The sequence below is a fragment of the Cannabis sativa genome, chromosome 4, assembly GCF_029168945.1.
Source record: "Cannabis sativa cultivar Pink pepper isolate KNU-18-1 chromosome 4, ASM2916894v1, whole genome shotgun sequence".
In the NCBI taxonomy this organism is placed as follows: domain Eukaryota; kingdom Viridiplantae; phylum Streptophyta; class Magnoliopsida; order Rosales; family Cannabaceae; genus Cannabis; species Cannabis sativa.
The window spans coordinates 7,223,775-7,293,991 of NC_083604.1; the positions used below are offsets into that span (position 1 = coordinate 7,223,775).

Here is a 70,217-nt window from a genome sequence, read left to right on the forward strand (position 1 = left end):
CTTAGACATAATTCTTGGGAGTTGATGCGTACTCTTCATGCAAGATATCAAGAAGCTTGGTGTATTATGGGGGATTTTAATAACATTCTTCATAATTCTGAAAAAAAGAGGGGGAAGAGCTTATCCTCGGTGGCTTTTAGAGGGGTTTCAAGAGACGATTCGTCATTGTGGTTTATGTTACATTGACTTACTTGGTCACAAGTTTACTTGGGAAAAAAGTAGAGACACTTCTGCATGGATGGAGGCTAGGCTTGATCGGGCAATGGTTAACTTCGCTTGGTTGACTCGTTATCCTGGAGCTAAGCTTTTTAATTTGGCGGTGTCTCCTTCGGATCATAATCCGTTGTTCTTAGACATGTTGCAACATGTTCAACCGGCTGGGGATCATTTTTTTCGCTTTGAAAATTTTTGGACAAGGTTCGAGGAGTGTGAGGCTGTCATTAGGGAGAGTTGGAGTCGGTCGGGTGGTACTCGAATGCAGCAGAAAATTTCTCAATGTGGGCAGGATTTAAAACCTTGGGGGAGTACGGTGGCAGGGAACTTTTCTGCAAAGATTAAGCAATGTAATAATGATCTCAAATTGCTTAAAGGTAGGCGAGATACTGAGGGGAAAAAGCTGTATGCGGACACTAAGCTTCAGCTCTTTGAAACACTTAACCAGAAGGAGATCTTTTGGCGTCAACGATCGAAACAATTATGGCTAAAAAATGGCGATCAAAACAGTAAGTTTTTTCATTCAAAAGCTTCTGCTCGTAGACGAAATACTAATATTGTTTGTTTGAAAGATGCCATGGGAGAGTACAAATATTGGGAGTCGGGGTTGGGTGACTTAATGCTTGATTATTTCTCTAATATATTTTCGGTCGAGCCTGATAGTTGGGATGAAGTGTTGAGTTGTGTTACACCCAAGGTTAATGAGGAGCAAAATGATTTTTTAATTCGACCCATTGAAGCTCAAGAAGTCAAGGATGCTTTGTTTCAAATGCATCCGGATAAGTCTTCGGGGCCTGATGGAATGAACCCAAAATTTTTTCAAAAATATTGGCACATTGTTGGGGCGGATGTGATTGCTTGTGTTCAGAATTTCTTCTTGACTGAGGAGATGCAGGAAGGTTTGAATGATACCAACATTGTCTTGATTCCAAAAAAGAAGAAGCCTGACGAAATGAGTGAGTTACGGCCTATTTCTTTATGTAATGTTGTTGCAAAAATAATCACTAAAGTGTTGGCTAATAGATTGAAAATTTTACTCTTTGGGATTATTTCTTTGAACCAAAGTGCTTTTATTCCTGGAAGATTGATCATAGATAACATAATGGTGTCTTATGAGGTTCTTCATTATCTTAAGCAAAAGCAGAGTGGGAAGGATGGTTGTATGGCTTTGAAACTTGATCTTAGTAAAGCTTACGATAGAGTGGATTGACATTTCTTAACAGCTATGTTGTCTAGATTAGGGTTCAGTGATAAATGGGTTCGGCTTGTCTATGGTTGTCTCTCTTCGGTTAAGTATAATATTGTGAGCAGTGGATATACTTTGGGTCCGATCATTCCTAGTAGGGGGCTTCGTCAAGGTGACCCTATTTCTCCATATCTGTTTCTTGTTTGTGCGGAAGGATTATCAGCTCTTATTAAACGGTATGAGGAAAGGAAGCTTCTTTATGGATGCAAAGTGGCTAATGGTGCCCCTATAGTGTCTCACATGCTCTTCGCAGATGATTGCTTTCTTTATTGTAAAGCTACTGAAAGAGAGGTTGCTAATGTTCAGCAAATGCTTCCGACTTTTGCTAATGCTTCGGGGCAGAGGGTAAATTTTGGAAAGTCTTCAGCTTTTTTCAGCACTAATACGACTAATCATATGAAAGAGACTATATGTAACCGCTTGAGTATTAGAGAGGCTGAAGAAAATAACAAGTATCTGGGGCTTCCTAGCTCGATAGGAAGGAATAAGACCGCGACATTCAGCTTTGTGGTGGACAAGGTTCAGAAAAGAATACAAACATGGGATAATAAATTTCTTTCTAGAGCCGGTAAGGAGGTCCTTATTAAAGCAGTGGTTCAGGCATTGCCGGCTTACACAATGAATTTGTTCCTTCTACCTGTGGGTATTTGTCAGCAAATTGAGAGTGCCATAAGTAGATTTTGGTGGAAGTCTAATAATTCGAAAGGCATTCATTGGTTGAGTTGGGACAAGCTCAAGGCACACAAAGTTAATGGTGATATGGGTTTTCGCGATGTTCGGGATTTTAATGTTTCATTACTTGCGAAACAAGGGTGGCAGTTGTTGTCTTGCGAGGATTCTCTAGCTACAAAAGTTTTTAAAGCTAGATATTTACCCTCTGGTACGTTTCTTACTGCTACTATAGGCAGTAACCCAAGTTACATTTGGCGTAGTGTGTTGGAAGCTCAGGACTTGGTTCGCTCTGGAGCAAGGCGATTGATTGGTGATGGTTCTCGGGTTAGTATTCTGAATGAGCCATGGCTTATGGATGATGTTAATCCTTATATTGAGACTTCTAGCCCGAGTCTTCAAGGGGAAATGGTGAGTTCACTAATGCAAATTGACAAATTAGAATGGGATAATGAAGTACTTTCGGATGTGTTAAATGGTCGGGACAAAGAGTTGGTTTGGCGTATCCCTCTTACGGCAGCTGCTAGGGAGGCCGATTGGTATTGGCTAAAAGATGGTAAAGGTTTGTTTTCGGTCAAGAGTGCGTATAGACTGCAACAAGAGATTAATGGCAATATTCACAATAATGTTGCTACTGACTTGTGGAAGAAATTGTGGACTATTAAAGTACCTCCGAAGGTGCTTAATTTTCTTTGGAGAGCAAGTGCGAATTGTCTTCCGACTAGGTTTCTCTTGGCTTCTAAACATGTTCAAGTTGGTACGTTCTGTCCTTTTTGTTCTGCTGCCCCTGAAACTATTTTACATGTGCTGGTGCGGTGTAGCTTCGCCCGTTCCCGCTGGCGGCAGACCCGAGTTCAGGCCGTAGCACCTGCTGCAATGGTATTTCAGAGCTGGTTTGAGGAGGGTTTGTCCAAATGGAGTGAGGCTGAGAGTCTCGAAGCAGCCATGACTCTTTGGGCAGTGTGGAAGATGCGTAATGAGGTTGTTTGGAATTCTATTTCTCCTTCAAGTGAAGAGGTAATCCATGTGGCTAAAGTGAATTTTTCGGACTGGTGCAAGGCACAACAGTTCGAACAAGAGACTCTTCCCGTGCAGTCAAGTGTGATGTGTGAGAAATGGTGCCCACCAAATTTCCCTTGCATCAAAGTAAATGTTGATGGCGCAATTTTCACTCCTGAAGTTCGGTTTGGCATGGGTTTAGTGGCTAGATGTGCGGCTGGCATGGTTCTTCAAGCAAAGACTGTGCTAAAAGCTGGTTTGTTGCAGCCACATGAGGTGGAAGCCCTCAGGTTTAAGGAAGCATTGAGTTGGATAAAGTCCAATGGTTGGGTGGGGGTCATTCTGGAGTCGGATTGTTTGAGAGTGATTAGTGATATTCAAAGCAATAAAAGTATGGTCTCTCCTTATGGCTATATTATTTTAGAGTGTAAGGCGTTATGCGCCGAGATTGGTAATATCTCTTTGAGTTTTGTTAAGCGATCTGCTAATAAGGTTGCGCATTGTTTGGCGCGATCCTCTATTGCTGAGGCTGATCGTATTTTTACTAGTTTGTCTTTACCTTTTGTAATTTCATCTTTGGTTTTGGATGATTTGAAGTAATAAAGTTTCTACTTTTATTCCAAAAAAAAAAAAAAAAAAAAAAAGCAGTAGAGCACCCAACTATTTGTCCAAGCATAGATTCATTAATAACTCTGCCAGCTGGTTATATAATCAGGATTGAGCTGGGTTGATTGAGCATATCTATGTATTTGGAGGTACACAATCAGGAACCATCTATAAAATCTTCTAACCCATTTGGAATGATGATAATCAGGAGCTGATTTTACCAAATCATATTGAAGTTGTGATCATCAAGCTTCACTGCTAATTAATGGCTGACTAATAGAGGGTAAGTTCGATCGAAAAAGGGAGATTTGTAAGGGATCCGTTATTAATAGAGAAACCATGGAAGACTGTAAATTGTATTTCATTCCTTAACATTAACATAGTGTAATTATAGTTTTAACATAATATATACTAAAAATATTGATGTTAATTAGTTAGTTAAAGAGAGGAATTAAGAGGAGGAAAGATGATGAGTAGAAATGGAGTCCCTTCTTCTGCGAGTAACAACGGCCAAACGCCATGCATTAAGAATATGGTCTGAGAGTAAAGAGGCAAAACACCATTGGAGGGAGTGTGCCCAATAAGGAGTGCATCGATATTCATACCCAATTCTTCTCACCCCAGCTCTTGCATAATCATCTGCTGTTGGTATAAACATCGATGATTTCTCTATCGATGCAGCCTTTGACACCATTTGTGTTGCCACATACAATGGTACCTACATCAACATTATTAATATTATCACACCACTCCTCAATTTTGAGGGACTGTTTTGCAAATTATTATGGTGGCATTTGGTAATACTTTTTTAAACAATTTTCCGTTTTTAAAAGTAGAAAAGTGAAAATATTTTTCAAAAACATGTTCTATAAAACTGTTTTTACTTTTCAATTTTATAATTAGAAATCAAAATTTTAAAAAAGAATCACTTTCAATATTTTTTTAAACAGTTTTTTTTCTTAATCAATCTTTTAGATTAGGACCAGACCCGGACCCAAATCCCCTCCCTACGGCCCTGGCGCTAAACCCGACTTTTGACTTGAACCCGAATCCGACCCCGGACCTAGACCCGACTTAAATAAAATCAAAAAATAAAAATAAAAATAAACTTTATAGAACACACTTTTGTTTTCTGTTTTTAAAATTGAAAAACAAAAGTGGTTACAGAACGCATTTTTGTTTTTTAAAAACAAATTTTTTAAAAACAAAAATTTTACTTTTATTTTGTGATTAAAAAATTAAAAAACAAAAGTGTTACCAAACGGCACCATACTTTTTAAAAATATTTTAGAAGACTTTTTGTAATGATAAATAAATAAATATATACCTGACACTGCACATCAATTCCCAAGTGTTTGTATTCCACGTAGAGGCATCTTGATAGTTGGTCTACATACCTATATTATTATTATATACATAAAATTTAATTACTTGCTCCTTTAACATACAGATTCAATATATATAAAAAGGAACTTTATTATTTTGTATTGTGTTTAGATATTTATTATTATTTTATTTAATTATTTTATATTTATTTAATTATATTTATTTTGTAGTAAAAATTTTTTTAGAATTAATTTAAAATATAAATAATATTTGTTTTAAAATCTAATTATTTGAATACTAAAAACTAACCATAATAATTATACAAAAAAGTAAAAACGATTTGGACGGGTTAACCAGACCAAATCGATGAAATTATTGGATGGATTTGACTTTTTCAAAATTATTAATTAAGCGTGTTACAATCAAATATTTACAATTTGATATTTATATTAGGTTAGTAAAAATTAATATATTATAACCCGACTAAATTGATGGACATATACTCTTAATTTTCAGCTCTAATTCATAATATTACTGCACGCATTTCTCACCGTTAAAATTTATAATAATATCCTAGATGTATTTGTGATTTTTTATATTATTTGTTTTATGTGCCCATACATCATAATATAATTAATCATATCTATTGTAATTTGTCATAGGATGTGTTATGCATATGGTTTCACCCATATTGTTCAATAACTTGAATTGGATACATAAGTTTTGACTGGTGTTTCATATAGAATATATCTATTATAGATATAGTGCTTAATTGTAATTTACTATATAGTATTTATAAGTAATAAGATATAAATTTTACTAGACAGATCGAACGTGACACTTATAACTTTCTTTTTAACTATATTTGCACACACCTAAATTGGGTAGACCTAAGCTCTCAAATATTTATTATTCCTATCTGTATTTTAAATGTTGAGAAGCATGTGAATATATTATACATGTATATTATACACTACATATGCACAAAGTAATCCATCTCGGAAGAACTTTTATTTATGATTATTGAGCTACTTAAATAGTATACATAATGATATGACATTACTTTCTAAACAATAATGTTGGGGGATAAAACACATGTTTGGAAAAAATTTAAATAATTTATATTGAAAATAAAATTTAAATAATTTATTATACAATTATTCTTTTATACATATATAAAATTAATTATTTTAAATTTTATTTTCAGTATTATAAATTATTTAAAAACTTTTGAAAATTGACGTAAAAAATGACATCACTACTATAAACAGTACCATTAAAAAAAATCTCAAAGTTTATGAGGAGAGTGTGTTGTAGTAAGTAGACCTACCCAATTTTAACTTTTTAAGAGAAAATTGAGGAATAGTTTCTAAATATTTATGTTTGCAATCTAAATATTAGCAGTAATAATTTACAAGATTACATTTTTTTTTAAATATGTTAGTCCTTTTCCTAATTAATCTGTTAGATACTAATGAAAGGCAACATGTTAACTTTTTATTGTTCCAAATTATAATTTTAATTAAAAACAATTTAGAATTACCAAAAAATTAAAAAAATATATATATTTTTTTAATCATAAATCTCCTAGCCACGAGAGCTCAACCGGAGCACCACCACAAGTTGTGGTCACTGTTTCGACAACAACAAACAAGGACACAGGTCACGAGACTAGGGATCTCGAGACTTAGAGTGGACTCCATTTTGGTTTGCAGTGACAGCAAGGGGGCTCGAGGGTGGAAGGTTGGGGTTTGGGTTTCAAGTTTCTAAGGTTATTCATTTCGAGCTTGGGCTACCAAGGAAGGTTGGCATCAAGTATGGTCGTGGCTAAGAGAGAGAGAGAGGACTGGATTTTGCGTTTTAGGACTCGAAAATTTCAAATTTATGGTTTGCTTGGACCACCGCCGCGGAGATGCTGGTCCCCGACTAAGCCAGCGCCACACGGGATATAAGGTAGAGAGAGAGTGTGGGCTGATAAAATTAGGGTTCTTCCCATTTTAGTTTTTTATTTTATTTTAAATTATGTTCAATTAAAATTATAATTTGGATCAATAAAAATTGAGGGAATTACTTCATATATTATTTTTTTTAACTTTTTTTTTTTCAAATTTACGGTTTGGGTTTCTAAAGTGGTTGTAGCGCTAGTTGCATAGGGGTTTTTAGTACGATTTTTTGTTGCAATTTAGATTGCAGCGCTAGTTGCAATAGGAGTTTCTACGTAGAATTCCGTAAAAAAAAAAAAAAAAAAAAAAAAAAGCTGTTTTGAAGTGTAAAAATAAAAAAATCCCTAAAAATTAATATGTGGTATTTTATTAGTATCAATTAGAAAAAAAAAAAAAAACTATATTACATATTTTAAATGCATGTATATATAATACTTCACAAAGTTTTAATTAACACCCTCAAAATAATAATAATAATAATAATAATAATAATAATAATAATAATAATAATAATAATAGTGCATGCACTTAGAAATGTACTAATCGAAAATAAATAACCAAACAAACAATTTTTTTTCATAGTAACTTTGCTTAATTATAAAAATTAGAGCTAATAATCTTGTTTTTGTTTTAATTGTTTCATATATATGTATACTAATACTAATATACTATATAATTATTATTCAAAAAAATACTATATAATTATAATATATAAGATATAGGATCTTACGCTTTTGTAGCGGCATAGATTGCATAAAGAGGATGAGAAGGTACAACAATGGCGGCACCAGAGCCAATATTAACGATTGCCCCTCTTTTCCTATCAACCATACCTTTTAAAACAGCTCTTGTAACTTTAGTAGTACCTTCCAAATTCACTCTAACAATATTCATCCAAACACTCTCTTCCACCTCATGGAAGTACCTTGCTGCAGGGTATGTTATTCCAACATTGTTGATCAAAATCCCCACGTCCAATCCTTTCACAGCCTCCTCAACACCCGCCACACCCGCCGAGATATCGCCCGAAAAGTCGAAAACAACCCTCTTTATCTTTGTCCCAGGACTACTGAGCTGGATTTCATTTGAGACTGTTTGGAGCTTGTTTGAGTTTCTGCCAACTAGAATCAAGTTTAGGCCTTTCTCGGCTAGTTGGATGGCAAAGGCCTTTCCTATGCCGTCTGTGGCTCCTGTGATTATGGCCCATGAACCGTAGCTCTTTAGGTTTTTGGAAGATCTGATGAATGTTATGAACACCCATTTGAGTAATGAGATGACCCTTTTGAGGGTTATGAAGATCCCTATATATGTTATGAGAATGAGCCATAAGGGTTGTGTTTTGATCATCATCATCATCATCATCCTTTGTTTTTTAGGCTCTATAGCTTTAGAATGATAATGATGGTAAATATAAGAGATTTGTTGGGTTTTGGTTAATGATGGTGTTTTCAGCTTCTTTCTATGGATAGTTATAATAGATAGGGGTCATATTAAAGAAATATTAATTTTAACTATGAAGAATATGCCGACTCTGCAGTCAATAATAAATATTCTAATTAATAATAAGCATGCAATATACATGATTATGGTCCACACCATATTTTTTAGGCTTTTGGTAAAGTTAGATAAAGGTTTTGATATATATCGATATGTACTTTATTTGATGTGTATTAAATTATGTTTCTCAAATTTTTGTAATTATTAAAAATTCTCTCTGAATTATTAAGATTGTTGAATTTAAGGATTTTTATTTAATTTCATTCAATTTTACTAATTTTGTGATTGTTTATGTATTAAATGATGCTCCCAAACTTTGATATCTACTAAATCATGTCACTCGAACTTTGACATGTACCATACTAAGCACTCTGAACTTTCATCCATGATAGATTTTTTTTTTACTAAAATTAGACAAAAATCCTTAAATCTAACAATCTCGATAGTTGAAAAGGAATTTTTAATAGCTAAAAAAGTTCAAATAACATAATTTCGTGCATGTTAAAATTCAAGGACAAAAATCTTAATTAATCTTTCTTTATTAATTTATTGTCTTATAAATTCTGGTTAATGAGAATTGATAGGACTATTGAAAGAAAATGGAAAGGGTAAAATGTGTGATGCTTGTGAATGCCACAACTATTCAAAAGAGATGCGAGATTTTTGAAATGGAACTATCCCCTAGTTCATGCAATTTTTGGGACCAGAAGAGAGTAGGTGGCAATTTTATGTTTGGTAGAGAGGACAAGAGAGGAAAGAAAGTTGTGGACAGAAAAGTAGAGAGAAGAGAAAAAATGTGTTTGGTATAAGGCAAAAGAAGGTAAAAGAGTGTTCCTCTTAGACACTAAGGTGGCGTTTGGTTAGAGGTAATGAAATGGAATGGAATGGAAAGGAAACAATTTTTATTTCATTCCTTTGTTTGATTGCATTTTAAAGTATTGGAATAGCATTCCAATGGAATGCTCTTTCTACCATTTTGGTGGAATGGCTATTCCATTTTAAAAAGAAAGGAATGACCATTCTAATGTAACAACAAAAAAAATTTAATGATTTTTTTATCAATTTCTTTTATGTATTTTAAATTTTATTCCATTCCATTCCTATTCCTATTCCCATTCCCATTTCCATTCCTATATTTTCATTCCTCTCAACCAAACGCCTCCTAATAGTGACTAGCATTACTTAAAAGTGACACCGAACGTTTAGTTAGTAATACTCTATAAAAATTATTATATTGAATTATATAAAACACAATATTTAATTGTACCAATAAAAATATTATACTTTAAAATGTGATAAACACCAAAAATATAAATTTTTTTTTTTTTTTGAACATAACCAAAAATATAAATTAAGGGAGGCAAATTGTAAGAAAAAATAATTTGAGAGCCAAATTACAAAAACATACAAAAATACATATAATATTTTTTGTTGGGACTTGGGAGGACTACAAGTGAGTGCAACCGGTGCCTTTTAACATCTCTTTTCTCCTTTTGTATAAGATCAAATACAAAAGTGATAGAGTAGTGAGTAGTGTAGTTTAGAAACAATGCCACATAATTTAAGATGTCAGGAATTGGTTGAATGACAAATACAATTCAATGTGAGCAACCAAGTATGCCACAGAAGCATTAATAAATCGGTAGATCCATCACTAAATTGCAAAGCCTGTGAAGCTTTTTCAAGTTTCAACTACACTTTTTTCAGTGTTAAAGTGCTGACAGAAACTCTAAATGTACCACCACGGCACCACCTATATAGAATGATAGAATCAATGCAAAAATTGACCTCCTTTATTGTATTGTATGACACTTTTCTCTCTTTAATTTTTGTGGGGTCACTGACTCACTGGTCCCAAGTACCTATGTTTTAATTACCCAACAGAGACCAACAGCTCAGGTGCTACTATATAGCTTCGTATAATATGTGACAAAAATGAGTAGTTTAATACAGTTTAAGTAAGTGGCCCTAAGCTGTATAATCAAATAAATAATCATCTCTGCACAGTTTTTATACAGAAAAACATCTTCTTTTTCTTCTTTGTTGCAAGGTTCAGTATCCTTTAATCATATACAACTAGAGCCCTTTGAAAAGTGTTCTTGATGGAAGGGATCATCAACTCCATGCACTTCACTCAACCTGGGAGAGTAACTCCATCCTGTCATCTGCTCTAAATTGCAGTCGTTTGATCTCATGCTAGTTTCTTCTTTGAACTTCATGAAGAACATTGATGACCAGTAATCCTTTCCCAAGTTCTTTATAGAGAGAAACCATAAAAAAATAAATAAAGACAAGTTCTTTAAGCCACAATTAATAATTGTACTATGTTCTGTGCTTGTTGATGGGAATGCCAACAAAGTTAATAATGATCAACAGAAATAGCTTACCATTTTCATCAACTGTATTAGCTCATTTAATGCATTGCCAAAAAGATGTGGATCAGCCAGATTGGATGTGGTCAAAATTTCTTGTCGACATCGATGGGATATGTTAACTTCCATTGATGCTCCTGTATGAGTGATGAAAATTAGGTGCAAACAAAATGTACTTTGATTTGAATTATCAGACTAGGAAGGAAGAATACAAAAGTCCCACTAGAAACAACATTTGGAGACTATCTATCCTCATGAAGTGCCAAACATACAATTACAATTTCTTACATAGAAAAAGATCTTGATATTGTTATGTACCTGGTTTTATGTACTTTTCAATAATATGTCTTGCCATGTAAATCCTTCTAACAGGGTCCTCTACAGGTATTTTACCAAGTTCTTGTACCTCGTCGTAAAAATGCACACTCTCCCCTGCCAAACAACTGTGAATCAGAAGGAAAAAAGAACAACAAGAATTACATATATGTTTCACAAAATTTGTCCTTTATTTTTGTGTTTCCAAGTGTTTAAGCAGGATCATAGATCACTTTTGTGTTTACAAAACAAAAAAGTAAATAAATTAGGGAGAGAATGTAAGACCTGTCTGCAAATGCCATGAAGGAAAGTCGAAACCTTTTGTTAAGAAGAAGTTCGTTGAGTGGTTCGGTGGGATTTATTACTGCAGTTAGTTCCCTTTGCAGCAGTAGCCCACTGTCAGTTATGCCTAGAGCTTTGCCCATTGAATCAAATTCTAGAGGTTCCCTCCTAGTCCTCCTTAAGCTTATTTGTGAGAGCAGAGGTTGTGAGCTTGATATAGAGAACAAAGTCAATACAAGAATACCTGCCTGAAAAATATACACAAATATGTCAATAAAATACACAAATTGAAGGACTTGACAGTGTACCAAAAAGGGAAAAGAGAAACCATACCATAACCAGTAGAAGGAATCTGGAAACAACTTGAAGCCATGAGATATCATCATGAATTTCATTTAGAATGTAAGCAGCAACCCAAATACCTGGAATCAATAGACAAACCAGTTAGTGGTACTGGTACAACATGTGTTACTTAGCACAAAAGATCAATCATTACAAGATCACACATCTAACTGAAACTTTGTTTATACATAGGTTCAATTTCTGGGTTTTGAATTTGCTTCATTTTTCAGACAAAAATATCAATGGATCAGAATGTAAGAAGTACAAATCTTGCAATGACCCAGAATATGCCAACTTAAGACCCAATTAAAAAACTTACTATTCTGTGTCTTTGTAATGAGACTGTCTATGACTACTGAAAGAATAAAAAGGAATTTTGTATGGAGCCAGAAGTAGAAACCTACCGATGGAAGAGGCTGAAACAAGTATTCCATTCCAGAGGTCTTTCAGTTCATCAAACCTGAACTCGATATGTCGGATGGCTCCAGTGAAGCCAACCAAAACAATAACATATAGAGCATGGAGTGACACGACTGGGATTATCCATTGAAATCCCATATGACACCGATAATTCAAAGGTTTTCTGATATGTATAACTATGGTAGAAAAGAAAATAGACTTGTTAGTTAAGCAAGAAGAAACTGGAAAACAATCATTTCAAGACCAAACAATGTTTATGAAATTTGCAAGTGGTGAAAATTATGTAGTGTGATAAAGGCAAAAGAGAAACTCAGCAGAGATATTCTTACATGCAGAGACAGCAATCCATGGCAAGAGAATTAGTGGTAGGAAATTATAAGATCTGATTGGTGGTAGACACCTCCTGCAATATCAATATCAGTGATTAAGAGGCAAGTGATCTCAGAGTTTACTCATACAATCCAACAACTATTTCTCTTAAGTAGGTAAACTGGTGTACTTACTTGACAAAAATGTAATATAATTGGAAGGTCTGCGTTATGCGACAGCTCAACAACAAACCGAAACCAAATAGACCCTCAATCCAGACTGAAAGCAGAAGAGAATTTAAGAAACTTAGAAACAAAAGAAGATTATATTAATGCAAATATAACAATGACAAAGCACACAAATCTTGAGATGAATATGGTGATAGGCCTCAAATACATATTCAGGTGCAAGAATAAGTTACTAGTTAGTTAGAGAATTAGTACAGCTTAAGATCCTATAGGGCTGGTTGTATTGCTAGTTTGTTAGAATTCTTTTATTGTTTTTTGTTGGTGGCTGTGTCTATTATCTATATGAAAGCTAGTTCTATCTTCCTTAGAGGGATGGTTAGAATTTGTTGCTAAAGAAAGTGAAATACTTTCTGGGGAGATACCAAACTGTCTCGAAAAGTTTGGAAGGTTTGTAATTCTTCTGAGATATTAATAAAAGCCTATATTCTAATTCTTTCAAGCACTGGATTGGTACTATAGTGTATCATATGGTAACAAAGAAAGCAGTGGTTAACCTGCCCAAACATAGCAAGATTGCCACCAATATCTCCTTTTGTATGTCAGGAAATTGTCTGAAAGCTGCATTAAACACAAATTAAGATTAATATTGTAAGACTAAGATGAAACGACCAATGATTAAAAGGCAACAGAAAGGAAATTCATAATGTACCACTAATGACAATATAAGATTAAAACTAGCAAAAACTTGAAGGGTTGGAATCCAGAATCCACTGCCTTTCGAACGAGGAATCTTGTGAACAGCAAAGGGAACAATTAATCGAGACAGAAGCCTGGCAAAAACACCAATAAATACCAAAACAACAAGAACTATAGATATTAGATTTCCCAGTTATAGAAAATGGTATATGAGAACACACATCAGATGATTTGAGCAGACAAAAATCCAATTCCAAAACATAAAATGGGAGTAATCTTTTTGCTGAATATCATAAAATCAGAACTTAACCGATTGTAAAACGCTACACTGCCTGATCTTACAGCTTAAACAGAGAGCACATATGCAATAGCTTGAACAGAAACTCAAACATAAGAAAACAGTGAAAAAGAATTCTTAAATCCAATCAAAACTATTATCTTCATTTGGTAACCTTGATCAAATAAATGATGACTTGTTTAACTGTTCTTGTTATCACCAGATTACTATTCCTTTCATAACAATCCGCTTTGCCCAACTACATGGCTGGAAGTAATACCACCAAAACATCATAAACGCTTCATCTTACCAATCTAATCACTTCTTCAAAAACTAGATTTTTACTTTTCATTCGAGAAAGAAGGTTTTTTTCACTTCAATTGAAAGAAAACACAGTAACTAAGTCCAGAACAAATAGCATATTATACAACCAACAGTCACGATTCATAAATATGATTCAATAAGACAGACCCACTTGGAATAAAATAAAATAAAAAAATCATCTTTGGAGCCAAAAAAGAAGTATCTTTGTGGTGTCAATTCGATATACAAACACTAAGAAAGGAGTTTTTGGTCAGAAAAAACAAAAAAGGGGCTTCTCTATTGAATCAACAGTATACCAAGAAACCCCATTTGGAACTGTTCAGAGGTGAATTTGACTTGATCAGAGAAAGACCCAATTGAAGTTTGTTGAGTTAAACTATAAAAAAAAAAAATCAACAAAACTAAAACAGTAGAAAACAAACAAAACGTACAGAATCATGCAAAGGGTCGATACAACAATGGCTATGTAGTCACTGGGGCAGCCTCCTTTAATCGCACAGCTTGCCATTCTATTGCTTTTTGAGTTATTCCATTCCATCTATGAATTCCTCTTCTTTATCTCTACGCTTCTCTGGTCTCGATTTGATCTAAAACGTGAATCACTCATTGGCTTCCAACAACTTGAGGGAGGAGACCACACTTCCCCTTTCTCCAAGTTCAAAGCAAAGCAGCCCAATTTTCAAAATATCACTTCAAAAAGTAAAAAAAAAAATTGATTTTTGAGAACAACCCATTTAACAAGTCACGTTTGACTGTGGAAAAAGTGGACAATTCAGTGGGTTTTTAACGACATATGAACATAAAATATTATTGGCAAACATTGTCTATATGACTCATTGGAATCATCAATTTACCTTTTTCTCTTTTGCTTCTTTTTTTAATATATAAATTATTTATTACAAACCCAAAAGCTTGGTTTGCTTCTTTCTGCCATTTTTTTACTAGGTAGGTAGTGTTTGAAGATGATTGCATCAGAAAGCTATCCCATTTATCCATTATAATATTTCCAAAATCTAAAAGGGCAATCTTTTTGTCACTCATCATCATCATCATCATCATCATCATCATTAACCACATGGCTGATACTCATTGATATAGAAAGAAGGAAAGAAAGAGCAAATTTTTTGAATTCATTGCCAAAAAAAATAAAGATTCGTCTATCTACATTACTCTCTTCGTATACATTCAACGAAAAGCCTTTTAAAAAAAATAAGAATAAAATTCTAATTCATATAGTTAGGAGGTATGGAACTTGTTCTGCTTTCCATCTTCGATTGGATTATTTATGTACTCAAAATCCTCACCAAGTCTCTTCATCCGGGGGATTTATTAACCACAGCAAAACCACCATTTGCTCTGCATTTGAAATGTACATTTCATCAGATCAGAACTTCAATGAAGATAAAATTCCTTTGGGGAAGTTTTCAACTAGGGAATCTATAAAGTCATTACCTTTTTTGAGTACTTTGATTCATGGTTTTGTTTAAGGTCACCATATTTTGGAGTTGATGCTATTGCCCCACCCTTGGGATTCCCACCAGTCTTCTTTTCATCTCTAGCTTTGTTGAATATGACAGTGAACCCTTCAGCCGAGGCTGGATCATTCACATCCCATTCCCCAAATTTAGGAAGAGGTCTCCCATTCCCATGTTGTTGTTGCTGCAAATTTACATGAATCAGATTAATGATAAAAAAACCAGAAAAGAACAAAACTTTATCATTTTTATTAAAACCCCATAAGACCCTTTAATCAATACTCTCTCATAAAGTATATAAACATTGAAACCAACCAAACCAGAAAAGGTTCCAAAAGAAAGAATGAAGGGAAAAGGAGCTTACAGTTGCCATGATTGGAAAAATTGGAGCTGATTCGAATTATTGTTCAATTGGGCACCGTAGAGTAGAGGAAGAAAGGAGCAAAATGATTTAGAAAGATACTGTTTGATTGAAAAAGATAGAGAAGGACAGTCATTTTATAAAGGGTTTTTAGAGGCTTAACGTTCTGTTTTTTTCTTGTGTAACTTTTGGATTTCCACGATGTGTACTCGTCTTTAACGCGGGACACAACCTGTCTTCACCACTAAAAATACAAATACCATACAAAACAGCAAATAATAAAACCAAACAAAGATGGAAAGTTTCAAACTATGCGTTTCGAAAGCCAATGTATTACCATATTAATGAAAATATTAACAAGTCATATAAATACAAAAGGCCCCACTTTCTTCAACTTCTTACGCGTGAGGTTGTAAGTGAAACTATGTTCTAGAAAAGTTCAACAACAATTTCATAAACAACGTGGGGTTTTTTGTTTTTTCTTTTCTATGTGATTAAAAATCATGTCTATGACTATTCTATAAGGCTAAGTTTGAAGGAATTGTAAGACTTTTTTATATATACTTGTTTGTGTGTACAAGCAGCTTTCTTTGGGGACAAAATGAATGAAGGTGGCTGTCTATACACTACATACAAATTAAGGATGCACTACTGACTGACTAGTTCAAAGTTTTGATGTCTTTGCTTGAATTATGTTGTATGCTGCATGAAATGATGATCATTTTTGGTCTGATGAACTTGATTGATTTTCATAGCGCCATATAATTCCCCCAACCAAGTTGTTCAATGCGTGTGAAGCCATAGGTACAATCAAGCTGGAAGAAAAGATGGTTGCGTAGCCATACATAAGCCCAACAAAAGTTGCCCTGAAAAGCATCAGAATATATGATCGAAACTAGGATAGTCAATCATAGCCTAAAAAGATTGTAATTTTAAAGTGGCGTCCGTTGTCACTCTACAAAATTATAAGAGCTATGGGTAGCAGATATTAGGAATACCAGACAGCAAAGGAATACTTTCGGCCACCTCCAATGTGTAGAACACCAAACAGGGCAGCAACCACCAAGACACTCTTCCAATCAAATCCGAAAAGTGGCAATAATGCACCGCGAAAAAGAAGCTCCTGAACAACCCCATTCCATAATCCAATATCTATTAAACTTTATTGTCAAAAAAGAAAAAAAAAATCGAAACTATTAATGAGGATAACTTTTTTATGCTTGCCTCACTAATCCCAGGCAAAAAAGCAACAACCAAGTAATCCAACGGCTCCAGTGAAGTAAGGACCTGTATAAGAAAACCTGACCATGTAAGAATATACAGTGGGATGGCCAAAAGCAGGAGACAGGAATGAGATGCAGCTATTGAAGATTGATCTCGAGTATGATATGGTTATGGCTTAATAAGCAAGTTCATATTTTCTGCAGAAGCATTTCAAATATCTATGATGGAAATTTAACAATCTAGTAGTTGTACTGTACAGATAATTGACCATAAACCAAATAATAAGCTCTCTTATGATTTTTTAACTGTTAAAACAAATCATAGAGCTACCTGCCGATTGGCAGCTTCACTAGACTCAGCAAAATCTGGCCATGTCTTCAATAAAAGATATCGGCTTGATGATATCACTACAACTAATCCTGTAAGCAACTGAAGATGCCACATCTCAAAATCAACTGTACACAAGAGGAGAAAAAGTGACACTCTATAAATGACAAAGGTTATTCCACCAACTGTTCAAAGGAATCTAGCATTAAACCAGAAGAAAAAATCATAATCAAAACAAAACGAGAGTTCCACATGATTCTGCATCAGCCCTGAGTTCTCCAACATTACTTACAACTAAATAATTCTCTAATCACCTTTTTATTTACTTGTTTATTCTACGATTATCTCGAATATGCTATAAGATCGCCACAACCAAATGTAGACTTTGTTGACAATGCTGAATGTTCCCTTATCAAAGAGGATTAAAGTGAATTTATAAACCACAACCATGCAATAACAGAAATGATGAGACATACATGATACTTTCGAGGAACAATCAAGTATTGGCAATCCTTCTGTTGATGCAAGATGTGATACCTACCCATTGCAAAAGAGGATATTCCAATTAAAAAACAGTTGTATAGAACATATAAAGTATAATCATGTTTGGTTTTGCAAAAAATTTATATAGCTTATAATATAGTTGGCTAACCAGGTAAAGAAGAATCTTTCAAGATGAACTCCCACAGAGTTGGTCCACATATTATTGATGAAAATTATTACATTGGAATATAAGGATACTAAGTAAGAAAAAACATTGTAAGAATACTAAGTAAAAGAGCATACTTGTCGAAGCACTACACCGAAAGCAGCTATCAAGCCAGAAGTAACAGCACATGCCTGAAGTACTGTACCCCTGGAGGGAACCATATTCAGTTTTTGTGCAGCTGAACTATCAGAAGGGTCAAGTTCAGTGTCATCTTCTTGACCATATTCATCTTTAGAAGAAATGTCAGCAACACCTCCAAGTGGTTTTCCATTCTTTTTCAATTTCTTCACTGAGTTTCTTCTTGCAAATGCCCTGGGATTACAGGTAAACCCCTGCAATGCAAGCATTACAGCAGCACATAACATATATTAAAGAGGAAAAATTAATATTTAGAGAGAAATTTACTACCAAGCTTTGAGAAGTTAAGAATCTCACTTTGTGAAATCTGGGATATAAAGCCTTTTGCACATAATGCCTTACTTTAAAAGTCCCACCTGATCACATGTTTCAACTTTCAATCATCTTAAAAGGCAATCCTTAACATAAACAACAAGAACATGTCCATACAGAAAGAATAATGCCTAAGTATCACACTAGTATTAAAAGTTTTTAGAAGAAAGAAAATTTCCTCGAGCTCTACTAGAAATGAGAATGCAAATTCAGCTTACATGGAAAAGACATTCAATCAAAGGTGGAATTTTCTAATGTCTAAGTGAAATGTGTTAAAAAAATACCAACTTTTCATTATTGTTGAGCCAAAACAAGTTCAATAGAGCAATTCAATGTAGCAATTTCCACAGGGACATGGCTTCAACCCCACTTATATTTTGTGAAAAGAATTAAGCTTGAAAAGGAATAATCTTGTTCCTCCTATTCTATTGGAACGGTTAGTTAGTTAGTTAGTTAGTGTTCTTAAAAGCTAAAACCAAGCAAAACCCAGAACACAAGAAGAATAAAAATGAAAACAAAATTAAAGAAACTCAAGCAATAATCATAAAACTAACCACCTATGAAGGTAGAACTTATACAATGAGGTGGGTTTGTGGCAAAACCCATGAACATGGTACTGGTAGCCCAATAGTTAACTGTGAGCGACCTCATGCTAAAAAATCAGCTTTTGGGATTCCACTGGGTTCTTCAACTGAACCCAAAAAGAGAAAAATAGTGAGACGAGGTTTAATAAAGAAGAAAACTGCTTAATCTCAGAATTGAGAGGAGCAATGGAAATCTCAGAGGCATTGAAAATGGCAGTAGTATTACGACCAATGACAACAGAAAGATTAATTATATGAACAAAAAAAGATGACTTAAATATGTAACATTTATTTTAGTAGTTTTATATGATTGAAATGAAACAAACGAGAGGCCTCAAATTGTTTGAGTCTGAAAAATATGTCGTTGGTGTTTTGGAAAATATAAGTAGTGACAGGTTTGATGTCGTTTATCCTATTCTTATATGTTGGGGTGAGCAAAGTTTGATGTCGTTGTACTAGATTTTATCTATAGAGTTGAAAATTATGAAAGCAATAATATCTTATAAAGGGGGTTTAAATAAATAGTCCAAATTATATATATAGGGCAAGATTATGGTAGAACCTAGCAAAAGTTTTCTACCGGTGGGAAACTTTTTTTGCCAATTGATTTTAGATCATGTGGTTATTATGATGTAAGGTGTATACTCTTACGATAGGACTGTTTGTATACGATTAAAACTTTATACATATTATAATAATATTTAATGATATTTATTTTTTAAAAAAATAATATTAATAATTAAAAAATTTATTAATTTTTATTTTAAATTATTATTATTTTTTTTTAAAGTTGCTTTGAATTATTTTTATATTGGTATTTATTTTCAAAAAAAATTATTTTTTCTAAACTCATTTTTTTTTCTTTTTATTTTTTGGCTTTTCATAATTTACTGCTGGTTTTTTTTATGTTTACACCTAGTCTTTTCTTTGTTTTTCTTTTAGGCTGTGCGTAGTTCTGGTATTATTGACTGTTTTTTAGTGGTTTTTATCTTGTTATTTGGCTGCTCTTTTGAGACGCCAGTTATAAAAACAAAAATTAACTAATTTGGTTTGATATTATTTTTTCTGCCAAAATAAATGAGTTTAAGAGAAGCAAGTTAGTACGGTTCCAATTAAAGAGCATCTAAAATCATTCAAGCAATCTCACATCAAAAGAATTTTTGAAAATAAATATCTATATAAAAATAATTTAAATTAATTTTAAAAAATAATAATAATAATTAAAAAATTAAAATTAACAATTTTTTTTTAGATGAATTAATAAATTTTTTAATTATTAATATTATTTTATTCTTTAAAATAAATATATTATTAAATATTATTATAATATGAATAAAGTTTTAATTGTATACAAGCAGTCCTATAGTAAGAGTATATACCTTACATCATAATAACCATAAGATCTAAAATCAATGGTTAAAAAAAAAAAGTTCCCTACCGGTAAGGAACTTTTGCTAGGTCCTACCATAATATTACCTTATATATATAAAGTATAAAGTGATTAATCTATTTACATATATATCATGAAGGGGTAATACTATGGTAGGACCTAGCAAAAGTTCCCTACTGGTAGGGAACTTTTTTTTCTAACCGTTGATTTTAGATCTTGTGGTTATTATGAAGTAAGGTATATACTCTTACTATAGGACTGCTTGTATATAATTAAAACTTTATACATATTATAATAATATTTTAATAATATATTTATTTTAAAAAATAAAATAATATTAATAATTAAAAAATTATTAATTTTTATTTTTTAATTATTATTATTATTATTATTTTCTAAAATTAATTTAAATTATTTTTATATAGATATTTATTTTCAAAAATTCTTCTGATATCGGATCGCTTGAATGATTTTATATGCTCTTTAATTGGAACCGTACCAACTTGTTTCTCTTAAACTCAATTTTTTTGGCAGAAAAAATAATATCAAACCGAATTAATTAATTTTTTTTATAAGTGGCGTCTCAAAACAGCAGCCAAATAACAAAATAAAAACCGAAAAAAACGATCAATAACACCGAATCACACACATAGCCTAAAAGAAAAACAAAGAAAAGACTAGGTGTAAACATAAAAAAAAAAAAAAAAAAAAACATCAGTAAATTATGAAAAGCCAAAAAAATGAGTTTAGAAAAAATAAATCTTTTTTGAAAATAAATACCAATATAAAAATAATTCAAAATAACTTTAAAAAAAAAATCAAAATAACTTTTAAAAAAATAATTCAAAATAAAAATTAATAAAATTTTTAATTATTAATATTATTTTTTAAAAAAATAAATATAATTATATATTATTATAATATGTATAAAGCTTTAATTGTATACAAGCAGTCCTATCGTAAGAGTATACACCTTACATCATAATAACCACATGATCTAAAACCTTACATCATAATAACCACATGATCTAAAATCAATGGTCAAAAAAAGTTCCCTACCAGTAGAGAACTTTTGCTAGGTCCTACCATAGTCTTGTCCTATCATGAAGATTTCATCCCCTTTGGTCAAGCATGCTCTTTAACTCTTTCTTTCCATTTGCATTTGTTAAATAAGTTTATACTTTTTTCCATTAGTTCATAGGGCATCAATAATAAAGAATAAGCCAAGCACTGTTATGGCAAGGAAGATTGTCTTCTTTTGCTATAAGGACCTTATATGATCATACTTTTTCAATAAGGCAACAAGCTATTGAACTTGCTCTTATTATTAGACATTGGTATATTAAATCCAGTCTTTTGCCTCTTTTTAAGCCAATTTCAATAAAACACTAAAACACAAAAGAGTATTGTTATTAAGCACTAGAGGTGACGTCTTACGAATGGTTATCAATATTTTATAAAAGTTATTATATTAAATTATATAAGACTCAATATTTAATTGTACCAATAACGATATAGCATTTTAAATAGTATTATGCTCCACTGGTACTTTTCAGCATTTCTCAACACAAAAGCAATGTTAAAATAACAAAAAATAACTTACTAAAAATCTTATTATTTTTGGTACAATTTACAGTGTCCTACTAAATATAGTAGTTACGGGACACTCTATAAATGATTCTATTTTTCTTTGGTTTTTATAAACTATAATATCAATTCTTTTACATAATATTTTTAATTTATAAAATAATACATAATAATAAAAAGAACACACTTTTGTATCAAAATCATACAATTTTTGTGTTGGTTCAACACCAAATTAGTGTTTACAAGTGTAATGGATTTAAGTATAAATTGCTTATTAATTAAGTTCACTTTTTGTTTTTGTTTTTTTGCCTGGAAGAGAAGGACCTCTCAAGCACATTCTTTCTTTTACTCAACATAAAAGGACTCAATTTACTTTCTTAATCCATGTGAGCTCACAAAACAAAGCCCACTTTTGCACAACCACTGATAAGATTCATTAAAACAAGTATTACAAGTCTATTATATTTAAGCCAAAACCAATATCATCAGGCAGATTTATCTTTGCCATATTAATCAAAAACATTATGATCAGAAAGAAAAATAGGAAAATGAAAATAACCTACAAAATCTTCAGAATACATCCTTCAAATTTGGTATGTATTATTGCTGGTATTCTTTTATTACAACAGAGAAAAAAAAATATATATTTAAAATCCATAACATAAAAGAAGTCCAATTTGAGTGAGGCTATGTATAATTCACTGCTAAGTAAACACATTTGCTTGGATTCTCCGGAACCTTAAAATGTGATTGTGGAGAATCAATTACACTTTACATATATGAACAAAAAGTTTACTGAGAAAAGAATTGCAGGAAGAAAAAAAAAATGGCACTATCTGACTGACTATACGCTACACTTGACCATTTTAATTACAAAATGGTCCCTAATAGCCATATGTGCACAAGGAGACAATAGGCAATAACACCAAGTCTTGCCCTTGGACGACTCATTAAGACTCTCCCACCAGATACCCTGCAATATCACCAACAAATTATCATCAATTTTCACTTCTAATACATCTTAAGACCATGCCACCAAGTACTTAGCAGAGATGCAAAATTAGCCAAAAGGGAGCCTTAATCCTGCTCATGGTCCATGGGAAACCTTTTACTATTTTCCAACTAATAATTTCAGTTATCTTCTTATTTTATCTAGTTGGAATTAAGATATCACAATAATAGCAATAAATGAAATAGCAGTAAAAGAAAGCTTGGATCTTTGTGTATTCCGCTCTCTAATACCAATACGAGAAATAAGTAAGAATCTCTACCAAATTTTAATAATTCTTACCAGATTCCGTCAACTCGATCTGCAATCAACCTCCCTTGTCTTGGCACAAGACCAGAGGTATTAAGAGACTTGAATATATGACCTGGCAAAGGAAAAAAAATTAAGAGAATATACTTGGATATGATGGGGTAAAAATAACTAAAATTGTAAGGTTTGAACCTTTGTCCTCATCAGTTTCTTCATCGGTGATTAAACGATTAGTCTCTCCATCAATATCAAGAGCCAGATGGTCAGTAGACCCCTTTCGCATAGTTCGTACATGGGCTGCCAATGGAACAGATGATACTGCTTTCTTTCCAAGTGATCCCTGCACAAATATTAAAAGAGAGGGTTAATAACATATTGCTCTTAACATTTTTAAACAAAAATGTAAATACATAATCTAGACACGAACCAAGAAAAAAACACAAAAATAAAAATCATAAATTTAAAAGGAAAAAAAACAACATTTGAAAAACAATGCATCAAATATGTAACTAGAGTAGATAAATATAAGCTTTAACATTTACCACATCTTCAACTTCGGATATTTCTGGATTGGTGGGCATTGATGTTCCTTCATATATGCTCCTTTCCTGGATAATCTCTGGCTGAGTATCCCTACCTTGAAGTGAATCTTCTAGTAACTTAACCTTCATTGATAATTCATCAACATCCTTTTGGCTTTGCACCAACTTGCTACCAAGATCCTGGGTTTTTGATTTTGAACTTTCATATTCTGATAGTAAAGTCATAACCCGTTTCTCTAATGCCACCAGAGATCCCTTAATAACAGAAGAATTTTGGTCCTTAATCAAACTGTCACCTCCTATGATACCAACAATTTTCTCCAAACCAAACATAAGTTCGGATAGTTCATATCTCATCTTTTCTGTCGCTTGTTCATCTGCAGCGTGTTTTTCAACTTCCTCCTTCAGCTGCTCATTCTCGAGCATCTGTGTTTCAACAGTCATCTGTAGGTTTTCTTTCTCCATAGAAATTGAGATACATTGATGTTGCAGGTCAGAGAAATTATCAATGATGTAGAAGAGCTTCTCTAACTGAGAAGAATTTTGGAGCTCTGTATCTCCTACTTCGGACCCTACCATAGGAATCTCAAGCTCTCCAATCTTTTTGTACAGAGTATTGACTTGAGATGCTGACAAGAGGGTGTCTCCAGCCTCTGAAACAGAAAAAATGGAAAAAATAACTTATTAGAACGAATGATTAACCAAGAAAGGGTAGTTGAGAATGACAATGGAGGAAAGTAAACAGACCTTTTTCTTTCTTCGACAATGAATTGTGCAATGATAAAACTTTTGCCTCTCTTTCTTTTAATGCCACCTCTTTGGCCTGATAATCTTCTACTATAAGCCTCAGCTCACTACATGAGGTTCTAAAAGCTTCAACATCTGCCTCCAACTTGGAAATTGTATTTTGTTTTAGATCACTTTCCTCAATTGCTTTCTCAGAAAATTTTCGAGCTTCTATCAAATCATTTTGCAAATCTACAATTGTAGAGGCTGCAACTTCAGTGGTACTCTCAAAATGCTTAAACAGAGCTTGAACTTTTCTGGTAGCAAGCAACATCATCTCTGCTGCTTTACCATACTTGCTGCCTTCAAGGTTTTGGTGACCCTTTTGACCAGAGGCTACACCGGTTTCTTCAATCACTTGGAAGAAACTATGTCTCAGTTTTTCAACGTCAGGAAGAGAGCTAAGCTCCAATAAATTGTTCCTCACCTCGAATTGTAGTTCACTTGTAGCATCAGTACAAGCAGATAATAAAGTTTTCAAATCATTTTCTAACAAAGCAATTTCATTATCTTGTTCTTGTTTATGCATCTCCAAACCATTTACTTTCTGTTTTAAAGACTCAATGTGTTCAAATACAACCATGACTTCATCACTTGTTACCTGTAGTTTCCCCAACAAAGCTGCAATAAACTCATCTAGAAAGGAAGAGAAATGTCCAAATTTTTCAGCAAGAATTTTGTTTCTCAATTGAAATCCTTCCGTAATCTTATTAAAAGATGAAACGAGGTCACCATCTACAACACTGATCTCATAATTATCCTTTTCAATATTAAACATATCCCCAATATCATCTGGTATGGAGTTTGTCGTATGTAAATCCTGAAATGCATAGTATAGAAGCTAATTAGCAAGAAGAAGAGAAAAATGCAACAATAGCTCATGCTTTTAATAGGTGAAATTATAAAGTAATTTAAGTCTGTGTTATGGTTGAAAGATGCAAAACAAAGTAATGCATACGCAGATCCACAAAACAGCATGCATTTAAGAACGAAGAAAGCACTTGGCACAAGAACAATTAATCTTAAAACATACCTCCATGTCATGGTTTTCCATCACTTCAAAACCCAAACCACCAAAATGGTCCCTTATCCGTTGAAGAATGATATCCATATTTTTAAGGCCATCAAATTTCTTCTCAAACCCTTTAATTAAAGACAGCAGCGTCTTATCATTCATAAGTACTTGAACATCATGCAGATAACCAGACAGCTCCACAGATTTGCTTTCTATGCTGCCAGTAGTTCCAGCCAACTCTTCCATGCATGCATTTAACTTTGAATTTAGTGCTAATATAGCTCCTTCAGCATTCGCCTTCTCTCCCTCGAGTATGGAGATTTTATTTTCTGCCCTCAACAATGACTCTTCCAATGACTTTTTGGTTACATCCATATCTGCAAGCTTGCTGGCCTGTGAGCTAACTTCCTCTTGCAGCTTCTTCATTTCATTTTCCAAATCAGTTATACGGACTTGAGCATCATTATTTTGTTCACTAAGTAAAGTAACATCAGTCTGAGCCTGAGATAATGCATCTTCAAGGGATTTCATGGTCTTGCGGGCATCTGTTAGCTTGGTTGTCTGGACAGCAACCTCCCCTCTTACTTGCTCAAGTTCTGTCTCTGCATCACTTCTACTAACTAAAACACTTTCTTTCTCACTGATGATGGCATGCATGTTACTTTCTGCAAGAGCTAACGCCTCTTCTAGTGACTTCTTACACTCAAAGGCATCAGTAAACTTGCTAGTGAGCAAAGAAGCTTCCTCGTGTGCTTTTTGCAACTCTTGTTCAACATTGTCCTTAGCCAATTCTATCTCCCTTTTTTCTTCAGCAAGTTGAGATATATCATTCTTTGCAACTGACAAAGTACCTTCCAACGATTTAATAGTAGCTTCTGCTTTTACAAGCTTGTCATTCAAGGTACCTATTTCCTCCTTTACTTTCACCAATTCTTTTTCTACATCCACGTCTGCTACCTTGCTGACCTGGGACCCAACTTCCTCTTGCAGCTTCTTCATTTCATTTTCCAAATCAGTTATATGGACTTGAGCATCATTATTTTGTTCACTAAGTAAAGTAACATTAGTCTGAGCCTGAGATAATGCATCTTCAAGGGATTTCACGGTCTTGTAGGCCTCTGTTAGTTTGTTGGTCTGGACAGCAACCTCCTCTTTTACTTGCTCAAGTTCTGTCTCTGCAACAAATCTACCAAGTACAGCACTTTCTTTCTCACTGACGAAGGCATGTATGTTATTTTCTGCTAGTGTTAATGCCTCTTCTAGTGACTTCTTCCGCTCAAAAACATCAGTGAACTTGCTAGTGAGCAAAGAAGCTTCCTCGTGTGCTTTTTGCAACTCTTGTTCAACATTGTCCTTAGCCAATTCTATCTCCCTTTTCTCTTCAGCAAGTTGAGTAGTATCATTCTTTGCAACTGACAAAGTATCTTCCAACGATTTAATAGTAGCTTCTGCTTCTACGAGCTTGCCATTCAAGGTAGCGATTTCCTCCTTTACTTTCACCAACTCTCTTTCTACAGATGTTTTGCTATCCTGACACTCCTTAATATATCCTGAAAGCCAATTCACCTTATCTACAGGCTCATCAAACACTAAATCAACAGGAAGAACAATGCCATCAATAGATTCAATTATTCTCTGCAAAATGTTATTGTTCTCCAATGTTTTAATAGTTGCCTCTGCTTCTATGAGTTTGTTAGCTAGGATTTTGACTTCCTCCTCTACTCTCACCAATTCTTTTTCTGCAATTGTCTTGTCATCCAGGCATTTACTAATGTACCCTTCAAGCAAATTCACCTTTTGTGCAGGTTCATCGAAAACTGAATCAGCAGGAAGTGTAATGCCATCAATAGATTCAATTACTTTTTGCAACATGTTATTGCTGTCCAATAGAAACTTTTCAAGCTGATCCTTTTGTTCCTTTACAGCAACAATATCCATCTCTAACTTTGGGATGCCCTCTATATCAGCAGACATTCTATTGATCTGATCTCTTTGTTCAGCAAGTTCTGATTGTTGCTGCTGGACTTGAAGCCTCAGCTTTTCAATTTCTGAGTTCTTTTCATCAATTTGATGTTTCAAATTTTCCCGATCTTGAACCAGCCCCTTTCCTTTCTTCACTGCCATGGTTAACTTCTCCCTCAGTAAGGATGACTTTTCATCTGCCCGATCAAGATCTTTCTTCATGGACTCTTTTTGCTCTTTCAATGCTACTAGTTCTTCGGACACCCTTGTCAACTCAATAGAGAGACTTCTAACCTGCGATCTCATCAACAAATCTTCATCTAGTAAAAGCTGGGACAACACCAATTCTTGATTGGTCATATATAAATAACTCTCAACTTTTTCAAATAGCTCAGCATCAACATAAGAACCCAAAGAGGCATTACTCAGTTCTTTTATCCTCCCAATGCATCTCTCTACAAGCGTAACGATATCAAGAGAAGAATGAGAGACTCCATCCTCCATTGTAAGTCCTGAGGTTTCATGTAGCATTTTCACCAAGTGATCCTTCTCTAAGGACATTTTACGTTCTTTTTCAACAATTTCTTTGTATTTGCATGTCAAATCATCCAGCTCCACCTGAAGATAATCATTTGTCTGCAATTCAGCTGAAAGTGAAGCAGTTAAGCGATCAATTTCATTTTGTGCAGCATCCTTTGTCACGGAAAACTCATCTTGCATTGTATTTAATTCAGAATTGACCTGGTATAATAATTCTCTAACCCAATTCACTTGAGAGGACAATTCAGAAGATGAAACAGATTCTGGTAGATGAATTAAAGACAAAGCATCTTTAACTTTGTGGAATTCTAAGGAAACACCCTTCAATTTATTATTCTCGTCAACAAGCCCTTTGCATCTCTCGACAATTTCCATTGATAGAAGCTCTTCAGGAATACTATTATGAGACAATAATTCTTCCAATTTCTCAAGGATTGCATTTTTCTCGAACAGCGTTTCTTGCAATGAGGTGACCACAATTTCACTTCTAAGTAACTCCTCTATATGCAATTCAGCAGCCTCCAATGCACTGGACTTTTCTTGTAAATTAGTTGAGCATTTCTCAAGCTCTCTTGTCTTTTCAGCCAATGATTGTTTCAGCGAGTCCCTTTGTTGTACCAATGCTTTACCTTTTGTCACAGCCATAGTAAGTTTTTCTTTGGTATTACTGGATCTAGTCTTTTCCTGCTCAAGTTCGGATTTCGTTTTACCAAGTTCTGCATTCACCCTCTCAGCCATCATTCTCTGATCGTCAAGTTGTTGAAGCAATTTCCTATTTTCATCTTCAAAATGGCTTAATTTTTCAGCAAAGTCCGACTCCTTTCTTTTAAGTTCAAGTAATTCATCACGGGCTGCAGTAAAAATTGTCCCGAAGTCCTGAAAACTAGCACTTGATCTGGTCTCAGACAAACATTGCCTTAATTGATCAATTTCAGAAAGCAGCATATTATATGTCACAGCCAATGTATAAGTGCCTTTCTCAATAGAAACTAATTTACCACCAATGGAACCATCTGATGCTTCTTGTGGATCAACTAGCCCAGTTAGGTAGGATAGCAATCTATCTGTAACCATCTCAATATGTGATACAGGGAATTCGTTAACCTTCACGTTAAGCTCTTCAATCTCTTGATTCTTTGCCAATAAAATAGCCTGAAGCTCACTTACTGTAGCCTTAGTCTGCAATCGTTCTTCACAAGCACTTTTAACAATTTGTGTACACTCAGTCATCAACTCAGTCACTGAGACACTAGTATCCGTCTCCTGGACCATATTCTCAGACTCTTGACTAACACTTTCATCAATCAAAGGCTCTCCACTGGTAAAGGCTTGGAGTTGGCGCCTAAGTCCAGCAAGCTCTCTAATAAAAGCCTCTCTTTCTTCCTACATAACATCAATATTCAATATCAATCAAATTAAAATTAAGGCAATTTTACCTTAAATTAATACAAACACAATCCCATCTAACCTTATATTCAAGTGAAGCGTTTTCTTTCTCACAAACAGTCTGATCAAGCACAACCTTGAGCCGTTCCAATTCATCCATGACATAATCATCTCGCACACCATTTTCCTCGTGCAAATAAGGCTCCTCCATATTATCCACCAATTCCACAGCTACAATTGCTTCTTTACCATCACCACTTGTAACCAACTCGTCAGGACAATCCACAAACATATCTTCCTTTCCAACATCTTCTCCCACTTTCAGGTTATCCTCTCCTTGCATATTTCCTTCTACACCTTCCGAAATGCCATTATGATTTTCCACCACAATTGTGGACCCAAACTCCTGTGATTCATGGAAATCATTATAAATTAGCATTTAATAAAATCTGAAACCAACTGTCTAGCATTTTCTGCAATTTTATTCAATCCATTAAGGTACCTGATTATCTGGTTCGCCGACATCATTTTGGATTGCAGATTTTGAAGATTCAACCTCCATAGACCCATTTGAAGCTTCAAGAGAGTGGATAGAATCTGATGAACTTACCGGCTGACTTTCTTCAAGCAACTCGGGGTTATGAGTCTCAGACATTTTTGTGGCTCATAACCCAATTGCTTCTTCTTCTATAAAATTGGGACCTGAAACTGAGCAAAAAAAACACAATTTGAGATTGGAAAAAAAAAAAAAGTACACTCAATCAAAGGGCTCATAAATCTAATGCCAAACCAAAACTGGGAAAAACTGTAAAGAGTAAAATAGAGCAAATTTTGTTTGTTTTAACGCTATTTAATCATAATTGTATTTCTATTTGGTACCTTCAACTAAAAATTATTTGGTATTTATTTCATAAATAAAATTATGCGTCACGGGAATCATCAGAAACAAATCCATTCAGTCTGTATAAAAGTGCAGAAAACAATATGTGGGTGTGGTGTGGATACTTCTTATTGTATCAGCAAAGCTACATTCCTTACGACACAACAAAAAATGCAAAAGGGTCCAAACCCATTATGTTAATATTTATAAAACAGTATGCTAGCAGCACTCATTGAAATTCAAATATTTTTGTAATATAGAAGTTAGAACACAAAATATTCAGTCAAAGCAAAGACTGTTACCCCCATATTGGAAAACGTGAATAATCAAATATACCAAGAACCAAAAATCATATTCTAATTCATAACCAAGAATAAGAATTGGGTGATTAATTAATAAAATTTGAGCCATAAATAAATGAATTATAGATGGAAAATTCTTACCATATTCATTATCAAATGATAGACACAAACAATTAAAAACAAATTTAAGTGCCTTGTCTGGTAACTTAGTCCTAACATATATGGACTAAAACACTCAAACCTTCCATCCTTACATTCATAAACAACTACTAAAAGAGGATTCACAACTAAAATGATTATTCTGTTCTTTTCCCAAACCTTGAAATTTTCTTTAGTAACTATTAAAAAGAGACAAAATCACATTGAAAAATGAGCCAAAGGACACAGAATTCATACCAAAATCAACTAAATGTATGTATTTATATATAAAAGGCAACAAACAATCAATATACAGCTAGTTTCAATAATGCAGGAACAGCTAGTTTCTCTTAATACTAATCTAACCTATAAACAAGAGTGAACCAACTAGTCGTCGTCTTCCGTGGTCGCAGTAGTAAGAAAAAGAGAGAAAGAAATAGGGCTTTAAACCCAAAAAGATCACACAAACCCCCCACATTGACATTTTATCGAGTACAATGTGAGCAAACATTCCCCTAATTCTAATTCATTCCTAAGAAATCGTAAACAAACCAGCCATGAAATTTTATACAAGGAAATAAACATATGCTTACATAAAACCATGAAATCACCATAACAAAAGAAAAACGTCTTATACTCAAAATCATAGAATTACTCACCAAATACAACCGCAGCTCCACAGCCCAAGCAAAAACAAAAACAAGAAGAAGAAGAGTTTAAAAGAGAAAAACTTTAAGCCCAGATTCCATTTGGAAATCTGGGATTCTCCATTTTAGAAAGATTTATTTAGCAATAATTGGGAGAGAAAGAGATGGTTTCGGATCTGGTGTATGAAAAAAGAGGTGGGATTGTGTGCGTGGGTTAGCCGTAGGATCTGACGGTGGGGATTGTAGAGCAGAAAAGGCAGGACCACATGGGTGCGTGGGGCGGTTGCAGAATGCAGATCAAGGCTGGTGTGGTATGAATTGGGTCGATGTTTTTTTTGTAAAGGCTGTTCCTTTTTTGTCGAGCTATTGTGTTTGTGTGTCAACGTTAAAGACTCCTCGATTAAGGCATAGGTATTTGCACGCACACCACTTAGGGACACGTACTTTGGCCACACACACCATGCCATATCAAAATTTGGTATTGTTTTTCTCCATTCAAACAAATGTAGGTTTTTTTTTTCTCTCTTTTTCTTTTTTTTTTAAATTAAGATTTTTGTCCTTCCAATTTTGACATGTACTAAATTATACTCCTGGGGCTCGTTTGGAACGCCGTATTAGGTCGTATTGTATTGTATTGTATTATATTGAATTGGATTATATATCATATTTTTATATAATACTATGTTAAACTTTAATTTATACTAAAATATTATATATTTAGGTGTCCATAAAAGTTATTACCACATATAGTTTTACATAAAAATATTGCATAAAATACAATTCAATATAATACAATACAATACAATACGACCTAATACGGCGTTCCAAACGAGCCCCTGAACTTTTCTGATCGTTAAAAATCTCCCTAAACTTTTCTGGCCGATAAATTCTCTGACTCTTGTTACTAATATTTGTTAAAATAAACTTTTCGAATGAATGCCGCGAAATGTATGCTATATGTGTGTTTGTACTTGTTCGATTAATTTACTAAGAAAATCGGCATACCTAATTGTTTTTTGCTGTAGGCAAAAGTAAGCCAAAAGCGTAGAAATGAGAGCTCGTCTAATTGCAAAGACGTGCATGTGGATCGACCTTAAGGGAAAACAGTATTTTGAAAGGGCGTGCTTCAGTTCCTTTTGCTTCACAAAAGGTCTTGCTCATGTAGTAAATTGGATATTATACACCATCTTATTCTCGAACCAAAACTGAACTTACTGTACTGCCCAACAGAGTCAAGTATAGGAGCAAAGTTTCTTCAGGTTCAAGTTTCGCTTACACTGGTGGCCAGCTCAAATAATAATTTAGCGCTTCTAGGGATGTTTGGAATTTTTCATCCCATTTTAACTTTCTATTTCCTTTAAGCAAGATATAGGAAAAGAGCTTTTATTGAACAATCTGGAAATAAACTGACTCAACGCTGCTACATTTAATGTTAATCGCTATATATCTTTCACTCTCTGAGGTCGAGTTATGTTTTGAAAAGTGAAAAACTAATTAGGGTTTACTTCAACCCCACGTTTGGTTACTAGATTTTCAAGGAACTTTTTAGAGCTCACACAGAATGCGCATTTGGTAGGGTTCAACTTCATGGAATGAACAATTAAAATATGGAAACATTCCTCAAGATGTTGCACATGATCATCATAGTCCTTAGATTTTACTAACATATCATCTATGTATGCTTCCATTGTAAAGCCTAGCTATTGAGAGCCCATCTTGTTAATGAATCATTGGTACGTTGCTCCAACATTCTTTAGTTTGAATGGCATGACTTTGTAGCAATAAGTTTCTCTCTTTGTTATGAATGAAGTATTGTCTCGGTCCGTGGGTGCATCATAATCTGGTTATATCCCAAAAAAGCATCCATGAAGCTCATTAATTTATGTCCCGCATTGGCATCAATCAACATGTTGATATGAGAAAAAGGGAAACTATCCTTTGAACAAGCCTTGTTAAGGTCCGTGAAATCAATGCGGCTTAGAATTTTCTGTTTTTCTTTGGGACCACGACGAGGTTAAAAGGCTAAGTTGGGTAGTGAACTTCTTCTATTGATTCGTTTTTCAACATCTTTTCTACTTCTTCATTCATAACCTTGTTACGATCCAGGCCAATCTTCCTTCTTTTTTGTTTGACCATAACGTAATTCAGGTTGATGCTAAGCCAATGTGTGATTAAGTCAAGACCGATCTCTATCATTTAGAATGGTCCCATGAAAAGATTTGATAGAAGGATTTTAGCAATTTTAGGATTTTTTCTGCTCTTTCTTTTGTAAGGTCGACCTCCAATGAATATGGTCTTTCATGATTAGTTGGATGAATTGAAACCTCTCACAACTCTTCGACCATTGGAGTGTGTTGCTTTGAAGGGTCTAAAGATCTGATTAATTGTTATAATTTTTTCTTACAATGTAGAGCCAAGGTATGACACTTTTGAGAACTTATTTGATCTCCTTGTATCTCATGTATCTTCCTTTTGTAGGGAAATTTGATTACCTAATGGTATGATGATGCCACTACCTTCATTGCAAGGATCCATGGGCACTCCAAGATTGTATTGTATGCCTATGAGCAGTCTACGAATAGGAATTTACCAACTTGTTCACTCTGTTGGCATAAATAGGCAATTCCACATAACTTTTGGCCACGGTGCTTTCCCCGGAGAATCCAATCAAAGTAACTTGTGTATCCTGAGTTTCCATGTCCTCTATCTCCATTTCTTCGAGGACCTCTGTGAATAAAATGTTGATTGAGCTTCTAGTTTCTACTAACATTTGTTTTGTTCTGACATGGGCGACATCCAGCGTGATTATCAAGGCATCATCATGAGGATTTCTTAGTTTTGTGGTTTCTCTTTTCCAATAGGTAATTATCACATCCGGGACTGTCATTGTCGATGATAGTCACTGGTCGAATAAAATGAATGAGTAGACAAGACCCTTATAAATAGTCTGCTTAAATTAGTTCCTCCAGAGATAACATTCCTAGTTTTCTTAATTTATGGCGGAAAGGTGTGACTCTGACTTCTCCCCTGTTGAACATGCATAGTTTGGCTCGAAGTTAGGTTGTCTTAAAAAATCCTACCTTTACCAGTTTATTAACCTCTTTTTTTCAGTTGTCTCCATTCGTATATTGTGTGTTCGTGTTCCCCATTGAAAGCACAGTATCATCCCTTATCTCTTTTCATTGGATATGTTGTCATCTTTGGGAGCCATCTCATTTCCTTCATTTCTCTTAAGCGTCGAATGAGTTCTGACAAGGTTATGGTCATTGGCAGTATCTCCTCCTCCACTCGCTTTCCACCCTGTGGTCGTCCTTGAGTTGTATCGTTAGTTGCAGCAACCCTTACTATTCCTCTATCGCCAAACTGAATAGTGTTGTTCTTTCGAGGTAGGCAAGTTATTAGTGGCCTTTCTTTGATTTTGTAATGAAGAGAGTCTTCTAGGATTGAATTTCCCCTTAGTACCTCTTTTGTTTGGCAATTCTCTTCGACCTCTAAAGTCACATATCCCCATGCCATGGTGAGTGCTCGTGTTAAGGTCAACTCAAGTTATAGTGTTCTACTATCAAAGCCTTTTCAATTAAGATCCATGGACTAGACCCTGCTAGAGGGCCTTTGTGGCTACTGATCTAAACATTTCAATATATTATCATAATCTTTGTTGAACCTAGTTATAAATTTCTCTAATAGTTCGTCTGGAAAATTAGGTACGTGTCTAGCTTCTCTAATGTGATGCTTATTACAATGTTGCTCTGGAATTTAAAGATCGAGTATTGATATGTGTTGATTAAGCCTGGAGGCAAATTATGGAACCATCACAACACTAGACCCCTCAATTCTCGAGTGAATATATTACATTTGAATGCTTCTAAGTCTTCCAAAGGGATCAAGGTTATTAACATCTTCTGCTTAAACTAGCATATATATTCAAAGGGAACAACAATACCATTGTACTCACGGATTTTTGGGGCCACGTAAATGAGGTTGTGCTTCCACTCAAAGAATATGAATACTGGAGGGTGAATTCATGGTCCTTTCTATTCTAGCCAATTCATAGTTTATCCGTAGTTCATCTTTTGCTTCCAATGCTAGGAGCTTGTTCCATATCATTTCATCTTATTTGAGTCTTTGGGTTGAGGATAAGTACTGTTTGGTGTGATCTGTACAGTTGTGCATCTTTAGGATGTAGTCATCAATGCCTCTTGCTCAACACTGGTCTCCACATCAAAATGGTTTTTTTGCACATGTTCTTCTGCGCGTTGCTCTTCTCTAGTGTGGTTGTTTTCTCACCGTATTGATCCATTTGTTGCCGATTATTCCCATTTTGGTTTTCGATAGTGCATTCTCCCGTACCTTTTGGTGGTCAGTCCTATCTTCAGACAGCGGAGGGCAGTCTACCCTTCTAGGATTACCTTCGTCAGGTGGTTTTCTTCTTCGATGTTCCTTACGTGTTCTTTTTACTGGGCTAGTACTCCTTAAGCTACCAATTTTTCTTCTTGCGCTTTCAATCTTTCTAAGATTTGTTACTAGTTTGAAATTCCAACAATTGCAGTCACCGTTTCACTACCATTCGCGGCGAGCACCATTTTTGTGTCATCCTGATCATTATCATTTAGTTTTTTCTAGCACTTTCAATAATTTTGAATATTTTCTGTGTTTGATTAACCAAGGGTTTGGAGAAACAAGAAGCCTATATATCTTCAAATGAAAATAAAAGGAATCTCTCACAGACTAAACCAAACTTTTTTGACCCAAAAGTGTTATATCCTTAATCCCTGTAAATGGATATGAGAATTAACACTCTTTGGTCTTTCTCAAGCATAGTAGTTTTTGTATATTTTGGGATTCTTTCTTTTCTTTGTACATAATGGGTTTTTCTCCTATTTTTTCTTGGTCCCTTACGTACTAAGACCTTTTTATTTTATATCTCCCTCCTTTGCATGCATGCATAGCCATGTTCTCATGCATTGTTCTCTCTTAATGACATATGTCATTGATGTTAATTCTTGCTCTCATTAGTTCTTCCCATAATTTCTCTTTTGTCTTATCTCTTACTTCTGTATCTCAAATTTATTCTTTAATTTATATCTCAACTTAAATTTGTGAGTTAGTGATCTAAGTAAAGACCTCATCCCGTCCTTAACTTCTTAATTAATTTCTTGATTGATTCCCCTGTTAACCGAGATATTTATCTCAAGTACTAGCCGAAATGTATCGTTACCTTGGTCGACCTAATATGTCAAGTTTGAGTCAACTATGGATATTCTAGATATCTTGGTTTTTGGTCGCTCATATGTACGGTGGTCCGAACCTGTGGTTTATGTCGGTCGAATGGGTGTGTCGAGTCCAGAGCAATTATAGGTGTTGTTTATCTCGGTTTTACTATGATGGGACTAATACTTTTTGTCATTTTTTTTAGATTTATCTTAATCTTAGTTATCACCCATTGAAACTCAGCGTATTTTTTTTTGAAAATGAAATATCAACTTCATTGAAATTTAGCATGCATCATACATAAGAGCTAGAAGCTCATCAGGAAAATCAATCCTATGAATGCTACGATCAGAGAAAAATCGGGATCGCCTAGCAACAAAGTGGGCAACGCGATTTGCTGATCGTCTTACAAAACGAATACTAACATTATTTAAAGCTGACAATAAACTCTTACAATCTCTAATAACCAAACCAAAAGTAGAGGACATAATTTGATTACTAAAGATTGCTTGCACCGTTACCATACTATCAGTTTCCATGTCAACTTTATTCCATCCTTTGTCCTTCAACCAACTTAGAGCTTCTTTGATGCCAAGAGCTTCAACCACCTCAGCTGGGTAGTTTCCTCCCTGATAAGTGGCTCGGATATCAACAATGTGGCCCGTCGAATCTCGAGCAACAATGCCGATACCATAGGCACTTTCTCTCTCAAATAACGCTCCATCAACATTTAACTTGAGCGTATGTCGGGAATCGGGTTTAGTCCATCGCTCAATGTTATTATCATGTTGCAAGAGTGACAATGATAATAAACTAGTTTTATCTTGAGCAGTACGCCAGTGGTCAAGTGTAGTCCATGCTGAATGAATGACTTGAGTTGGAGCGGAAGTCTTCTTCTCCCAAACAAGCTTGTTTCGAGACTTCCAAAGTGCCCAACAGATCATGATGGCACGGCAAGCTATATCATCACCATACAATGCGAATGTAGATTCAAGCCAATAACCAATAGTTGATGAAGTATCGGATTGGATGGTGAACCCACATTCCCGGCAAGATATCGAAAGCAAATGAGCAATTAATAGCACATGAGAAGCAGTCTCACCCGCATTATGGCAGACAGGGCACAAAGAGGATAGATCGACATTCCTTGAAGCCAGTTCAAGACATGTGGGGAGGGTATTGGTGATAGCGCGCCACATGAAGTTCTTCACTTTTGGTGGTATTTTAAGATGCCAGAACCTGTGCCAAAATCCAGAGTTTGGTTGATTCTGCTGACCATATGTACTAATCTGCCGGCGGATCATAGGCCTTTACGGACGGAGAAGGAACCGAGATCTTTCACCCCTCGGGGACCAACGGTCTTCAATTGGTGTAGCACTCAACGGGATTCTAAGGATCAAGTGAGCATCTCGAGAATTAAACATATCTTGAACCGGGGGATATCCCGAAGAGGTCTCATGAATATCCATAAGAGAGTTGACCATGTGGTTAGTGAGACCGAGAGCATTGGATGTCACAAAAGGATTGACGGGATCGGGGAGCCAGGGGTGCTTCAAGATACTTGTTGACATTCCATTACCAATGGTTCGTTGACAACCCAATTTAACAAGCTTTGTGCGCTCCAAATGCTACGCCAAACAAAACTTGGGTTGTTGCCAAGCTTCTGGAGAAGAAAATCGAGTTGGGATAGTACTTGGCTTGGAACACACGGGACGGCAAGGATGTGGGTGAGATAAGAAACCGCCACCCTTGTTTGGCCGGCATCGCAAGGTTAAAATCATGTAAGTGGCGGAAGCCCATACCACTGAGAATGTTTGGGAATTGCCATACGATCCCATGACATCCATATGATTCCTTGACCTTTAGCACTTGAAGTTTTCCACCAAAAGTTAGCCATAAGCTTCTCAATCTCTTGACAAGTTTCCAATGGGAGAAGGAAGACACTCATAGCATAAGTTGGAAGAGATTGGATAACGAGATTTAAGGAGAACTTCTTTGCACCGCACGAGATAGGAACTTGCCATTCCAACTATTGAGCCAGATTTATAATCTTGTTTTGAGGAAGCCAAGTATCACGGTCTTAACTTTCTACCTATAATGTTAGGTAGCCCCAAGTAAAGAGAGCCATCGGTAGCACGTCATGCCAAGAACATTACAAATCTCATTACGTTTTGGTGTTGCATTGTTGGGGCTGAAAAAATAGAAGACTTAGCCACATTCACCTTTTGCCCAGATGCAATTTCGAAGGAGTGAAGCATTTGCTTGATGTTGATAGCATGGTGGGATTTGCTTGACAAAAAAGATAACTATCGACGAAACAACATATGAGTTATGGGAGGAGCATTTCTAGCAACACGGCAACCTTGAATAATGCGATCTTCTTCAAACTTTCGATCGAAGAAGAACCCTTCGGCACTGAAATGATGAACAAATAAGTGGATAAAGGATCTCCTTGGCGGATTCCACGAGAGGGAACAATCGGCCCCATGAGATGGCCATCATGGAAAACGGAATCTTTTGAACGAAGTAACACATTTCATAATAAGGCCGACCCATTTACTAGCAAACCCCATACGATGCATGTGACGATGACGGATAATCCCATTCAACACGATCATAAGCCTTACTCATATCAAGCTTCATGGCCATGAATCCTTTTTTACCTTTTGTTTTCCTCTTGAGATAGTGCATGATTTCAAAGGCTATCAGGATATTATCAGAGATGAGCCTGCCAGGAATAAATGCACTCTGAGTAGGAGAGATGATATGATCAATTAGCACCCTCGTTCTATTGGCAAGGACCTTCGAAAGAATCTTGTAAGAGACATTACGAGAGGAAAACGATAGGACGCAAGTCTCCCATAGAGGAAAAGTTCTTCTTCTTTGGAATCAACACTAGATGAGTGTCATTTAGCCCAGGCGGCATGCATTCATTATTGAAGAACTCTATAACAAGCTTAACAATGTCAGCGCCAACTATATCCCAATGTTTCTGATAAAAACCGGGACTCATACCATCAGGACCAGGAGCTTTATCAGGATGCATTTGAAAGAGAGCTTGTTTAACTTCATCAGGTGTGATAGGGCAAAGTAAGGCATCATTTTGTTCAACGATTACTGCCATAAGACGCCGAATGCCATTAACAACGAGCCACATATAGCATGATCAGTAGAATAGAGAAACGAGAGAAATAGTCGATAATTACACGATCAAGGCCGAATCTGACCTTTCCACACGCCATGGCTATCCTGAAGCTGAACTATTTGGTTATTCCGTTTGCGAGAGCTTGCAGTAGCATGAAAGTATTTACTGTTCTTGTCTCCTCCATTTAACCAGAATTGCTTAGACCTCTGCTTCCAATAGAGTTCTTGCTGAGCCAAAATCTCAAAATAGTTGCATTGCTCAATCAAGAAGTCTTCATGAGAATCTGGATTGTCACGGGACTTAAGACACGAAAGCTTCTTCTTACTAGTAGCCAACCGCTTCTTAGCCCGACCAGTAAGATCACGGCCCCATTCAAGAAGAATATCAAGACAAAGTTTAGTTTTTTCAGCAAGGGAAAGAGTAGCATTGAGCTCCCAACAACTTCGAACAATTTCACTACATAGAGGCTCACGACTCCAAGCATTTTCATATCGAAAAATGACCACAGGTTTACTCATCACACAAGGAGCAGGTTCAAGAAAAATAGGCGTATGATCGGAGGATGAGAAATCAAAATTTGACAAACGAGCCTCATTAAAAATAGTTAGCCAAGACTGAGTAGCAAAAGCTTTATCTAACCTTATTTCGATGTGGTTTTGAGTCCCTTTTCCACGTTCCCAAGTGTACTTGTGACCACGCAGCTGAAGTTCACACAATCGGCAATCATGGAGAGCAGTGTTGAAACCGTGGATCAAAGATTGAGGATAAGGACGACCGCCCTTCTTATCATCATGCGTGGTGATGTTATTGAAATCTCCAAGGATACACCATGGTAAAGATGAAGAATCGGCAAGCTCGCGAAGAAGATTCCAAGTTGTATGTCTTCTCGAACGGTTTGGCTCACCATAGAACCCAGTAAGACGCCAATGAACAAAGCCAGGAACATGAATCTCTAAGTCAATATGGTGGGCCGAAAACTTAAGTAAATGAGCATCAGTTGCAACTTTCCATAACAAAGCAATACCACCTTTTCTACCTTGGGCCGGCACAGAAAAACTATTCTCAAAGCCCAACCGAACCTTGAGTCTATCCACAGTGTCATTGTTGCATAAAGTTTCACAAAGGAAAATAAAGTTGGGCTTCTTTTGTACACAGAGATCAATAAGGAATTGAATAGCCCGCGGGTTCCCAAGCCCACGGCAATTCCAACTAATGGCATTCATAATGATTGGTGGGCCTGAGCACCAGGACCCACCTGTTCCACGTTTTTTGGAAGCCCATTAGCATCACTATCATGAAAACTAGTTGCTTCAGAAATAAACACCACCCCTTCATCAATTGTCTTGGCCGAATGTGTAGGGAGAGAATCAATTCTCTTTCTCTTCAATTCATAAAGATCCATATTATCCTCTGACATAAATGTTGATTCATTTGCATGAATATGGAAAGTTGCCTCATTTGTATTTTCCATAATTGGATGACCCAAATGCCTAGAATCAAGGAGAGGATTTTGGAAGGAAACATTATGGAAAGTTGCCTCATTTGTTGGACTCGCAATCATAGGCTGCGATTGACGCTGTGATTGAGGATTCATGTTGAATGCAGTTGATTGTGGTGATTTGCTACCGTCGGCCATGGAAGGTTCGGGCTTGCCGGTCCTAAGCCAAGGAGAGGCCGTGAGGAAGTTCTGACGCCGTGACGGAGCTCTCATCTCTTTACTATATGGCTTAAACGGTGATTAGGTGGTGTATCATAGAGTTGGCTACAAAAATTCTCCGAATGGCCCAAGATGCCACAGATAAAACAAAAGGTTGGAACATACTCATACTTGAAATTTGCATAGAACACATCACCATTCTTCTTCTTGAACTTCATACGCCTTTTGAGAGGTTTTTCAATATTCAGACGAACACGAACCCGTAAATATTCACGCCAAATACCTTGAAAGTTGTTAGGATCCGATTCAAGATACAAACCAATGTAGTTCCCGGCTTGACAAATGGCCCTCTCGGTTTTGAACCCTGGTTGTAGATCATGGACTTGCACCCAAATATCAAGATTATTTAAAGGAATAGTTCTCGGATTTTCACCTTGTTTGAGTCGCTCGATGATGAGTTGTTTACGGTCGTATGTCCACGGACTGCCCGCCAAAACACGTTTGATATCTATTTCATGGTAGAACTGAAATAGGAATCGGTTTTGCTCAATAATCTTGATATACATGCCTTTCCCAGGTTTCCATAAATCCGCTATCATATTTTGAAATATCTGAAAATCAGATATTTTTCCAGTCAATAAGCGCCCAACAAGACACCAACGATCATCAAATTCAATCTCTTCCTCTTCCTCTTCTTCGAAAGCCACCTCGTTTTCCTCTTCCTCTTCCAAACAAATATCCTTCCATTGTTGTTCCAAACCGGTGGTAGATCGGCTACTAGACGCCATGATGAGAATCAAACAAAAACACTTTGACACAAAATAACAGAACTCTATAGGAATAGAGACAAATCACATGTCAGAGGACATGACTAAAGAAACATCTTCCTAGCCTCCAAAATTTTAACAAGTTTTTAGGCTTTCTTCAATTAAGGAGAAAAAAAAATAATAAAAGTTTTAATCTCATAAGATGTATATTTTTTTAATTAGGTGAAATGTTATTTAGGAATAAGGAAATGGCATATTCGAATAAATGTGATGATGATTATACCAAAGCTTCTTTTTTCCTACTTTGTTTGAAACTTTCATTGTTTCGAAACTCAGCGTATTTAGTTTGTTTAAGTTTTCTTATTTTGGTATTGTCGGTTTGCATATTTTTGAAATTCTGTATTTTAATATTACCAGTTTATTATTTAATTAATTATTTAATTAAATATGGAATAATAAAACTGTGAGTGAAACAATTTTTCTGTAGCTACAGAAGGCAACTTTGTAACTTCAGAATAAACCAGAAAAACAAACAGTGTAGAAAAGTAAAAACACATAAGCTTTTGTACGTGGTTTCAACAATCCTTCCAGATTGTTACTAATCCACAAGGTCACGCCCATAGATAAAATTCATTAAATAGATCTCAAAACTACAAAGTAAGGACTTATGTATAAATAGACTCACTCTTATTGTATGTCGCAAGCTTGATGTATTCCACCTTCTAATTGAATCTTGTTGAAAGTTCAAGTACTCAAACTCCCTTCAATCTCCTCGAAGAGTGATTGCTTCTTCCCGAGGCAAGACTTAATAAACAATCTCTCAAAAGCTTGTAGAATTTTCTTCCGAAGGTAGCACTGTTGTTCTTCTTCTTTTGCAGACTTGAATACAGACTCAAGACAATACAAAATGCATATAAACAGAGTAAGAGATGAACACTCTCTTCTCTACAAAATAAAGACACTCTTTTCTTAAGATATGAATATAATTCAAAGTGTATGAAAGAGATACATGACCTAGCTGCTATAAAGTGTATTTATAATCAATATACACCTTATTGACAGCTCACACACGGTCTGAACAAGACCACAACTCATTAAATAATTTCCTAAAATAGATCTTCATTCACCCCGTACTAACAGAATCGTGAGCAGTTGTGCGACTTTCCTTTTATAGAAATGGAAAAATCTAATCAGACATATTAGAAAACTAAAACAAGATCAAATATATATTAGATAGAGAAAATATGAGTCATCAAACTTACCATTTATACCTTATTTTCTATAAATACAAAAGCTAAACAATTTTCCTTCCAAATATAAATCAATTAATACAAAAATATAAAAGTCAAATAGACAAAATATAGAAACCAAATAAGCACCTCAGGCGAAATTAAATAATAAACTATAAAATAATTTTGGCAAATTAAAGATGCCAAAAGTGTAAACATCTTTCTACTTTTTTGTTAAGTTGTAATTTTTCGTTTATTTTTAGAGATTGTAATTTTGTTGTCCATAACGTAGCTAAATGGACGTTTGCTAACAATGTTACTGGTATGGTTGATCCCTCTTCTATACCAAAAACTATCATTTGTAATGACTATAAAGTTTAACTTTTATTTTATATATAAACTTTGATTTTCAAAAAAAAAAAATTGCCAAAAGTGAAATTAATATTTTTTATAAAGGTTCACTTCGTATTCTCTTTTGGGTTTCTTTTCTGGGGTAAGTTGAAAAATGCTTCTTTTATTAATCAATTAACCAAATTTACCTCTAATTTTTTTTTTAATTGAAACATATCTCTTTTTATATGTATTGTACCCAAAATGCCCTGATATAAGGGAGTTACATGGAGAGTATCTTGAAGTGAAAGGGGTAAAATTGGTACAATGTTTAAAAAAAGAGGTAAAAATAATAGACTTTAAAAAAGAGGGTAAAAATAAAAGAGTACAATATAAAAAGGGTATAGAGTCTAATTTCCTCTTCTTTTCTACTATTTTGGGCTTTTTCCCCTTAAATGATAATGAACCCTCCTTCGTTCGACCCATAAGATTTCTCCCCCAAACAATAAATTTATGCAAATTTATGAAAGAAAGCAGTACTTAAAAAAATATTTTTTTTATTAAATTGACAACTAGTAGCCAAAAACAACTTCAAATACATATGAATCAAAACTGAAAACACCACCACTGCCATATATTTGAACAAAGCAAGCAATCCTAAAATACAACACCACCGCTGCCATATATTTATTTATATTTCTCTCCGTACATTTCTCTCTCCGTACTGTAGCCCTCTCGTTGGAAATTTGAATTTGTCCCGTACTGGGCCCGTCTGGGCCGTGTGAGGTGTGACGGAGGACGCCATGTACGTCCGGCCACCATTGGCCATGGGTAGTGGCCCACTACCTACAGACACGAATCAAAGTGTTTTAAGGTTTAATACCCTTTCCTTTTTGGATCTGGCAAAGGATTTGGTAAAATATTGCTGTGGTCATCTTTACCTATCCAAGGATCCTCCTTTTCTCTCTGTTTTGCCTAATCTCATTATTGCTTGTGGGGTAACTTCTGAGTTGGTTTCAGGTCCTGTGACAATGGCGGCGGTGACTGAAAGTTCTATTGTTGATGAAATCATCCAGGAGACGGAGAATGTTTGTCTGGATGACTTTTCGATTGAGGTTTCTCCTGATAATGATCTTTCTAGGGAGACGATTGCTAAATTGGTGGTGGGAAAGTTCTTCTCAAAGAAGGTGATATCCAATGGAACTCTTAGGAAAGCATTCTCGGGGTTGTGGAAACTTAGTCTGGGATGGAGGTTTCAAACTGTGAGGCCTACGACATTTATCTTCCGCCTTGGAAGCCCGAAGGAAGTCAAGTATGTGCTTGAGAATGGTCCGTGGAATCTGTGCTGTGGATTCTTGTTGGCAGCTGCTCTCTCGGAGGACGGAAAATGGGAGTCCGCGGAGCTCGCGAATTTCGATATTTGGGTCAAGGCCATGGGGGTTCCATTACCATACATGACGGAGGCCTGTATTCATCAGATGGCTGGTCGGATGGGGAAGTTTATCCAGGCGGATAAGGTTAGAAAAAATGGTGTGATTTTGAATGATTTCTTGCGATTCCAAGTCCGATTGAAGTTGGATGTGCCCCTCCTGGCTGGAGTGTCTCTCCCAGACTACGGTCAAAAAAAGATTTGGAGTTACTTTAAATATGAGAAATCGCCCATTTTTTGCTTTAAATGTGGAGTCATTGGTCATGTTGATGCTGATTATTCTGCAAAGAAATGGGTAGTTACTGTTCAGGATGGGAGGTCTATTCCCTTGTTCGGTTCCCGGCTGAGAGATGGTTCGAGGTTGGCGAATGGTTTGCGTTGCTAGAAGTGGAAAGTATCCATGATCGTAGTAGGTTAAAAAATGATGATCCGGTCCTGAAAGAGATGCCTCTTATGGCTAGTAATGAGGCTCTCATCCCGGCGAAAGGTGCGGAGTGTAGTGGTGTCACACGAGAGTGGAGAAAGATGGAATGGAAGGGGTGGTTTCGTAGAGAGCTGATAACTCTTTCAATGTTTTGTACAATGATTATGTGGATACATCTAAGTTCCCTACCCAGCATGTGGTGCATGTGGCAAAATTATTTAAAGAAAAATTGGGGCCTATTAAGTTCTCTAATATTCTGAATGTTCCTGATTGGTATAGTTTTTTTGTTTATGGTCTGCCTTCTAGATCTGCGAGAAAAGATTTTTGGGAAGAAAGAACCATAGATGCTCTGGCCTTGAACCATCCTTGGCTCTTGATGGGTGATCTAAATAACATCACGGGTCAATAGGATAAGTTCGGAGGCCGCGAGGTGGAAGAGAGTGATGGTAGTGACCTTAATGATCTCTTGGATGCCACGGGGGGTCTGGATTTGGGTTGTGTGGGGAATCAATTTACTTGGACTAATGGGAGGAGCTTTCAAGATCTCATAAAGGAGAGGCTTGACCGTGCTTTGTGTGATCCGAAGTGGATGGTGTCTTACCCGAAGGCTGGATTGCGTGCTTTGGCTATTAAGGATTCGGACCATGCCCCTTTGGTTTTGGACCTCCTTTTGGATCGTGAGAGATTCCATACCCCGTTCAGGTACCTTGATGCGTGGAGCCGGGATGAGGGAGGTAAAGCGGTTATTCAACAGGCTTAGGCCATTGATGTTAGGGGGGCTCAGAAGTTTCCAACTCGTTGCCCAGCTGGATAATACACGTAGGTGCTTGGAAAAATGGAATAAAACGCACTTCGGTATGTGTAAAGAGAAACTAAAGACCCTCAATAATTTCTTGTTGGAAGTGCAACGGCAGGTGCCCTCGGAGTCCAATTTGAAGTTGGAGGCGGATATTCTCCTTGAAATCGATGAGGTGGAAGCGCGTTATGCGGAAATTTGGAAGCAAAAGTCTAGGGAACTCTGGTACCGCAACGGAGATAGAAACTCAAAGTTTTTTCATGCTGCCACTGTGATCAAACGCAAGAGGAATTTTATTAATGCCGTCTGCTTGAATGAGTCTGAATGGATCAAAGGTCGACAGTTGGTTGGTGAGTACTTTCGGTCGAATTTTGTGTCGATTTTGTCGTCGATCTTCCCTGTTGATCCCCAGCTTGATGACTTGGTGATGAATGCGATCTCGAAGGAGGCCAATCAATCTCTTGTCCGAGTTCCCACTGCGAAGGAGATCAAAAATGTGGTGTGGTCTATGCCTCCCCTCAAGGCCCCGGGGCCGGATGGTATGCCTCTTAGAATTTTATTTTACCAGGATCTTAGATCTACTCACAAGTATGTTGTTTAAACACCCTAAATATGAACTTTCTAAAACGATAAATTAAACACATATAAAGTTAAGAAAACCTTACATTGATGCAGCGAATTAATGTCTCCTTCCACTCAGATCTCTAACCCTTGTATCCTTTCTGTAGCAGAGTATAATCAAGATCTGAGCCCGAATGTCCTTCTTCTTCAAGTTTGATCCTTCACAGTCTTCCAATCTATGATTGAGTTACTGCTTGCTGTGTGTGGGCACTTACTCTCTCACTAGGGTTCGAAATTGATGAAGGAGAAAAGAGAATAGGGATTTCGGCCAGGTATAGAAAGTGGGGAAGGCTCAGTTTTTCTGAAGAGAGAAATTTCTGTCAGAAAGCTAATATGAAAACTTGTGATTTCACTGAGCTATCACTTTCTATTTATAGGAAACTACTAGGTTTAGGTTAGGAATTGTTTGGCATTTAAATAATGAAAATATTAATTTGAAAAAACTCAATTAGTGGCCGTCCATGGTGTTATAGTGGGCCTCACTTGATTTTGCAGTTTTATCAAATTTTATCTCTATTTTCTCAAAAATGTCAATTTTCCAATTCTAACCTTTTAAATGCCAAAACTAATTATTTAATAACTAAAATAGATTATTAAATAATATTGTCATTTAATTTAATTATTGATTAGACATATAAAGTCCATTAATAAATAAATAAACCTAGAAACTCTTTTCTTTACAATTTCACCCCTGCTTAGTGAAAATTCATAAAATTAGACATAGTTTAACTTTAGAATTATAATTGATCAATCACGAATCAATTAATGAGTCTTACAAGCAGAATATTCTCAACTAGAATGGGGATCATGGATCTATATGCTGAGCTTCCAATAAGTGAACCAAATTTACCAAGTAAATTCATACTTATTAATTCTTCGTTGAATCCACTCTTAGAACTTAGAATTGCACTCTCAGACTTATATAGAGCATATTATATGTTTCACGATATCAATATGCTATCTCATTTAACCATTGTTATAACCTTATTGTGATTTAAAGATCCTCTATATAGATGATCTACATCGAGATGGGATTTCTTTACCGTTCTCACCCCTCAATGTATTTTGCCCCTTGAAACACTTAGCTACCTGTAAATGGTGTTTAGTGATCTAATAATTAGTCAGTTAAACAAGAGCTCATCCATTTACTTCTATTTGCTAAGCTCGAAGGGAATCATCACTTGACTTCTATACACCAGTAGAAGCTATAAATTCCATATTTATGTTCAGCACTCCCACTCAATCATACTATCATGTTCTCAAAATATACGTATCACCCTGACCCAAAAGTAGGCTTAACTAATAAATTAAAGAACATGAATAGCACTCCTGAGTTGAGCCTAAGCATATCAGGATTTAGATTCTTTTAATCTTAAGATCAACTACTGATATTGACTTGGAAAGATATGTATAACGCTAAGTTTGTAATATCTTAGCTTAGTTGCAATATCGGTCCAGTCCAATGTATACTCCATACATTCGAAACTAGTATACTTTACTAATGTCCTGGAAAGAACATAACACTTACTCCAAGTGTAAGTACACATCATCGCTGATTATCACATTAGTGTAAATCCAATAACACTGATGAAACAGGGACCAAGTCTTTTGATTCATATGATCACAATCGCATTCCACTGTGTTGACGATACTGTAATTGTGAATAAACATATGATCTGGATTTAACTGATTTTGTGTGTAAATGTAATAAACATATTTAAACCATTAGCATGTAAAATTCATGCAAACATTAATCACTTCAAATTTCTTATATTGATAACTAATCAGATTGTAAAGAGTTTTATTTAGGGCATAAAACCCAACAATGCCTTGGAAATTTTTTAAAGACCATTGGGCGACAGTGGGTAGCGATGTGGTGGCCACGGTGGTCCAATTCTTTGAGACCGGGGAGTTTGTGAAGGAGATTAACCAGACTTTTTATTGGGTTGATTCCTAAGAAGTCTAGGGCCAATTGCTTTGATGAGTTCCGTCCCATAAGCCTCTGCAACTTTACTTATAAGATTATTTCAAAGATTTTGGCGAATCGGCTACGACCCCTTTTGCTTGAGCTAATTTTGCCTTTTCAGTCGGCCTTTGTCCCGGGGAGATGGATCGCTGAGAATAGTATAATGGCTCATGAAGTCCTGGATTCCTTCAACAAGTTAAAGGGGAGGTATGGGTTTGTTGGCCTTAAGTTGGATATGTCCAAAACCTATGACCGGATTGAGTGGAGCTTCTTAAGGAAGACCATGGAGGCTTTTGGGTTTCAGCCCAGATTCATCCAGATGGTTATGAAATGTATTAGCTCTGTGTCTTTTTCGATCTTACTAAATGGTGGACCGTTGGAACAGTTCTGTCCTGGTAGAGGCCTTCGTCAAGGCGATCCTATATCGCCCTATCTATTTATTTTGTGTAGTGAGGTGCTATCAAGGATGCTTTTGCGAAAGGAAGAGGCAGGATTGGTCTCGGGTTTTAAGGTTAGCCCTCAGAGTCCCTCTATTTCTCATTTAATGTATGCCGATGATATCTTTATATTCTGCAAAGCTAACCTTGAAGAAGTGGGGGCCGTGTTGGAGTGTGTCCAACTCTTCGGATCATGGTTTGGTCAATGCCTGAATGTTCAGAAGTCTGCTTATATTTGTTCGAAAAATGTTAACGAAGATACTCAGGCTGAGTTGTCGCAGTTTTTGGGTTTTCGGAAGCTTGGCAAGGAGGATAGATTCCTGGGGAACCCGATTATTTGATCGAATAGTAAGACTAAAGATCTGAGGTATATCAAGGATAAGATTTGTTCAAAGATTGAAGGGTGGAGGTGCAAACTGTTATCCCAAGCGGGTAGATCCACTCTGATTCGTGTTGTGGCCCAGAGTTCCTGTTGGATAATTATTTTACCAGGATCTTAGATCTACTCACAAGTATGTTTATTAACATCCTAAATATGAACTTTCAAAAACGATAAAATAAACACATATAAAGTTAAGAAAACCTTACATTGATGCAGCGGAATAAATGTCTCCTTCCACTCAGATCTTTAACCCTTGATTCCTTTCTGTAGCAGAGTATAATCAAGATCTGAGCCCGAATCTCCTTCTTCTTCAAGCTTTGATCCTTCACAGTCTTCCAATCTATGATTGAGTTACTGCTTGCTGTGTGTGGGCACTTACTCTTTCACTTGGGTCACGAAAAAGATGAAGGGAAAAGAGAGAGAGGTATTTCGGCCAAGGTAGAGAGTGAGGAAGGCTCAGTTTTCTGAAGAGAGAAATTTCTGTCAGAAAGGCTTGTTGAAAACTTGTGTTTTGACTGAGCCATCACTTTCTATTTATAGGCAACTACTAGGTCTAGGTTTAGAATTATTTGGCATTAAAATAATGAAAATAATAATTTGAAAAATCATCATTAAGTGGCCGGCCATATGGTGTTAATGGGCCTCACTTAATTTTGCAATTTTATCAAATTTTATCTCTATTTTCTCAAAAATGCCAATTTTTCCAATTATAACCTTTTAAATGTCAAAACTAATTATTTAATAACTAAAATAGATTATTAAATAATATTGTCATTTAATTTAATTATTAATTAGACATATAAAGTCTATTAATAAATAAATAAACCCAGAAAACTCTTTTCCTTACAATTTCACCCCTGCTTAGTGAAAATTCATAAAATTAGACATAGTCTAACTTTAGAATTATAATTGATCAATCACGAATCAATTAATGAGTCTTACAAGCAGAATGTTCTCAACTAGAATGGGGACCATGGATCTATATGCTGAGCTTCCAATAAGTGAACCAAATTTACCAAGTAAATTCCTACTTATTAATTCTTCGTTGAATCCACTCTTAGAATTTAGAATTGCACTCTCAGACTTATATAGAGCATATTGTATGTTTCACGATACCAATATACTATCTCATTTAACCATTGTTATAATCTTATTGTGATTTAAAGATCCTCTATATAGATGATTTACATCGAGATGGGATTTCTTTACCGTTCTCACCCCTCAATGTATTTTGCCCCTTAAGACACTTAGCTACCTGTAAATGGTGTTTAGTGATCTAATAATTAGTCAGTTAAACAAGAGCTCATCCATTTACTTCTATTTGCTAAGCTCGAAGGGAATCATCACTTGACTTCTATACACCAGTAGAAGCTATAGATTCCATATTTATGTTCAGCACTCCCACTCAATCATACTATCATGTTCTCGAAATATACGTATCACCCTGACCCGAAAGTAGGCTTAACTAATAAATCTAAGAGCATGAATAGCACTCCTGAGTTGAGCCTAAGCATATCAGGATTTAGATTCTTTTAATCTTAAGATCAACTACTGATATTGACTTGGAAAGATATGTATAACGGTAAGTTTGTAATATCTTAACTTAGTTGCAATATCGGTCCAGTCCAATGTATACTCCATACATTCGAAACTAGTATACTTTACTAATGTCCTGGAAAGAACATAACACTTACTCCAAGTGTAAGTACACATCATCGCTGATTATCACATTAGTGTAAATCCAATAACACTGATGAAACAGGGACCAAAACTTTTGATTCATATGATCACAATCACATTCCACTGTGTTGACGATACTGTAATTGTGAGTAAACATATGATCTGGATTTAACTGATTTTGTGTGTATGAATGTAATAAACATATTAAACATGTTAAACCATTAGCATGTAAAATTCATGCAAACATCAATCACTTCAAATTTCTTATATTGATAACTAATCAGATTGTAAAGAGTTTTATTTAGGGCATAAAACCTAACAGTTCCCCGGTGTACTCCATGGCTACCTACCTTTTCCCTAAAAGCCTGTATTATAAAATGGATCAGGCTGTTCAGAAGTTCTAGTGGATGGGTAACGAGTCTAAAGATAGGTTCCTGGCTCTTTGCGATTGGAACTCTCTATGCTTACCTCTGGATAGAGGTGGGCTTAACTTTAAGAAGTTCGGAGATATTAACCTTGCCCTGGTTGCGAAGCTTGGATGGAAACTTGCAAAGGAGGAGGACTCCTTATGGTGTAAGGTCTTCAAGGCTAAGTATTGGGGGAATAGGGATTAGGCTTTTCGGACTTCGGATGTGCCAAGGAATGCTTCTTTTGGTGCTAAAGGTATCATGGCGACGAGAGATTTGATTCGAAATGAAGCTTGTTGGATCCTTGCGGATGGGAGTAAGGTTGATCTGTGGGCTTCCCCTTGGATACCTTGGCTAGACTGGAATAAGTCTAGAGCTGCCTTCAATCCATTGTGTGTGCCAAATCCAATCAAGGTCTTTACCCTGATTGGAGCGGATGGTGAGTGGATAGCTAGTTCGGTTCAAAGATGGTTTGTTCCTAGTGTAGCTAGCTCTCTGCATCTAATTAAGCGGTTGCCAAGTTCACAGGATGCTCTCCTCGGGTGGAAAGATGCTACTAATGGTATGTTTTCCCCTAGCGTGGCGTATAAGTCCATTATCAAGAGGCGCTGGGGAGAGACTGATCAATTATGGCTCCGGATTTGGAAGCTCCAAATTACTGAGCGGTTGAAAATGTTCCTTTGGAAACTCTGTAGAGATATCATTCCGTTTGGGAATCGGCTTCAAAGGATCTTTGAAAATAGCACTAGATGTGTGATTTGTGGTGATGCGGATGACTCGGCCCAACACCTATTCTTCAAGTGTCCGCTTGCTAAGGCCGTGTGGTTTGCAAGTCGTTGGGCTATTAGGAGTGACTCACTTAACTTTGGTGCTCCTAGAGACATGGTGGAGTGGCTCTTATCCCCTGAATTCTTACAAGGTGCTGATGGAGATGACTTGGGTGAGTTTTTGAGATTTGGCATTTGCTTGTTTGATGCTTTGTGGACTGCCGCAACAAAGCTTTTCATGATCAGATTAGTCCCACTTGGAGAGGCGTCCTTGCCAAGGTGATTAGTGCTGCTGCCTGCCTTCGTACAACTTGGGAGTCTCCAAGTATTGTTGGTGGTTCGCAGAATAGTCCTACTGCAATCTACTCAGGTAAACCGGTGTTGCTGGTGGATGCAGCGTTCAAAGATCTTCGTGCTGCAGCTGGGATTATGGTGGCTGTCTCGGAGGGCAATGTGTCGGAGGCTATGGCAGTGTGCTTTGAGGCAAACCAGCCGCTGGAGGCTGAATCTTTGGCCTTGGTTAACGCGGTGAAGTGGTGCAATCTTAGGGGCTGGAAGCAGATGGTTATTGCTTCGGATTGTCAAGCGCTGGTGCATGGATTACACACTCGGAGGGCTCCAGATTGGCGGCTGGCTGGCGTCTTCTGGCTGCTGGTGGAGCTGCTCGACGCACTCCCTGAAGTGGAGATTGTGTGGACTTCCTGTGTTGGTGTTCTTGCTGCTCACAAGCTTGCTAAATGGGCGTTTTCCAACTATTTTTCTAGTTTTTTATCTGCTGAGGACTTGGCCCCTCTTGTGGCCATGTGAACCTTGTTTTTTTCTTGTTTTGTTTGCAATAGAGAATGTTTCTCCAGCAAAAAAAAAAGACAAATATTTTAAAAGCCAATAAACTTGTACCGTGTTCAAATCCGTATCAAACTTAAATCAATTTATTTTTTAAAATAATAATAATAATTATTATTGTTAAATTATTGAGTTTTAAAATTTATCATACTTTCGAATCTATTAGTACAAGTCATATTGAAGTTTATATTTTTTTTTTATCATGATGTCATATTGGTGATATCTTTTAAAAGATTGTACTATGACAAACCCAACATTATTTTGTAAAAATTATGTGTCACAAATACCTATTTTTTTCACCTAATATTTATGATTGCAGATGATATGTACATTATATTAGTTGTTGACTTAAAAAACTTGTGTCACTTTGTAATTGGAAAAGCTCAATTTTATTTAAAAATTAATTTAATAGAACTGGTCTGAAAACAACATAACATATTATAACTTTGTTTGTTAGAATTTTGACTTGGTTTATGTACAACAAACTCAAAATCATTGTAAGAAAGAGTAAGGTAACTTGCTAAAGAAGAAATTACATTTCATTTCAATCTTCAAATATTATAAATATTCTATAACTATATAATAAAATACAAGAAGAAAAAGAGTATAAATAGAATGGCAGCTAGTTATTAATAGATTAAAAAGAACATATATAGTAAAATTTGATTGGATGAAAAGATGAAAAACAAATAAATATATTATGTCTCCTACAATAAGGGCTTATCTCAAAAGGAGTCAAAACCTTTCTTTCTATTGTTTTTGTTTTTGAACTCCTAAGGTTATGGAGGTTCATACATAATCCAAACCAAGTAAATAACCAACAACACAATACTATAAAATGGCAGTTCAATACATCATTTCTCAATAAATAAGCAAAAGGGTCTTCCTTTCTCACCTCCAAAAATGACTACCTCAAACCATTTGATACAATTCCAAGTTGGAGTCTTTATCATCTTGTTCTCATTTTCTTTCTCCTATACACACACCCCACCACATGAGGCTTCTCCTACTTCGCCCCCACAACAACAATCTCCGCCATCGCCACAAAAACAATCTTCTCCTCCTCCCTCTTCGCAACGAAAATCCCCACCATCACCACAAAAAGGATCTTCTTCCCCTCCATCTTCACAACATCAATCTCATTCTTCTCAAACAACAGTGGAATACAAAGGATGTTGGTCAAAGGTCTTTGCATTCGGAGACTCAAACACAGACACTGGTAACGGTTACTTGGTTGGCGGTTTAAAATCGTTCACAAACACATCATTCTCTAAGTCATTCTATAGTTCATCATCAAATGGTTACTTAAAAGGTCACAGACTTTCCAACGGTCGATTAATAGTTGACCACTTGACTGAATCTCTGGCTTGTCCTCCCTTAGCAGCATACAAATCATCTTCAGTCGATATCAACTACAGCGGTAGTGTCAACTTTGCCATTGCAGGAACTTCAACACTGTCTAGAGATTACTTTTATAACAATAACATTGGTCACACTTTCATGTGGAGTCGAGTTCCAGAGAGTTATCGAACTGAGATGACTTGGTTCAACAACTTTCTTCATGAAAGGACTCAAAGACATGGTTCTAAAGCTTGCCGAAAAGAAATGGCTGACACCCTCTTTTGGGTTGGTGGTGTTGGAAGCAATGATTACCTCCGCATGTATGGATCTTCTGTTACCTCTCGTATGCTTACTGATCTTTCCATTGGTCACGTATCAAGAATTCTAACGGTATATATGTACATTTGATTCCTTATTTCCTATATAAGTTATGTTAAAGAAATGATAACAACTCAAGAATGTTTTATTTCAGTCACTGCTAGACCAAGGGGCATTGTACATAGTCGTACAAGGGTTGCCACCGTTGGGATGTCTACCGTCGCAGCTGTCAATGTGTCCATTGTTAGATCGCGACGAAAGGGGATGTTCCAAGGCCGCCAACAACATAGTAAGGGCTCACAACAAACTCCTTCAACTAAGGTTGGACAACATTAGAAGACGGTATCCTCACGCAATGATAGCCTACGCAGACACCTACGGTGCTTATGAGGCCATATTGGCCAACTACCAAAAATACCATTTCAAAGAGCCATTCAGAGCTTGTTGTGGCTCTGATGAAGATGGTCCTTTTAACTTCGATGTACATTGCCTTTGCGGGGCTTCAGGGACAACCATTTGTAAGAACTCTGGTCAGTACATGAGCTGGGATGGTATCCATTTCACAGACTCCATGAATGGAAAACTCACTGACCTTTTCCTCAACAAAGGTTACTGCCAACCTTCATTTAAGGAACTTGCCAAGAAGAAGAAACAGCAAGTAATATAGAAGAGACAAGCTTGTCAATGGCTATAATAACATGTTTAATTAGATGAAGCTCCGAATGGTTACACTTACACATTCAGAGAGCTAGAATGTAATATTTTATTATTTTTGAGTTTTTATTCTTTTTTTGAGTTTATTCCCACTTTGAGTTTATACTTTATACCAGGTGAGTATTGTAATGTTTTTCACCACTTCTTGTCATTTGGTCCAAAAAAGTACTAGATAAGTTCTTTTTGTCGTTTTAGCAAAACATGTGTTAGCTCCTATGAACGACATGTCGTTTCCTACTCTGTTAAACTGGGAAAAGACAAGCTTCGTAGTTCGTGTGAAACAAACAAATTTGTCGTTTCTCGTCCAAAAACTTCAATCTCAAGTTTTCCACATAAACAACACGCCATTTTTTATTGTATAAAACGGGCCAAATTTCAAGCAATAAAAAACAAAATAGTCAATTTTGGCTAAGTGAGGGACCCATTGGGGAGGCTGCTAAAGGAGGAGGAGGGGTATAAGGCAATAGAAAATGTGAGGTGGAAGCTGAAAGTAGCTGAGCAATATATAAATATATACAAAAATATTATAGTAATGGCTAGAGTAAATGAATTCCAAGCAGAAAAAAATGAAAATAATGAGAGGACCATGATAAGAATCAGCAACCACAAATGAACAAGTATCAAGTTTCAACCATAACTTATCTCATTAGCATTATTCAATTAAATGCATATTTTTTTGATTGAAAGTGGTGAAATTGAAACAAGTTAGTACAAGAAGTGAGAACCTTTCATATATTACTAAACAAGGTACCTCACACTAATACTTAAAAAAAGCTCAACAAGCATACATACTATGGTAGCTGTAATTTTTCCTGAAAGAATCCAAAAGGACATTCCTTACCAGACTCTATTTACATTTGAGGGTCGGCATTTTCTCTCTGTACACCACCACCAACACCACCATCATCATCTTCATCTTCATTTACTTCCAATCAGATTAGATTAGATATTCATAGTATACTAAGAAAAGGGCATCAGGGTGAACTTTTGGAAGGCTGTTAATATAGAGGTAGAACCTCAACAATTCCTCTTGTGAAACCGTTTCATTGTCAACCACATCATCATCACAAGTGAGTACCCATAAATCTTCTGAATTAACCCTCTTGATACTACCACGGCAGAAGGGGCATGATTCTGATTTGGTGTTCCTGTTTTAATTGGAAGAAAAATTAAATCAAAATCAATATCAAATAACTCATTAGAGATACATAAAAGAGTGTAACAAATGGCTTTTATTTCTTTTCTACTTACCAATTGCGATAGCATTTGATGCACATTGCGTGACAGCAATTGGGCAAGACTATTTTGGTGCAAGGCTCCAAGCAAATTCCACACTCATCTTCTCTTTCCATGTCAATATTGGCAAGATTAACTTCTGACTTGACCCTTTTCTTCTTGGCTGAAACCTCAATGCTTAGACGCCCTTTTTTAGCATCATCCAAATCCCCCAAGTCAGCGTGGAGCCGCTGAAGATATGGCAATATAACAGCTGAAGTTCAGTTTTTTTTAATGAAACAATGTCAGAATCACTTCATCAAACTAAAACATTATAGATATAAATGAGAATTTTCAGAAAAAGAAGATAACTTGACATACCATAGAAGTCTTTAATACTAGCTTTTCTTCCATGTGCTGATATTTTTGGCCTTCCATCTGTATATACCTGTTTAGCATAAATACCCAAAATCAATGACAATCCAACTTTCTAGAAACAGTCAATATGATATACCAACAAGTTATTAAGACTGAACTAACCTTATAAACAAGAATGTGGTAAAAATTTAGATATCTTGGCAATAAACATGTGCAAGAGCAATCTAGCCATTGTAACAAAAATAGAAAGAGGGGTGCCCAGTTATTATAGACCAATTTCATTTGTAGACATACACCACCCTTGGCTCTTGGAATTGAAGCAGCACTGTACATAAGACAAACTAAAATTCATTAATAACACTACAACAAAAAAATTCAAACTAGTATCCATCTTTTCAATTACAGCAAAGAAGAATACTTCAATTGATGACCCACTAAAGAAAAATTACTTTTTTCCCCCTCTTCCACTAGAAAAGGGGAAAGAAAGGAATCCAATTTAAGAATGGTATGAATGAAGTCCTCAATTGGGTTTCTATTCTTTCATGTAATTTTCACAAAACGAACAGATTTTAAGTAAACAAATTACTGATTATCAAACAAACACGCAAATGGGTTGTCTTTTTCTTTCCTTTTTTTTCCTCTAAAAAAAACTGCTTCAAAAAGCAGATTATGATGCTATTAAAACTGATCATGATCAAAAACTGTAGAAAAGAAAAAACCCACCAGACAAAAATCAAAGCAGATAAGAAAGCGACCAAAAAATTAATTTTTTTTTTTTTTTTGAAAAAGGATAAAGAGCAGAACCCACAGTGCATTCGCATGCTGTATATCAGCCTCCAAAACCTTCAAGGAATCTTCAGAAGAAGACCTAGCTAACTGGTAATACATCATATCCATGTCGTTATCTCACTCTGGGTAACAAAAACCACCAGGAAAAAGAAGTAGAAGGAGAAGAAGAAGAAGAGCCCAACTCTTTCCCACAGGCTCCTCAGTAGAGAAAAAAGAAAACACACACAAAGTTTTGCCTTTTCTTTTCTATCTTCTTTTTTCCAAGTGAACCTAATCACCACCAAAGGCAAGTAATGTAGAAAAGCGTAGAGAAACACAAGAAAGAGAGAGAGAGAAGAGAGAGAGAGAGAGAGAGAGAGAGAAGGAAAGTGAAGGAAAGGGTATCCTCTTTTGTGAGTTGAGACGGCTCTGAAAGACTGTTTTTTTGGTTTTGCTTGCTTTATACGGTCAGAGAACCGATACGTATATTAAAAATGCTTTCTTTTCTTACAAAATAACAATAATAATAAAAATCCATTCAAAATAAAAATAAAAATAAAAATAATACAGCGTGATTGTATTTGTTGGGACTTGGGATACCCTCATATTTATATATCTACTCACAAAATATATATTTTTTAAAGGGTTAATGCTGTTTTTTACTTTTATTTTGTAAAATATATATTTTTCGTTTTGGTAAATAAGATTTTTAATAATTTATTTTTTAATATAATTAATTTTAAAATAATTTCTTTTTAAAAAAAATTTTAAGATAATTTTTTAATACGAACAGATATAAAAAATATAATTAATTTTATCATTATATTTTTAAATTAAATTATTATTAAATTTTATTTTAACTAAAATCAGTTAAAGTTCAAAGTGCTAAATAAAAAGTTCATTTAATAACTTTTGTAGAATGTATTTACCCTTTTTTTTTTTTTTAAATACTCAACTTTCTCACTTTCAAAAAAAAAAAATACTCAATTTTCTATACCTTGTTCTTATCATAATTCATAAATTTGCTTTTGCAGTGTTTTTTTTTCTTTTATCGATATTACAAAACTATCCTTTTTTTTGTTTTTTGTGGCTCTTTATTTAGTTTTGTCTTTTTTTTTTTGAAAAGAAAAATAATTAAGAATTTATTTTAGTTGTAATATTAGGTTATACAGAGAATTTTCAAAACTATATAATGTATAAATGTAACTCCCTCCCTCCATGTACAAACAACTCCATCATAAATGGATTAAAAGGTTAATTTAGGGTTTTGGTCAACTGATTGACATTTCCGGTGAAGGTTCTGAAGAAAATTATTATAAAATTGAATAATAATGTAGAGTATTATTTGGGTGACAGTTGGGTTTTGATACTAAGAAATCCATTAAAAGATTAGGTCAAATTAAATTTAATTATGCTCTTAAATGTTGGTTTGGTCATAATTAACTTTGGACAATATGGCTTTGCCTTTTCAATAGGGTATTCATTCATTCATTTCATGAATCATGCATACATAATTTGTTTTCTAACAACAACAATATTATATATCTCATTTCAATAAATAAGACAAGTGTTAGATAGAATATTCAGTATATAATAATAATAATAATAATAATAATAATAATAATAAAACAGCTCTATTTTATTTTTCTAAATTTTCTAAGTATTAAAAAATTAACAAAAGTTGTTTATTTATTTCAAACTAATAAGGCTGCCTAAAATCTCTTTGTTCAACCAAACCATGCAGTGTCTAAAATATGCTAATACAGCTAGAATAGTTGCTTTGTATTATTATTATTATTATTATTATTATTATTAATTGGTTAAGTTTCACCAAAAATTACTTAAAGTCTCCAAAATTTAGAGAGTCCCAATACCAATTAAATATGTTTTTTTAAAAAAATAAATAAAAAAAATACTAATTATATTTTTAATGTAGGTAAGGTTTGTATAGGTGGGTGGGGACCTAGTGCAACTGTGCTATGCCCCATGGAAATGGAACATTGTGTAGAAAAACTTTGTTTACTTAACAACTACTTAAACAGTACACAATGATAATAATGATGATGTGAAAAAATTATTATGGCTTTCTCCATAGTCATGCATGATTATGAAATTGGTAAAAGAAAAAATATATAGGTAAGGTTCTTATAGGTGCGATGGGGAAATGACAAATACTACACAAATGAAATTTTATTTTCATCTCAAAAAATTATCATAAGCACATTCCACTATTAAAAATAATACAGAAATTAATTTTACTAAATCACCAGGCTAAAATCAAAAAGGAAATTCAAGTCCCTTAAAGGAGAATTGAACAAGAGGTCCTTGGGTCATACTGGACCTTGCCCCTCGATCGCTCCACCCTTGACCCGCACGAGAAGGCCCTTGACCTCGTACCAAGCCCCCGTGTGAGACCACCACCAAGCTCACACTTGATCCCTCCTGCGAGACCATCTCCAAGCTTGCTCACCCTCCCATACTCTCTCTCTCTCTCGCTCATACTTAACACTACCTAAGAAAACCACATAACCCCAGTTCACCACAGGACATTCTCTAATCGATCTTATTCTCCCAATTTTTGTTCACTTTATGTGGTAATTACACGTGGCTTAATTCAGCTGACACTTGGCATAACGTGAGACTTTCGGGCAAAAACATCCCGGGTAGTTCCTAGATAAAGTTGATATCAATAAAATGTATATTATCTTCCAGGAATCACCTAGCTGAATTACCAATATGACGGTTAGGAGAGTGAAGATCAACATACCTTGCAAGATTGCATCGTAGGTAATTTTATCAAAAAGGTAAGTCTTAAAGAGAGTCTGGCCCAGCTGTCAACACACCGGTCAAGGTAAAAGATCCCAAAAAGGTCGGACAGGACTAAACGGACTTTGATTTCTTCCTCAACAAACTCTGCAAATATGTCTAATAGCATCCTACAAATACGAATTCGACTCTTCAGTCCGAAAGTATAGGAGTTTCAAACAGATTGTAACTCTCCTAAAAAAGAGGAAATTTTATATTTCAAACATTTAAAATGCACTTCCCTACTTCCTATAAATAGTGAACATATTCACAAGGAAAAGGGACATGAAATCATTATCTCGACTCTAAGAGCACTTCTGTGAAGAATATTCTATGTAAGCATCTTGAGAGTTGTAGCTAGAATTCACTTTGTCTTTCTTAGTGATTTGCATAACATTATCTCAATATCAATACAACTAAAATTGGAGTAGGTCATTATAATTATCGAAGGGGTCGAACCTCTATAACTCCTGGTGTTCTTTTTATTTACTTACTTTTTCTAACTCTTTATTGATGATTGATTAGTGTTATTTAGACTCCAAGTCAGTTGGCAAATTTCTTAGTCAACATGTTGGTGCTTTCATTGAGAGCTTCAAAACCTCACAAAAATCTCATCTTTTTCACCATGTTGGTGCTTTCATTGAGAGCTTCAAAACCTCACAAAAATCTCATCTTTTTCACCTAGTGATCAATCATTATGGTCCTGACAAGAAGGGTTGTGTCCACTGAACTTTAGGATCCAATGGTTGTGGACCCCAGCCTCCAAGTTTCACCCACTATTGAGAACTCGGCCAATTCTATTCAGCCACCTCGGGCAAACCCGACTGCAATGTCCCGACCAGAAGGTTTGGTCTATACCAGACAGGTTTCAGTCAATGGTGGACAGCCGACTGTTCAAAGTACTGTTGGAAATTATTTTACCAGGATCTTAGATCTACTCACAAGTATGTTTATTAACATCCTAAATATGAACTTTCTAAAACGATGAAATAAACACATATAAAGTTTAAGAAACCTTACATTGGGTGCAGCGGAATAATATGACTCCTTCCGTTCAGATATCTAGCCCTTGATTCCTTTACGTAGCGAGCATTATCAATATCCGAACCTGGATCTCTTTCTCCGAATCTTTGATCTTTGAATCTCCTTTGCTGATGATCTTTCTTCACGATCTTCCTCACTATGATTGAGGTATCACTTGATGTGTGTGGGCACTACTCTAATCACTAAGAGAGGTTCGAAATATTGAGGAAGAAAAGAGAGAGAGAGTGGCGGCTAGAGAAGAGAGTGGAGGCTCAGGTTTTTCTGATTCAGAAAGTGTGTAATTTTCCTGAAGCCTTCACTATCTATTTATAGCATTCCACTAGGGTTTGATTTGAATTATATGGCATTAAAATAATGAAAAAATCATTTAAAAAAGATAACACAAGTGGCCGGCCCTATGCTAGGTGGACTGGGCCTTGATTTTTGCAATTTTGCAATTTTACCACTTTTGTATCTGATTTTCTCAAAAATGCCAATTTCCTAATTCAATCATTTAAATGCCAATTCTAACTATTTAATAACTATAAATAATTATTAAATAATATTGTCATTTATCATATTTATTAATTGAACCATACAAAGTATCATAATTAACAAATATGCCCCTATAAACTCTTTCTTTACAATTTCGCCCTTACTTAGTGAAAATTTCACAAATAGACATAGTCTAATTTGTGAATTATAATTGATTAATCAAAACCAATTACATGAGTCTTACAAGCAATATTATCTCAACTAGTGGGGGGACCATGGGTCTATATAACCGAGCTTCCAATAAGTAGATCAAGAATTTAGCACTAAAATTCACTAACTTATTAATTCTTCGTTGAATCCACGCATAGAACTCGAATTGCACTCTCGGTATATAGAATGCTCTATATGTTCCACCATATAGACACATCATTAGTTATCCATTGTTATAATCCTAATGTGATCAATGATCCTCTATATGAATGATCTACGTAAAGGGATTAAATTACCGTTACACCCTACAATGTATTTATTCCTTAAAACACTTGACCCCGTATAAATGATATTTCAGCTAATGTGAAATGAGTACTCCACCATTTATGTTCGTTTGGTCAAGCTCGAAGGAGATCATCCTTTGCTTACTATTCGCCAGAGATAGAAGCTATAGATTCCATGTTTATGCTAGCGCTCCCACTCAATTGCACTACCGTGTTCCCAAAATGTACGTATCACCCTGACCTAAAAGTAGGCTTAACTAACAAATCAAAGAACACGAATAGCCTCTCGAGATTGAGCCTAAACATATCAGGATTAAGATCATTTGATCTAGGATCAACTAGGCGATATTGACTTGAATAGATATTACTGGTAAGTTTAATAAATCTAAGTCAAAGTTCAATATCGGTCCCTTCCGATGCATACTCCATGCATCCAACCCGAGCTTTACTTTAACCAATGTTCGGAAAGAACATAGTATTTCTCCAAATACAAGTAAACTCGTTGTAGATTATCATATCGTAAAACCACGTGTCTCGATAAATCTAGGAAACTTTATTCACATAGTCATGTTTACTTTCCAATGTGTTGACGGCACAATAAACGAAAAGGATCAAGTATGTGAAAAGGGTTTCAGATGAATTTATACATTATGTACATATAATCATGAAATAAATCATGTGAACCATGCAACATTAAATGTTATTTCTGATCTATATTAATAAGTAAATCTGATTATATTGAAATGAGTTTTATTTAGGGCATAAAACCCAACAAACTCCCACTTGCACTAATATAAAACAAAAAGTGCGTTTCAAATAATCTCAACACCTTGATATACAAATCAAGTGTAGTAGTAGTAAACTCCTCGTAATAGGATCTCGAAAAGTTGAATTAACCACAACCTTTTCTCCACCATTACTCTTCCTTTAATCACAAAATCATTGATAATGTGAAATTCCTCTCTATATGTTTACTCTCTTGGGATACCGGATTCTATACCTTTGGCAACTACTTTTGGTTAATCGAAAATTAACACTAGTAGTTTAAGGCAATTGGAATGGTGCCAAAGATGTATAGAACTTTCCTTAGATCGAATAAGTAACTTTCGGTTAGCTTTAACATTCGGTCCTTTACGGTAGACCTAGAGACTTCGGATAGGTTTTTACACTTCTCCAAAATCACTATTCCACCCCCAGAGTAACCACCATCTTATCAGAAATATTTACTAGCACATAGGCAAATTTCGAAATCTGATATGGTGTAGTCTAAGAGTTTTAAACACACCCTTATAGACTAACATATAGTTCCTCTTCTTAATCTTAAAATTTACTTGATTGTCTTCCAATGTTCTTCTCCCGGATTAATCCGATGCCTACTCATTACTCCCACTCAACGGCGAGTGTAAATTAAGGCATACAAAAGCATATCTAAGACCTCTCATCGTTGATGTAAGAAATTCTTTCATGGCTTTATCTTTTCTGGAATAGTTAAGACTTTTCCTTAGATAAATAAAATCTATACCTAAGAAGTTGTGAAGCTTCTATAGATTGCCATTAGAAAGAAAATGTTCAAAGATCTTACTAAAGTAAGTTGCTTGCACTAGAGTAAGTAATTACCAGTATACCACAAGCCATAGGTTTAGATAAACTCAAACCTATAAATACTAGGAACAGGAAGTTTTGTTAAGTCCATAGAATAGACTTATTAACGAAAATTTCCTTTTATGTCCTTGTAATAGAAAACTTTAGGTCATTCCATGTGAATGGATTAAACCATAGTTCTATTGGCTTTCTTCTTAGTTTCTTATCTTGACAATCCATTACTTGTTTAAACTCACAATGGATTTTAATCACTAGTGTCTCCCAAGTCATAAGAAGGTGAGTTCCTAGAAACTCTCCCACTACGACAAGGTACCGCGAATTATGTCGAAGAAAACTAAATGGTATTAACCTCTTTGGTTGTGACAAGACAAGAGAGGCAGTGGGATCATCATATGTCATATAAGATGATAGAACACTTTTGGAATCAAGAATTAAATATCTCCTTTATTTGCTACTTGTTTTCCAGACTTAGTCATTTTCTTAGAAAAGTAGTATTTGTTTGAACAAACACTTTCTTATCTATTGACAATGGGATGGTCCACCCCTAATCACTTAGAATAGCTAAGAAAACATGGTTAACAGTTCTAGCTTTTCTTAAGATTTTGATTAGGTCATCCATGAATCTAGTAATGATTTACATTAAGTATACAACCATTACATCATTCTGAAATTGTATTACCATAGAAGGATTTAGGCAACGACTAGTAACTAATCATCAATATGCAACTCGAAATTTCTAGGGAGGTAAGTTTGGATATAATTCAAAAATCAATTTAATGATCTTTGAACTGCATATCTACTAACTATTTCTCCACCCCTATCAGTTCGCAAGATCTTTAACCACATACCTTAATGGTGTTTAACCATTGCTAGAAATTAATGAAATTTTTCAAACATTTCAAATTTCTTTGCTAAAAGGTATAATCTAGAGTTATCGCTTTAAGAATACAACGAAAAACTCATATCCACCCCTGAATGTACATCCATCTGCGAATGAGATGAATTACTTTTAGTGGATATAGGCATATTAACTCTTTGCAGAGATTGATCTTGTCAAATCCACTATGAACAAGATACAAATGCCATAGATTAAGAAAATGTGGTAGTGTCTATGATGACATAGGTTTAGTTACATCAAAGAGTTCTTAGAATACTTCAAGTGGATCCTGGTCACAGAATACCTAACTCACATTCCATACAGTTTTAATCCATTAATCAAAGATGGATATTAAACACTTGAGAAAGTGTAACTGTATTGTATTCTGGAATTAGAAATTTAAGAAAATTTCTATTTGGAATCTAAAATTAAAGTCAAAGACTTAAATTCAACCAAATTTAATGAGTAATTCTTTCTTGGACCACCACTACTAATACAAACTCTAAGTCAGATTTGCCCATACAAGTAGGAGATTTCTAAGATTGAGGATTTATATCAATTGGGAATAGAATTTCGGGGTTATAATCATATGCGTCATATAAAATGACATGAAATGATTTATAGACCATTCATCCAATGATATGTTTTTAAAGCTAATTCGAAATGAATAAGCTAAGAGGAATTAGGATAATTTCGGTTAAAATAAGAATCCAACGATGCTTCGATTAGCGAAAGTCAAAGTAATCTTATTTATATAATCTTCTTGTTTCATATCGTAAAAATACTAGTCTAAGGTGTCATCAATTGATGAACAGCTAGATGTCGCATATACAATATTTATCTTTCGAGATCTAACACTATTATGTATGTCTAATGGTGAAAATCCACTAGGGATTTATCTCATTAGATAAACAAGCCAAGTTAGACCAACAATGAAGATTCGAAATTAAACTACAACTTAATAACAGAAAATAACATGGTTCAATATAATTCATACACAATTCAGAAATTATAAACATATAGTAAGTAGGAATGACAAGTGAAAATACTAAAACTTACAATCCTAAATAATTTCCAAGGTTTTCAACAAACTGATATCAGTGTCCCGTTTAGGCGAGAGTCAAAGCTACCATTCATTGAATAGAGTTGTCAGCTCGTCTAAAATGTTAAACATTCTAGCAACCTTTTATTCGATCAAGATTGGAATTCGGCGTTGTCCCGTTTAGGCGAGAGTCAAGGCAATTCTATCTTATGAGCTTCCACCATTGTTTCATAATTTGTAAGTCAAGTATGGTCGCCACGCAATTAGGGTGATCCATACCATACAAAACACTTACAAACTACTTATCATGCGAGGTTAAACGGTGCGAAATTGCTAATGAACGTTCCTCCATTAGGGAGGATTACTCACTAAAACAAACGCGGTGTAAAACCCACAATGGAGATCGAATGTCTCTTGATAATAAAGCTCATTATTTAAAAAGAGTTGTATTTTCTTTTATTCTCTTTATTTATTCTATTTATTTTAAATATATATTTATTTATTTAAAATTTCCAATTTAGAATGAAAAATTCTAAATATAAATTTTAATTTAATATTTATAAATTTTACTTAGATGGATATGAAAATAACATGAATTATTTCCATCTTAGTAATAATTTCCAATAAATATTTAGAAAAAAATATTTAAGTTGTTACAAAATTAATTTAAATTAATTTACAACTCAAATTTAATTTTCTATAAATATATATTGCATTTCGAAAAATTAAAGTATATAAGAATACAATTTTCGAAAAATGCATATTAAAATAAAAAATAAATCCTGGAAAAATTATTCTAATTTAATGTTGGCCCAAAATTAATTAATAAAATTAATTTACAACAAAAAATATAATTTTCCTATTTAATTAAATATATAAGAAAAATTACAAATATTTAAGTATGATGATGAAAATCAACTTAAATATTAATTTTCTATTTAATTAAATACACTAGAAAAATACTTCAAGCAAAAATATCACCTATCTAGATTTTCCTTTGACTAATTAATTCTATTTCTAATAATATACTTTAATTCAATTTATTTTAAATTAATCAATAAATGAAAAAATCATTGATTTAAGTTGATCCAAGAATTAATTAAAATAATTAATTTACAACTTAATCTATTTTTCAAGATAAAATTCGAAATTCTAGCATTTAAGAAATACAATTTCGAAAATTGATTAATAAAATAAAGAAAAAATATATTTTGAAAATTATTTAAATTTAGTTGAAAAAAATAAATTTCAACTAAAAATAATTTTCTATTTAATTAAATGTCATGAAAAGAAATATTTAAGTATGATGATAAAAATCAACTTAGATATTTAATTTTCAAATTAATTAAATGTATTAAATTCAAGAAATAAATAATTAAGTGTAGAGAAGGCTTAATTATTAATCTCTAGTTTAATACTAGGAAAAAATATATTTAAAATAAATTGTACCAAAATTAATTAATAAATAATTAATTTCACAATTTATAATATTTTCCTATTTAATATTAGAAATAATAAGTAGTCTATAAATAACTATCTAGAAAATATCTTATTTGACTAAGTATCTTTTCCACAAAATTTGAAAAAATATCTAATTTAAGTTGTACTAGAAAAATCTAGAACTTAAATATTTTCAAATTTAAATTTAATTAAATATCAAAAATTAAGTTGTAACCACTTAATTTGAAAATATTCCATTTTAAGTTAATATTTGAAAAGATATTAACTTAAAAAATATCTAAAGAATCTTAATAACCAATGCCTAAAATTCCTCAACTTAATTTTGAAATTTTGAATTCAAAAGATATTCAGATTTAAGTTGGTTAGTTGAAGATAACTAAATATCAACTTAAATAGGAATATTTAATGAAAAATTTAAATTAAGTTGAGAAAGAATCTAGATGGTTATAATTCTATATTTAATTAAATACAAGAAAATACATATAGTTTAGCTTAGAATATAAAATTCCTTAAACTATATTTTTCTTAAATTAATTTCAAAATAAATGAAATTAATTATGTTGCTAATCAATTTTATTAGGTTAAACTAGTTTAATTAACCTAGTACAGTCATTCAAATCGTGCAAATGGGCCTTCACAATCGGGGGTGGTTTGTGTGAAGTGTTGGAGTTCGGTATGTCGTACCCACTTCTATGGCTCCCAACTCTCACACAAGGCCCAAAAGAGAGGAATTTAACCTTAATAAGAACAATCGTTATTCATTGAATAAGCCTCAATAACTAAATGGGCCTAAATAAAATCTATCAAGAACTATGATAATTTATTTTAGCAACAACAACCTATATGTATCTATAATCAAATTAAACCCATAGGCTCACACGAGCACACTTTGGACGGGTCCTATCATGTTGCTAGGTCATACACAAACATGAAAGAAGATTGTAAAATTTAATTGTTACAAATTATTAACTTGACCAAGGGAGCCATCGGATCATTAGATTCGGCAAAAAGTAACCATGGCTATTTGCAATCAAGTAATAATAGGTTTTAAAAACTTACACATAAGCTAAAACACATACTCCTTGACAAGGTTAGTTGGATAGTTGGATGTAGGATTTATTTAATTTTAAATTAAATATTTAATTTCGAAAATAATTAATTAAATAAAAAAAATAATTTTTCGAAAAATTTAAAAAATTTGAAAAATTCGAAATTTTTTTTTTAAAAAAAATTTAAATTTAAAATTAAACCTACAATTTTTGAAAAATTAGGTTTCAACCAACCTAAATATCATTTCAAAAAAATTTGCTAACTACTTTTAAATTTTAAATGTTATTTTATAAATAAAAATTAAATAAAAAATTAGAAAAGATAAATAAATATCTTTTTCAAATTTTAAATGTAATTTAAATAAATAAAATAACAAAATTTAAAAAAATTAGCAAAATATCTTATATCATTTAAAAATTACATGATTATAAATATCTTATTTTAAATTTAAATATGGTCAAAATATCTAAAAAGATTTAATTAAAAAATCTTAAAAGATAAGATATTTTTTAAAATATCTTAAAAGATATTATAAATATCTTAAAAGATATTATAAATATCTTAAAATATCCGACCTTAAATTTAAAAAATATAATCAAATTTAAAAATAAGATAGATTTTTAAGCGAAAGATAAATGCGAATTCTATTCAAATTAATTACACTAATATCTTGAATTAAATTAAAAAAAATTTAAATTAATTCAAAATGATAATTAGAATTGAATTAGGAATAGTAATAGTATATATACAAAACCATACAAAAATTGAAGTTAATTCCATGAAAAATTATGAAAAATTGAAGAAAATTGAAAAAATTCGAAACTGTACGGACAGTTGCGATCGCGAAACTATCAAGACAAATTTCCGATTTTGTCAAATCTTCAAAAAATCATAACTAATTCAAATAAAATCCAAATTGAGTTCTGTAAAAGGCTAACTTGCTTAATTTTTTCCAT

General features: G+C 34.5%; 8 protein-coding genes across 13 annotated transcripts; 1 reads left to right on the forward strand and 7 right to left on the reverse strand.

Annotated features, from left to right (window-relative positions):
* Positions 1-4,078: 4,078 nt before the first annotated feature.
* On the reverse strand, positions 4,079-8,519 carry LOC115715325 (very-long-chain 3-oxoacyl-CoA reductase-like protein At1g24470). The gene is made up of 3 exons (XM_030644183.2): positions 7,733-8,519; positions 5,061-5,130; positions 4,079-4,451 (listed from the first exon to the last, which is right to left on the reverse strand). The coding sequence occupies exons 1-3, from the start codon at positions 8,362-8,364 to the stop codon at positions 4,185-4,187; spliced, it is 969 nt and encodes a 322-aa protein (XP_030500043.2). The 5' UTR covers positions 8,365-8,519; the 3' UTR covers positions 4,079-4,184.
* A 1,345-nt stretch (positions 8,520-9,864) lies between these two features.
* Positions 9,865-15,050, reverse strand: LOC115712724 (regulator of G-protein signaling 1). Its single transcript, XM_030641063.2, has 12 exons — positions 14,879-15,050; positions 14,456-14,714; positions 13,437-13,557; positions 13,282-13,345; positions 12,734-12,818; positions 12,560-12,633; positions 12,215-12,406; positions 11,802-11,890; positions 11,472-11,716; positions 11,190-11,314; positions 10,887-11,008; positions 9,865-10,754 (listed from the first exon to the last, which is right to left on the reverse strand). Exons 2-12 carry the CDS (start codon positions 14,560-14,562, stop codon positions 10,566-10,568), a joined length of 1,413 nt encoding a protein of 470 aa, XP_030496923.2. The 5' UTR covers positions 14,563-14,714; positions 14,879-15,050; the 3' UTR covers positions 9,865-10,565.
* Positions 15,051-15,133: 83 nt separating this feature from the next.
* LOC115712726 (protein NOI4-like) lies at positions 15,134-16,100 on the reverse strand. The gene is made up of 3 exons (XM_030641068.2): positions 15,864-16,100; positions 15,477-15,683; positions 15,134-15,380 (listed from the first exon to the last, which is right to left on the reverse strand). Exons 1-3 carry the CDS (start codon positions 15,870-15,872, stop codon positions 15,354-15,356), a joined length of 243 nt encoding a protein of 80 aa, XP_030496928.2. The 5' UTR covers positions 15,873-16,100; the 3' UTR covers positions 15,134-15,353.
* A 76-nt stretch (positions 16,101-16,176) lies between these two features.
* On the reverse strand, positions 16,177-19,461 carry LOC115712725 (uncharacterized). 6 transcript variants are annotated; one of them, XM_061113226.1, is made up of 9 exons: positions 19,149-19,432; positions 18,556-18,614; positions 18,198-18,452; positions 18,064-18,078; positions 17,888-17,948; positions 17,415-17,539; positions 17,085-17,147; positions 16,859-16,983; positions 16,177-16,726 (listed from the first exon to the last, which is right to left on the reverse strand). In XM_061113226.1, exons 1-9 carry the CDS (start codon positions 19,219-19,221, stop codon positions 16,579-16,581), a joined length of 924 nt encoding a protein of 307 aa, XP_060969209.1. In that variant the 5' UTR covers positions 19,222-19,432; the 3' UTR covers positions 16,177-16,578. The 6 variants fall into 6 exon arrangements, with proteins under 6 accessions (XP_060969209.1, XP_060969208.1, XP_060969207.1 ...); XM_061113225.1 differs by having other exon boundaries at positions 19,128-19,432; XM_061113224.1 differs by having other exon boundaries at positions 19,125-19,431.
* A 3,246-nt stretch (positions 19,462-22,707) lies between these two features.
* LOC115714035 (trans-Golgi network-localized SYP41-interacting protein 1) lies at positions 22,708-32,049 on the reverse strand. Its single transcript, XM_030642552.2, has 9 exons — positions 31,600-32,049; positions 30,123-30,328; positions 29,703-30,026; positions 25,751-29,617; positions 24,679-25,537; positions 23,932-24,584; positions 23,582-23,729; positions 23,423-23,504; positions 22,708-23,104 (listed from the first exon to the last, which is right to left on the reverse strand). The coding sequence occupies exons 2-9, from the start codon at positions 30,273-30,275 to the stop codon at positions 23,002-23,004; spliced, it is 6,189 nt and encodes a 2,062-aa protein (XP_030498412.2). The 5' UTR covers positions 30,276-30,328; positions 31,600-32,049; the 3' UTR covers positions 22,708-23,001.
* Positions 32,050-41,650: 9,601 nt separating this feature from the next.
* On the reverse strand, positions 41,651-42,388 carry LOC115725104 (uncharacterized). The gene has a single exon (XM_030654534.2). The coding sequence runs from the start codon at positions 42,386-42,388 to the stop codon at positions 41,651-41,653; it is 738 nt and encodes a 245-aa protein (XP_030510394.2).
* A 12,000-nt stretch (positions 42,389-54,388) lies between these two features.
* Positions 54,389-56,362, forward strand: LOC115713155 (GDSL esterase/lipase At3g48460-like). The gene is made up of 2 exons (XM_030641641.2): positions 54,389-55,409; positions 55,492-56,362. Exons 1-2 carry the CDS (start codon positions 54,582-54,584, stop codon positions 56,002-56,004), a joined length of 1,341 nt encoding a protein of 446 aa, XP_030497501.2. The 5' UTR covers positions 54,389-54,581; the 3' UTR covers positions 56,005-56,362.
* A 314-nt stretch (positions 56,363-56,676) lies between these two features.
* On the reverse strand, positions 56,677-59,002 carry LOC115714199 (E3 ubiquitin-protein ligase AIRP2). The gene is made up of 5 exons (XM_030642782.2): positions 58,453-59,002; positions 57,807-57,969; positions 57,648-57,714; positions 57,303-57,540; positions 56,677-57,199 (listed from the first exon to the last, which is right to left on the reverse strand). The coding sequence occupies exons 1-5, from the start codon at positions 58,539-58,541 to the stop codon at positions 56,989-56,991; spliced, it is 768 nt and encodes a 255-aa protein (XP_030498642.1). The 5' UTR covers positions 58,542-59,002; the 3' UTR covers positions 56,677-56,988.
* Positions 59,003-70,217: the final 11,215 nt, after the last annotated feature.

What these genes read in the sequence shown, in the direction of transcription:
- LOC115715325 (XM_030644183.2), bottom strand. Translation starts at nt 8,364, where the DNA reads ATGATGATGATGATGATGATCAAAACACAACCCTTATGGCTCATTCTC. An exon ending in ATCTATGCCGCTACAAAAGC is followed by an intron (nt 5,131 to 7,732) that starts GTAAGATCCTAT and finishes ATAATAATATAG; the next exon opens with GTATGTAGACCAACTATCAA. An exon ending in GAATTGATGTGCAGTGTCAG is followed by an intron (nt 4,452 to 5,060) that starts GTATATATTTAT and finishes ATGTTGATGTAG; the next exon opens with GTACCATTGTATGTGGCAAC.
- LOC115712724 (XM_030641063.2), bottom strand. Translation starts at nt 14,562, where the DNA reads ATGGAATGGAATAACTCAAAAAGCAATAGAATGGCAAGCTGTGCGATT. An exon ending in TTATATTACATTTTTGTCAA is followed by an intron (nt 12,634 to 12,733) that starts GTAAGTACACCA and finishes TTGATATTGCAG; the next exon opens with GAGGTGTCTACCACCAATCA. An exon ending in ATGGATTGCTGTCTCTGCAT is followed by an intron (nt 12,407 to 12,559) that starts GTAAGAATATCT and finishes TTTCTACCATAG; the next exon opens with TTATACATATCAGAAAACCT.
- LOC115712726 (XM_030641068.2), bottom strand. An exon ending in AATCAAAGTACTCAAAAAAG is followed by an intron (nt 15,381 to 15,476) that starts GTAATGACTTTA and finishes TTTCAAATGCAG; the next exon opens with AGCAAATGGTGGTTTTGCTG.
- LOC115712725 (XM_061113224.1), bottom strand. Translation starts at nt 19,221, where the DNA reads ATGAGGTCGCTCACAGTTAACTATTGGGCTACCAGTACCATGTTCATG. An exon ending in TTGTTCCTCGAAAGTATCAT is followed by an intron (nt 17,540 to 17,887) that starts GTATGTCTCATC and finishes TCTTGTGTACAG; the next exon opens with TTGATTTTGAGATGTGGCAT. An exon ending in GTGAAGCTGCCAATCGGCAG is followed by an intron (nt 17,148 to 17,414) that starts GTAGCTCTATGA and finishes TTTCTTATACAG; the next exon opens with GTCCTTACTTCACTGGAGCC.
- LOC115714035 (XM_030642552.2), bottom strand. Translation starts at nt 30,275, where the DNA reads ATGTCTGAGACTCATAACCCCGAGTTGCTTGAAGAAAGTCAGCCGGTA. An exon ending in TCGGCGAACCAGATAATCAG is followed by an intron (nt 30,027 to 30,122) that starts GTACCTTAATGG and finishes CATGAATCACAG; the next exon opens with GAGTTTGGGTCCACAATTGT. An exon ending in TATCCGAAGTTGAAGATGTG is followed by an intron (nt 23,730 to 23,931) that starts GTAAATGTTAAA and finishes ATATTTGTGCAG; the next exon opens with GGATCACTTGGAAAGAAAGC.
- LOC115725104 (XM_030654534.2), bottom strand. Translation starts at nt 42,388, where the DNA reads ATGGCGTCTAGTAGCCGATCTACCACCGGTTTGGAACAACAATGGAAG.
- LOC115713155 (XM_030641641.2), top strand. Translation starts at nt 54,582, where the DNA reads ATGACTACCTCAAACCATTTGATACAATTCCAAGTTGGAGTCTTTATC. An exon ending in ACGTATCAAGAATTCTAACG is followed by an intron (nt 55,410 to 55,491) that starts GTATATATGTAC and finishes GTTTTATTTCAG; the next exon opens with TCACTGCTAGACCAAGGGGC.
- LOC115714199 (XM_030642782.2), bottom strand. Translation starts at nt 58,541, where the DNA reads ATGGATATGATGTATTACCAGTTAGCTAGGTCTTCTTCTGAAGATTCC. An exon ending in ATACAGCATGCGAATGCACT is followed by an intron (nt 57,970 to 58,452) that starts GTGGGTTCTGCT and finishes TCTTATGTACAG; the next exon opens with TGCTGCTTCAATTCCAAGAG. An exon ending in TAGTATTAAAGACTTCTATG is followed by an intron (nt 57,541 to 57,647) that starts GTATGTCAAGTT and finishes ACTGAACTTCAG; the next exon opens with CTGTTATATTGCCATATCTT.